This window comes from Cervus elaphus, chromosome 12, assembly GCF_910594005.1.
Source record: "Cervus elaphus chromosome 12, mCerEla1.1, whole genome shotgun sequence".
NCBI classification, from domain to species: domain Eukaryota; kingdom Metazoa; phylum Chordata; class Mammalia; order Artiodactyla; family Cervidae; genus Cervus; species Cervus elaphus.
In genome coordinates, this window is record NC_057826.1 from 84,228,739 (window position 1) to 84,300,428 (window position 71,690).

Here is a 71,690-nt window from a genome sequence, read left to right on the forward strand (position 1 = left end):
GGATTTCCCTGTAAAATAAATGTCTTGTCTGAATTAATCTTATTTTTAAAAGGAGAGAGTCATCATATTGTAAAGACAGATCATAAAAAGATGCATCAATCTGTCAGGAAGGCTGGTTAATGTGAGTATTTGTTTAGCCGAGTCAGTGCCCCCGAGGCAGTCTTTCTGGACCAGCCCTGGGCCTGGAAGGGCCTTTAATTTGAATACTTAGAGCACATATGGCTGGCAACTTTGCATTCTGAATCTGGGCACAGAGCAGCCTTGCTCTGTCGAAGAGGCGGGAGCGCCCCCCAGTGGAAGGGGCCCATTCCCAGGGCCAGCAGGGCCCCAAACACTCCCATGGGAGAACTCATCAATATGAGGGGTCTTTAGGAGACACCTCAGACACTCTCTCCATTCTGCTTTATTCTTTGGGGGCTTCTTTTATTCTTATCGGGCTTTCCTGGTGGCTCAGCTGGTAAAGAATCCTCCTGCAACTCAGGAGACCTGGGTTCGATCCCTGGGTGGGGAAGATCCCCTGGAGAAGGGAAAGGCTACCCACTCCAGTATTCTGGCCTGGAGAATTCCATGGACTATATAGTCCATGGGGTTGCAAAGAGTCAGACACAATTAAGTGACTTTCACTTCAGACCCTCTCTCCATTATGCTTTATTCTTTTAAAAAGGACGCAGACCATCACATAGGTACACAGATAAAAACCGAGTAATATATGAAGCACATGGTATAAAAATTCTATGCTGTGAAACATTCCATGGGTAACAGAGAAATACATGAAATAAAACAGAGAGGACAGCTCAAAGTGCCCCTTTACCTCCTTCCAGTTGACCTCTGGGCACTGTTAGGTGTATATCCTTCTTACCCTCTTCCAACACATTTCTATTTATTTCCTGCAAGATACACAGACACTGTTTGTTTTTTGTTAGATGGAATGGAAACACATGAAAACATGACATTTGAATTTTTAATTAGCCTTCTATTTTGGATTTCTTTTTTTAAAAAAATGCAGCTATAAAACTAATACATGTTTGTCATAAAAACATCAAAATTGATACAGGGGTAGAAAATAAAAAGGTGAAAAAAAAAAAAACCAGAACAACCCACACCGTCCTTCCCACTCACTCAGAGCAAACAGATAAAACACATTTCTGTGTAACTTTTGGAAAGACTATGCACCTACAAGCCTTTAAATGTGCACATCGTTCATCTGTTCACTGAGGCAGGAAGAGCTCCGAGAGGTCACAGGGCAGATCTAGGTCACAGACCAGATGCAGAGGCCGCTCCTGGATTTCAGAGGGCAAAAGCCTTCCCACACTGCACAGGCCCCAGGAGTTTGCCCGCAGCCGATCTTGACCGGAGTGGCTAATCTCTCTAAGCTTCAATACTGTGGCCACCTGATGCGAAGAACTGACTCATTAGAAAAGACCCTGATGCTGGGAAAGACGGAAAGCAGGAGAAGGGGAGGACAGAGGACGAGATGGCTGGCTGGCCCTCACGGACTCAGTGGACATGGATTGGAGCAAGCTCGGGGAGATGGTGAAGGACAGGGAAGCCTGGTGTGCTGCAGTCCGTGGGGTCGCAGAGTCGGACACGACTGAGTGAACAAGAACCACCTCCACCTTGTCTGCAAGGCGGCGGCGCTCCTCAGCACGGCCGGCTCTCAGCGTATTAAGAGACCGCAGGTGCGGGAGGCTGTCAGACGGTTTGTGTCACTGATGCTGCTGTCCCCTCCAGAGCTGGCGTCACGGCAGAGCAGCGTCGTGGAGCCTGGCAAAGCGATTCGTTCAGCGGGCTTCTGTTCTCGCTTTTGTTCCCCAGATTGCCGTGACAGTTACAAGCGGAGGACGCTTCCCGAGGAGGATTCTGTTTAAGAAGCCCCTCACCTCGGGGGAGCTGATATCCGCGCAAGGCCCCTCCGTCTGCAGGAGGCCCTGGGGCCACAGGCCTGACCTCTGGGAGCTCCCAGCTGGATGGAGTGGGCGGTACACACCCTAATAACCCGCCCTGATCTCGAGTTCACCTGCATTCCCTCTCTGTTCGCCTAGAGCACTGCCAACACCTGGGTGGAAGAAGCAAAAGCCAGTCCTGGGGATGCACTTGTTTCTGGTTAACGGCAGGTTGGCCCCCATCTGGGCATCTAGGAAACATCCAGATGGACGGCCCGGCTGATCTGTACGCCCACATATTCGATCCTGTCACCTATGATGAGGTGAACTCCCCCCACCCTCCAGCCCACTGCCCCAGACCTGCTCTGACCTTGCAGCTAGAAAAGAGGGAAGCCCAGAACTTGTACACTGGGCACAGGGATGGGAGGGGTGGGGTGTGTGTGTGTGTGCGCGTATGTGTGTGGGTGTGTGTGCGCACGCGCATGTGTGTGCGTATGTGTGTGTGTGTGCAGCAGAGGGTGGGGAGGTGGAGGGCTGTGTGTGTGTGGTGTGGTGTGGGTGTGGAGCAGAGGGCGGGGAGGTGGAGGGCTGTGTGTGTGCGCGTGCGTGCGTGTGTATGTGTGTGTGTGTGCGTGCATGTGTGTGTGTAGCAGAGGGTGGGGAGGTGTAGGGCTGTGTGTGTGTATGTGTGTGGGTGTGTGTGTGCGTGCGCGTGTGTGTGCATATGTGTGTGGGTGTGGAGCAGAGGGTGGGGAGGTGGAGGGCTGTGTGTGTGTGCGTGTGTGTGTATGTGTGTGTAGCAGAGGGTGGGGAGGTGTAGGGCTGTGTGTGTGTGTGTATGTGTGTGGGTGTGGAGCAGAGGGTGGGGAGGTGTAGGGCTGTGTGTGGTGTGGTGTGTGTGCGCGCACGTGTGTGTGTGTATGTGTGTGTGTAGCAGAGGGTGGGGAGGTGTAGGGCTGTGTGTGTGTGCGTGTGTGTGTATGTGTGTGGGTGTGGAGCAGAGGGTGGGGAGGTGTAGGGCTGTGTGTGGTGTGGTGTGGTGTGTGTGCGCGCGCGCGTGTGTGTGTGTATGTGTGTGTGTAGCAGAAGGTGGGGAGGTGTAGGGCTGTGTGTGTGTGGTGTGGTGTGGGTGTGGAGCAGAGGGGGAGGTGGAGGGCGGTGTGTGCATTTGTGTGTTTGTGTGTCGGGGTAAGAGACTGGCAGCTAGAGAAACTGACTTTTCTTCTTTGCCGCGCCTCATGACATGTGGAAGTTCCCGACCAGGGATGGAACCCATGCACCCTGTGAAGGTGCATGAGACTCTGAAGCACAGTCTTAACCACTGGACCACCACGAAGTCCCGAGAAACTCTAATCTTGAAAATGAAGTCTCTTGACTTCACGGTTCTGCCTGAGTCCCGGCATGGAGCTGTTGCCTCCAGCAAAGAGCTTTGGGGTGGGGCTTTATTTCCTGGCTCTTCCAGATTCACTACCATTCGGAAACCAGCCTCCCTCCCAGCAAAACAAACCCTCTTGAGATCGCCGGTTCCGCAGCGCCCTCCAGTGGGGAACTAGGATATGTCTGGAGAGAAAGCCTTGGACACAAATGGTCACAAGTCACACCTGTGGATCCTTCAAGGATTTTAGAATCTAGGTGCAAGTTCCTCCACATGCTCCCATGCCCTTTGGAAGATAAAATTGCTATTTGTATGCAGTGGCAGATCAGTGGAAATCTGTAATGAGAGAGCAAGGGACTGCGGACTTGGGGACCAGTGTTTCAGGGGAGTATGAACAGTTGTCCTGGGCAAACTGTAAGATAATGGTGACTGTGTGCATGAGTGTGTGTGTGTGTGTGTGTGTGAAGTCCCATTAGCACACACTAGAATGGTCTGCAAACTCTTGCCACATGACTTTGCTATATTCTCTCTACCAGTCCCCCATCAGGATACCCTCTTAGCTTACATCTACACCCTGCTAAATGACACTTTTTCCCCCCCAAGCTTTCCCAAGTCTGATGACAAGGCGAAAACACAGACTCAACAGGAGGGAACAGGGGTCCAGGAGTGTGACCCCAGGCTGGTAAGTTGACTGTTCTTGGTCCGAGTTTCTCCATGGGAGTTAGATGTCTATCCCAGGCTTGTTGGAAATGAAACACAACCGTGCGCAGAGGCCCCAGCACCAGGCCTCTCAGACATGTGATGCGCACCCCCAGGAGAGGCCCAGTGGACCCAGTGCCCCTCCTTCCTGCCCTCCACAGGGCTCGCACGGGCGCCTCCGTTACCTGGGCTGACAGCCGGGTCCCACCCTCCCTCCTGCCTTCTTCCTCCCGCTCCTCCTGCATCCGGAATACAACGTCCTGTGTCCCACCTTCTCTCTGTCCCAGTCCTCACGCTCTGTCCTGCCTTCTGCCCCAAGGTGCACTTCGACATCCTTATCCACCATCCCCTTTTCTTGCAGCTGCTGCTTTTTAAAAACAAGTTTATTTGGTTGTGCTGGGTTTTAGTGGTGGCGCGTGGGATCTTTAGTAGTAGCGTGTGGGATATCTTAGTTGCGGAATGGGAACTTTTCATTGTGGCATGTGGGATTTAGTTCCCTGGCCAGGGATCAAACCTGGACCCCTGGCATTGGGAGCACAGAGTCTTAGCCACTGGGCCACCAGGGAAGTCCCCTTTTGCTGCTGCTATTTGAAAAGAACTTCTCTCACTGATGTCGTTTCATTGTCACCCACAAGATGACTTCAAGTGTCCTCTGCACTCCCCTCACCTGCTGTGTCCCAGGTCCCTCTCTGATGCCCAGCCCTTTTAAGAGGTGTCACCATCATGGTTGTCATCTTTACCTGTTCCGTGCCCAGGACTTCTAACCCACAGAAAAGAAAGGTATATTCTACAATCCCATTCGAAAGTGCCTGATTCCAACCCCCTGAAAGCCGCTTTGGGGAGGAGAGCTTAGACTGTTACAGAAGAGATGGAACCCCCAGCAAGACCAGCTGCAAGGCAGAGGATGTGAGGCAACCGTGAGGTCCCCAGGGGCTTTCAGTGTGGGGCAGAGAGAAAACACCCAGCTCAGGTCTGGGGGTGAGGCCAGCCCTGCTGCCCCTGCCTACCACCCAGGACATTGCCTCCCCAAAGAGTCTCCCAGGAGAGCTTCTGTATTTGCTGTCCTTGCCATCTATACCTGTCTGGACAGTGACAGATACAAAAAGAGGCTCCAGCACAGACAGAGAGGGAGCTATGAAGTAGGGAACGGGCTTCCCTCATAGCTCAGTTGGTAAAGAATCTGTCTGCAATGCAGGAGACCCTGGTTCGATTTCTGGGTTGGGAAGATTCGCTCGAGAAGGAACAGGCTGCCCACTCCAGTATTCTTAGGCTTCCCTTGTGGTTCACTTGGTAAAAAATCTGCCTGCAATGCGGTAGACCTGGGTTTGATCCTCGGGTTGGGAAGATCCCCTGGAGAAAGGAAAGGCTACCCACTTCAGTATTCTGGCCTGGAGAATTCCATGGACTGCATAGTCCATGGGGTCTCAAAGAGTTGGACACAACTGAGCGACTTTCACTTTCACTTTCATGAAATAGAGAGAAGATGCAGAGACTCAGATGCTGGAGCAATAAAAAGCCAGCCAGGGACAGAGGATGAATGTCCTGAGCACGACTGGTGATGTCTCATTTCACCCCCAGCAACTGTGATCGGGGAGGCGGGGCATCAGGCCCATCCTTCAGATGAAACAAGCTCAAGGAGGTTTCCAGGGCTCACCACTGGGGCACAGCTGAACTGAGCTACAAGCCACAACCTGCCAGATTCCCAGGCACAGGACTTCTCTGACTCCCCTGGAAACACACACCGAGACTCTGTCTCCACCCCACTTCTCTAATGACTCAGTGTGTGGAGAGAAGGGAGAAGCATCATGCCAAGCAAGGAAGGGCCAACACAGGGGAGAGACACAAGGAGAAAGACAGAGAGAAGAAAAGGGACACAGATATAGAGAGAGATGGGAAGACAACATCATAAAGAGAAGAGAAAACTAGCTGCTCATCTCTCCCTATGGACATGGATTCTGGATAAAACACACATTCCACGTCTCAACCCCAGATCTTCAGAATCAGAATTTCTGGGCATGGGTCCAAGGAATCTACCTTTAAAGAAGGTTCCTCTGAGTAGCAAGGTGTGCTTTGAAATGCATCAGAAAAACAGGATAGCCTGATGGATGAATAGAGGGAGGGGGGGATAGAAAATATGCAGTAAGCCAAACACAGCAAAATGTTAACTGAGGAATCTAAAAAGTGGGTAACACTGTTCCCTGGAAGAGTCTTTAAATTTTCTGTATGTCTGAACATTTTCATAATGAAATGCTGTGTGTGTGGAAGTTCCGGAATGATCATGATGATCAGGTGGGTCTGGGGCCACTGTAGTAGGAGGGAAGGTGTCCTCAGAGGACTTCTGGAAGACGGGTTGCCCTGGGAAGGCCCCCTGTGCTCCCCAACCACGTCACCTCCACCCCTCTACCCACCGACCAAGTCTGCCCAGCCCCACAGCAATTCCCAAACTCACAGCAGCACCCCACAAGGCCCCGCCCTCCCCCTGGGCTCTCAAGGAAGTCCATCTGCCTCCTAGGGCCTGCTGTTCTGCATGTGGGGCTGGATTTGCTGGGTCCTCTTGAGGCTGGTCCCTGCAGGGCACTAGCAGCAGTCTGATCAGGCTGGCGGGCAGAGTGGGTTTGGGCAGAGCTGGGAGAGGCAGGGCTAGAAGTTCTCTTGGAAAAACTTGAAGCTGAACTGCTCACAGTGGCCCTTGAGGATCTTGGCCAGAGCTGGGGAGCCACAGAAGAAGACCTGCACCTTGCCTTTCTTCTCAGCGGCCACCTTCTGGAACACCTAGAGTCCGCAGAATGAGGAAGGGCAGAGGGAGAAGAGGGGGCTTTGGACCCGCCCAGTGACTCACCCGGTGGGATTGAGGGCATGACGGGCCAGGGTGGCTGTCCTCCCCACGAGGAGCTCCAGGGCATAGCTGCTTGGCTTCGGCCATTAGTTTAGGGGCCATTTGCTCAATGTATAACCTGACCCAGACCCCAGGGAGGGCTGGACCAGAAGCAGATAAGACCCAGGCCCTCCACTTAAAGGGCTGCATCCATGGGGGAGACCTGTACTAACCAGCTGCAGTGCTGGGGGGCAATGGCAGAGCCCAGCGGGCACACTGAGCCCCAACACCCCAACTTCACGCCAGCTCACAGGCCTCCAGCAAAACGCCTCTGTCCTGTAGTCAGGCTTTCTTCCCCAGGGAGGACCGTTTTCCACCCCAAGTTCTGCTTAAGAATTTCCTTGCCTAAAGTTTTCTTGGTGTTCAAGGCCTGCTGGCATCCCTTCCCCACCAGCTCTTACCATCTAAACATGGATCACCTACAGCAGTTTGAAAAGCAATACCTTCTGGTCATTTCAGGCAAACACTACACCCCAATTGGTAAGTGCTCAGGGAGGAAAAATAATAATAAAATCAATCTGAGGAATAAAATAGAAAGACTGGGATAAGGCCTGATATCTCCCCAGAACTCTGTCCACTGGGGCCTTTGGACTCTGGTCTGCAGGGTGTTTGCAGGCTGGGAGGGGCCTTAGAGGTCCCATGGACTAACTTCCTCTGTGATCAGATGGGGAAACAGAGGCTAGTGGTGGAACAAAGTGAGGTAGTGATGGAGCCAGAACATAGATTCCCATTCCAGCCCTGAGATCCTAGCTGGACTCTGGATGCTGTCCCCAAGCTTTGCCTCTGGCTGCTTGGCCCAAATCTCCTAGCCAGTGCCTCCGGCTCTCAGCCCCACTAGTCCCTGCAGGCCTCAGGACTCCAGGTGGCCTTTACCTTGTTCCAGTCAGGCCGCCCAGGCTGGGTGCGTGTCTGGAGGCCTGTGATGGAATCCTTCTTCTCCTTCTTGGCCAGGAGGTCGAGGGCCATCTGCAGACCAATGGCCTTTATATCGTTCTTGCTCAGCGCAGAGGTCATGTACATGTGCAGCTCCAGAAAACGGCCTACGTGGTGGGAGGAGAGGGCAGGGCTGAGGGGCCAGCACCTCTGATGGGGACAGGGCAGGACGCCAGCCACTCTGCCCCAGGGCTTGGAGGGGACTCATACAAATACCATCAGCTAACGTGTTCATCCAGTACCTCCATCTGACCAACACCATAGAGGGGAAAGATGGCCACCTTGGGCTGCTTGAGCTGGGCAGGCCCTATGCACGGCATACACGAGTTACCTTATAGCCACTGTCCAATGTAAGCCTTACAACCACCCCAGGAGCTAGACCTCATATTTGAGTGTGTGCATGCATACTAAGTCACTTTAGTCATGTCCAACTTTTTGTGACCCTATGGACTGTAGCCTGTCAGGCTCCTCTGTCTGTGGGATTCTCCAGGCAAGAATACTTGAGTGGGTTGCCATTCCCTTCTCCAGGGGATCTTCCTAACCCAGGGATTGAACCTGCATCTCCTGCATTGCAGGCAGATTCTTTACCATCTGAACCACCTGGGAGTGGGTGAGAGGGCAAATGCTATTGATATACAGGGAAGGCTGGAGCAGACAGAGCTGCTTCCCAAGCTGGGGGGGACTGGGTGAGGTCTTGGCAGATGGGTGAGACTCAAAGGGGAGGTGAGAGGAAGGTACGCTCAGAAGGGAGCAGCAGGAGCCAAGGGCAGGAGACTGGTGTTGGTGGGTCACGATGTGACTGCCAGGCTGGGACAGAGCATCCTTGAATGGGTGTGACAGGGGACAGGACTGAATACACACTGAGGCCAGAATGGGAAGGATCGGGAATGCCCTGCTAGGGAAGGAGGGCAGGAAGAGGGTCCTGGAGCAGGGCATGATGAGATGAAAAGGGCATTTTAGGGAGGGGCGTCAGAGGACTGAAGGGACAGGGCAGAGACTGGCATCAAGGAGACCCATTAGGCGTGAGTGTCCACAGCTCTATGTCTGCAACGGGACAGGTCTGTGAGCTGTTGATCCTGCCAGCTTTAGGAACTGGTGCCTTCAGTGGGCATCTCTGTGCTCAAGCAGTTTCCTCTGTGATCCCAGAGGTGGCAGACAAACGTAATCACTTTCCCTGTGTGCCAGGAAGGGGAGAAGACTGCTGAGTGCTGCCCCACATCCCTGCCTCTCCCTCAAGGATTCAGGCCATCCCAGCTTGTTCTCTACTGTTTTATTAGCCTTTGGCTTAAAATCTCAGCCACTGTTAAAAATGCAGATGGCCCTATAAACATAAGGCCACCAAAGGAGGAAGGAGGATGGGATGAACTGGGAGATTGGGATTGACATATATATGTGCACTCATGATAAGTCGCTTCAGACATATCCAATTCAATGTGACCCCATGGACTGTAGCCCATGAGGCTCCTCTGTCCATGGGATTCTTCAGGCAAGAATACTGGACTGGGTTCCCATTCCCTTCTCCAGGGAGTCTTCCCGACCCAGAGATTGAACCTGTGTCTCTTATGTCTCCTGCACTGGCAGGCGGGTTCTTTACCACTAGTGCCTCCTGGGAAGCTCTGCGACATATATCCACCACCATGCATAAAACAGCTAACTAATGAGAACTACTGTACAGCTCAGGGTGCTCTACTCAGGGCTCTGTGGTGACCTGAATGGGAAAGAAATCCAAAAAGGACGGGATCTATGTACACATAGAGCTGGCTTACTTTGCTGTACCGTAGAAACTGACACAATATTGTAAAGCAACTATGCTCCAACAAAGAAAATTCTTAATGCAAGTGACGCTAAGAGGGACAGCACATTTCATCTCACACATCACTGAGCTTGAGCAGGGCTGGCGGCACAGGAGGGAAGAGACGTCCGGTAAGGGGTGCCCACCCCAAAGAACCCTGGTCCTTCCTCCCCCTCCCGCACAGTCACCACCCCCCACATGGGGGAGAAAAAGGAGATGAGGAGACACCAGGGTGGGAGGGAGGAGGAGGTGCTGTGGACGTCTTCACTCTCTCCAAGACACTTGTGTTCAAGACGGTCCTCCCATTTCTGGGACACTCCCTTAAGGGAATCATCCAAAGAAAGGCGAAAAATATCTCTGTGCACATGCATATTAATTGCAGCTTTACTTATGATAATAAAGAATTAGGAATAAAATGTCCCGTAGTAGGGGCGTGGTTGAATAATTTATGGCAAACCATTAATTGTACTATTCATTAGATAAGTTATTAAGTACTACTAGTATTGACACACAACTATTAAATTTATGGGGCAGTTACTACTACTATTATTACTTCTAATATTAAATTCAGGGGGCAGTTACTACTACTGCTACTACTAATCTCAGTACTATTTCTGCTACTGCCAACTTTACTGAGCAGGTATTAAGCTCCAGCCCCTGTTCTGGGTGCTATACAGATGATCTCTCATCCAATCCTCATGACAATCCTAAGAGCTAGGTACTTAGTATCCATATTTTTCAGACCAGGAAGTAGAGGCAAAACAAGGTGCTCAAGGTTCTAGAGTTATTTTGGGTTACAGTAGAAGATTCAAGTCAAACAAAATGACTGAAACTTAAAGACATCAAAAATTATAAACCACAAATTCTTTAACTCAAACCTTGGTATATGATTAAAGTTTAAATCAGAGGCCATGTGCTTCAGCTGCCATTAATGAGAAACCTTGGAAGAAATTTGAGGTAGCAAAGTTGTTGACTCAAGTGACTTTGAGAATGCAAAGCACTGGGTTCACTGTTACCCTTTGCTTACATAGATTAGGAAGAAGCAAACAGTAAATATTTATATACCAGTAACCAGAAAATTTAAATTAAATCTAAACTTCCCCTGAGGCTATCATCATAAAAGCACATTTCTTATATGAATTAAAATACTTAAGCATTTAGAACAAAGTCAATGCTATATACATATTTGCTTTAATTATTATTTACAAGAAAGGGCAAGAAGCTTTATTGCAACATCTAGGGTTTAATTGTCATCTTCCAAAGATTGTTGACTTGTGCTTTAAGGCTCTGGATGTTTATTATAGTAAACTACATGTGTTGGAATGTTTTTGTAGAAAACTCTGTTTGATTACTTGAGCTTATAAACTATGTTTATTATAGAAATTTGAATTTACTCATGGCAACCCTGTGATAATTAAACAGCCAAATAATATCTAGTTCCAGTGAACTCAACAGTATAAAAAAACCTCACCAATTCTCTTGAAGTTAGAAGCATATCTAAAAATGTTCCTTCTTCTATAAGATTTTCCACAAGTAAAGCATAACAAAACAAAATAGTAACTAATAGATCAACTTTAAGTACAGTACAAAACCGCAGTATTCCACAAAAATGTCTCAAGGGGATGACTATGTATCCCAGAGAAACATGTTATCATATAGTGCTTAGTAAAAAATGTAGGGTACAACACTTGCTGGGTGGGGAGGGGAGACTGCATGGGCTGGAGGAGGATTTTAAGCATCTCAATTTAACAAACATATAAAAGAAAGGACCATCCACAAAAGAATTTGTACATGCCAAGCTATATAATCTTTACCTTAGACCACTTTCTGGAATTTTTGATTGCCACTTCATCAGGAAAAATATTGAGCACACACCGCAAATAAATAAATATGTTCATCTCTACTTACAGATTACATCTATTAAAATTCAGCATTGGAGGGACTTCCCTGGTGGTCCAGTGGCTAAAAACCTACTTTCCAGTACAGAGGACATGGGTTTGGCCCCTGGTCAGGGAGCTAAGATCCTGCATTCTGTGGGACGACTAAGCCCGCACTCGTGTTTACCGAGCCCGTGCACTCTAGAGCCCAGGCTCCACGAAAAGAGAAGCCTGCCTACCACAACTACAGAAAAGACCCCACGCACAGCTAAGACCCCATGCAGTCAAATAAATAATTAATAAAAGAGTTTTTAAAAACCATATGTGAGTAAAAGGAATCATAACACTCTCTCTCCTTAAACAACTAGAAACATGAGCAAGATCTATAAAACAACGGTGTCCAGACACTGATCCACAAGTTGTGCAGAACTGTCTTCGCTGAGAGAGAAAATAATGAAGTGAGCATTACGGCCGACTGGTGTCAGCCTCACTGAGTTGAGGAGACAGATACTGGAGTTCAGAGAGGCCAAGACAGCTAGGACGTGCCAGGCACAAAACTAGAAGAAAGGCACCTGCAGACAAAAGAGAGAGAGAAGGAAGAAGAGAAAGAGGAAGGGAGGACAGGGACTCACCGCTCTGGAAAGCTGCATCAAGTTCCCCCTCGGTCTTTGGCAGAGGGTTAGTCTATACACACGTGAAAGGAAACTACCAGGAAACATGAGGCGCCACAGTGCCTGGAGCTCAGCCGGAGCTGGGAATAATCTGTATTCCATCATCAAGGATGCAGAGAGCTTGTAATATACAAGGCAGTAGAATGAGTCCTCAGAGGTGTAGCACCTTAGCTCTGGGACTGAATCAGACCCACAATAAAGGCTGCTCTGGACTCACCCTAACAGAAGTTACAGAGCAAATCTTGAAAGTATCCAAATCATCCTAAATAATGTAACTGTGCACCCAAACAAAGTACAGTACTATTTAGAGAAATACCACAAAATCCAGAACAGGACAACATGTGATTCACAATGCATGACATCCAATAATAAATTATCAAGCATGCAAAAAAAACAGGAGAATACAATTCATAACCAGGAGAAAATTAGTAATTAGAAACCGATCCAGAAATGTCAGAGGTGATGGACTTAGACAAAGATGTTACAACATATATTATAAACATGCTTAAGAATGTAAAGACAAAACAAAGGGCCATGATGAGGAGAGTAGAAGACATAAAAGATACCCAAACAGAAGTTCTGTGGAAGAAAAACACAATAACAGAAATGAAAAACACAATGGATAGGATTAATAGCTATTCTAGGTCTTTTGGTTTTTACATATTAATTTTAGAATCAGCTTCTCAATACCTATTTTTAAAAACCTGGAGGGACTCTTACTAGAATTGGAAGGATCTCAGGTGGCTCAGCGGTAAAGAATCTGCCTGCCAATGCAGGAGACGCCAGAGACATCCAGTTTGATCCCTGGGTCAGGAAGATCCCCTGGAGTAGGAAATGGCAACCCACTCCAGTATCCTTGCCTGGAACATCCCCATGGACAGAGGAGCCTGGAGGGCTACAGTCCCTGGAGTCACAAAGCGTCAGATAGGACTGAGAACTGCGCTGTACTGTACTATACTGCAGAACAAAAGATGTACTTGAAACCATAGCAACAGAAACTACCTAAAATGTGGCATAGGTTGAGTGGGAAAAAACCAACAACCAGATTCCCAATAGCCTGTGAGATATCAGTATAACATCTGTGTAACTGAAGTGACAGGAAGGGGCAGGGGAGACAGAAAAAAATATGCAAAGGAAGAATGGCTGAAATTTATCCAAATTTGATGAAAACTCTTAAGTCCATATGGCCAAGAAGGTCAATAAATTCCAAGTACAAGAAATATTTTTTAAAAAACTATTTCTCAGAAATGTTTTATAGTTTTTAGTGTTCAGATCTTGCTCATATTTTACTAAGTTTATCCTTAAGCATTTCATGCTTTTAGTATTTTAAAGATTTTCAAATATTAATTATTTGTTGTTGGAAAAGATCCTGCTGCTGGGAAAGATTGAAGGCAGGAGGAGAAGGGGATGACAGAGGATGAGGAGGTTGGATGGCATCATGGACTCAATGGACATGAGTTTGAGCAGACTCCATGAGATGGTGAAGGACAGGGAGGCCTGGCGTGCAGCAGTCCACGGGGTCACAGAGAGTTGGACATGACTGAGCAACTGAACAACAACGACAAATAAAAACAGAATTGACTTTCACATGTTGACTGTATATCCTGGACCTTGTTGAATTCATTATAAAACTGATCTAAATAAAGAGCTAAAGCTATAAAACTTCTGGGAGAAAACATAAAACACTTGTGGCCTCATGTAAGGCAAAGATTTTAGATATAACACAAAAAGCATGAATTGTACAAGAAAAAAAATCTGATAAATTGGACATCATTAAAATTTCAAAATTTTGTTCTTCAAAAGATAGTTTAAGAAAATGAAAAGACAAACCACAGACTGGGAGAACATATTTATAAAATGTACACCTGGTTATAGAGCTGTTTCCAGAATATATGAAGAACTCCCAGAGCTTAGTAAAAACAAGAAAAACATTGGATTTAAAGAGCAAACAAAATATTTGGACACTTTATAAATAAGGCATACACAGCAAGACCATGAAGATATCTCCAATGTTATTAGTAATTAAGGAAATGCAAATTAAGAGTATATTGAACCTAAAATAAAAAATAAATAAAAAATTTTTTTGAAAAAGAGTATTTTGAACCTAGAGGGGTGGGGTGGGCAGGGAAGGGAGGCCCAGGAAGGAGGGGATAGATGTATATTTATGGCTCATTCACGTTGTTGTAGAGCAGAAACCAACACAACATTGGAAAGCAATTACCCTCCAATTAAAAAAAATTAAAACCAAAACAGACAAAAAAGAGCATATTGAGATACCCCTATACACCCACTAGATGAGTTAAAATTAAAAAGACTGCCAATATCAAATGAGGCTGTAGTTGATGAGGTTGTAGAGCAACTGGAACTCCATTACTGATGGAAATACAAAATGGTACAGTCACTTGGGAAAAACAATTTGACAGTTTCTTATAAAGTAAAACTGAGCACATTCCATACTACCCAGCAATCCCAATTCTAAGTATCAACCCAAGAGAAATGGAAATCATAGGTCCACACAAAGATTTTCATAGTCAAAAGTGGCTAAAAAGTGGAAATAACTCTAATATCCACCAACAACTGAATGGAAAAACAGATTGTGGTATGTCCATAAAATGGAACACTTCTCAACAAAAAAAAAGAATTAACTACTTACTGAAAGATGCAACAGCATGGGTAAATCTCAAAGGTTTTATGTTAAGTGAAAGAAGTTTAAAAAGACTACATGAATATTATATGATTCCACTATTATGAAATTCTAGAAAAGGCAAAACTATCGTGACTGAAAGCAGATCATTGGTTGCCAAGGGCTGTAAGTGGAGAGAGGGTGTTGATGCAAAGTGAGATGAGGGAGCTTTGAGGGTAAAAGAAATGGTCCATGTTTTGACTGTGCTCCCTAGGCTCCCTCATGAGACCACCCTGCTTTTAAGGTCATACAACTGGACACATTTGTCAAAGTGCCATTATATTCTTTGGACACTTAAATTGATGAATCTTACTGTACATAACTTGTCCCTCAAAAAATTTCTTAAAGAAGCGTGAATATGAATCATCTGAGAAGCATGTTAAAATGTAACTTCTCTAGTCCTACTTCAGAGAATCTGATTTGGAAGGTCTGGAATAAGGGCTGGGAATCTAACTTTTTAATAAGTGCTCATTTTGAACAAAAAGAAGTGTCATTTAAAAAAGAGAAATGGGTGGAAAGTGAAAGTCGCTCAGTGTGTCTGACTCTTTGTGACCCCATGGACTATACAGTCCATGGAATTCTCCAAGCCAGAATACTGGAGTGGGTAGCTGTTCCCTTCTCCAGGGGATCTTCCCAACCCATGGAATGAACCCAGGTCTCCTGCATTGCAGGCAGATTCTTTATCAGTTGAGCTACCAGGGAAACAGGCTATACATTTTTATAAAATGTGAATAAGAAAAAAGTAACAGAAGGAAATCCTTCAAAATGCCTGGGTAGCTAGATGGGATTATGAATGGGTTCCCCCCACTTAAGTTTCACAAATTATTATGTTTTCTTGGGGGGAAAAACAGCTCCCTCTCCCCTACATTTCTGATAGGAAGAGAATAAACACTTTCTTACAGAGACCCTGAACTCCACCGCCCCCCGCCCCCCACCCCATCATCCTCCAGCCCCATCCCTCTCCTACCCTCCTGCGTCTCCTCAGCCTGGTCCATCTCCAGTTTGGTCAGCAGGCTCACAAACCACTCGAAAGACTGCTGGTCTCGGTTAATCCAGATGAAGTCCACCTAGGGAGAAGGGCCCAGATCAGAGTGGGGGGTGGGGGGGTTTACCCTCATTCACTCTTATCTGTGCTCCCTAGGCTCCCGCATGTGACCACCCTGCTTTTAGCACGGCACACACTATCATTGCCATTTAACTGGGATAGTGGGAGGGGAGTGGGATGGGGGTGCAAACAGGCTCACAGAGGTAAAGAATGAGGCTACAGAGCAGCATGGGACCAGAAGTTCTAGACTGCCAGGTCAGAGCTTTCCCTAATAATCTCTTTTAAGTGGCTTACACAGAATAATGAATTTTCAAATGGCAAGCATTTTCATTTTTAAAACCACCATCAGGCCACGGCTAGCAAGCATCATGGCTGTGACTGCATCCCGGCTGCCTAACTTTCAGGCTGTGTTCTTTAATGAGAGGCCTGCCTTCAGGGCCCAGAGTGTCTCTCCAGGTGGAGAGACGAGCTGGGCGGGGAGGAACTGGCTCTGGTGTCTGGGGAGAAGCTCTGGAGTCCTGCCTGTAGGAGGCAGCACTCACTCACCTTGTGGAGTTTCATGTCCTCGTCCTGACCACTGTCCCTCCAGGAGTGCTGGCAAGTGGGGCAAATGTGCTTTCTCTTCTGGTGTCTGAGGGGAGGGGACAGGAGGGGGTTTTGAGTTTGGGGTGAGTATGAGATTTCTCAGGACCCCAGAGAACAGTGCAGGCGACAGGGAGGGAGGGTGGGGTGGCGGGGGGGGGGGACGAGACCCCAAAAGAGAGCAGGAGGAGAAACAGAAGAGGAAAGAGGTAACAGGGGACATGGAGACAGGTGACAGGGAGTGGGGAGGGGGGCATCTCTCAGGATTCTGCCCCAGGATACCTGTATAAGATGCTCTGCAGGATGGAGGCAAAGGGCGTGATGCCAATGCCTGCACCGATGAGCACAGCATGCTCGGAGGCAAAGATCCTGCGAGTGGGGGTCCCATAAGGGCCATCGATGTAGCACTGCACACAGGAGGGGTTGGAGGAGAGAGAGGGATGGGTGGGCGGGTGGAAGTGGACCCCAACACCTCAGACCCCCCGTATATGCAGGCAGTTGTCTCCTGGGCTGGGACCCGGGAGTCAGTGGCTCCTGCTCAGAGCACTGTTCACACACTGCACCCTGCTCTCGAGTCTGGGAGCACCCTAGAACTCCCACGCACAGATCTGGTGAGAGCAGGGTCCAACCAGCACAGCCGTGTGCCCTGTGAGGGTGGGCGGGGGTCTGATTCCCATTATCTGGAGACCTGGGAGTCAGGCTGTGGGGACGAAGAGCACGGGAACTGAGCGCCCCAGCAAGCCCTCCCCGTGGGCAGAGGCTTTGTCCTCCGCTTGGGGCAGTGGTTTTGGTCACGGCCACCCCCGGAACCGCTCACCTTGATGTTACAGAACTGGTGGTTCTCAGAGCACATCTCGGAGACCTGCAGAGCATAGAGCAGAGAAAGTGGGTCTCTGGGAGTGGGTGGGCCAGGCATTTCTCAGAGGTTTACTCGCCCTTGCAGTCTGAGCAACCTTACAAAAAGGGGATTGCCTTTTCTATCCAAACCATTCCAAGGAGCATGGGGCACTTTTGAGGGAAAACATCAGTGATGTGCTGGTAAACTGACTCCTCCTCAGAAGAAAGGACCACCAAAAACAAATTCCTGATTGTTAGTGTCGAGATTTCTGATGTGAACACTGTCATCACGGCTCCCACCAATGACTGGTTTTAATAACTGGCTTCCCCCACCCACCTCATGATCTAGAGCCCTTGAGCCCCAATTACTGAGCTGGCATGCTGGAACTACTGAGCCCGTAAGCCTAGAGCCCATGCTCCACAACAAGAGAAGACACTGCAATGAGAAGTCTCGGCACCGCAATTAGAGAAAGCCCAAGCAAAGCAATGAAGACAGCACAGCCAACAATAAAAAATAAATAACAACAACAATAAAAAAAAAAAAAAAAAAAAAACAGGCTCTCAAAATTCCTGAAAATTTAACAATCGCTCTTGTGGTCCAATACAAGTCAGCTTCAGGTGTGACAGAACACTCAGCCCGCCTGCCTCGTGGGCTCAGCTACACCCGATTGCTTTCATGTTTCCAGACACACCCTGGCCGTGAGCATGCTTTCCCTGGGCCTAAAGCACACCACACTTTCCTTTTCCCCGGCTGGCAAATTCCTGCGCATCCCTCAGTGTGCACCTTGCTTGGAGTGGCCACCTTCCTAGAGTCTTTGCCCAGGGTCTCCGGGTAGAAAAACCAGGTGCTGGCCTGGCTCACAGCTCACCCTGCCCTGGGGACCCTGCCGTGGGCTCACCGATGGGGAGCCACCTGAGGGCAGAGAGCAGGCCTCCTCTGTCTACTCTGCCTCACTCCTCCAGCGCTGAGCACAGCCAGACCAGATTCCTTGAGGTTCATGTGCTTCCTCCCTGAAGATGAAGGAAACAGGCCCACAAAAGGGCTTCAGAGGCCTGTGCTGAAGGTCTCTCTGGTTAGGAGTGACCTTCACAATCATCCAGGCAAATCCCTCCTTTCACAGAAGAGATGAATCTGGGAGTGTGACAATGACTCACTCAAGTTCGCTTGAGTAGAGGGTGGGGTGGAGCCTGGGTCTCTGTCTGCCTGTCCTGCGCTCACCACATCACACCACATTGCTCCTTTGTCCAGGGGCAACTGAATTTTGTGTCCTCCACGGTGCTGGCCTTGAACTACTTGTGATGGTTATTTTAGGAGGTGCACTGTGAGAGGGCTACTCCTCTAACAGTTTAAAAAAAAATCCTTCTTATTGCAAGGAGAAAGCCTTACATCATGGTTATTATACCCCCTTAACTTCTAACACTTACTATTCCCTCTTCTTTTTTTTTTTCCTTTTAACGATGTGAGAAAGAAAGAAATGGAGAGCATGACAGAGACAGAGAGGGAACAAGACGAAGCCAGCAGCTTCAGGCTCAGAGCCTCATTTAACAGGCAGAAACATCTGGCAAGAATTTAATAACATTGTTTTTGCTTTTAGACTTATCTTTTTTATGGCACATGATACTGATTTTCCATTAAACACACTAATCTAAAGAATCCTTTTAAAATACAATTAAGTTTAAAGTACTGTTGGGATGTAAGGAGAAATATTCAGTGGGAAATATTACCTATGGGAAGTAAATATGGTAAAAGTTACAAAGGTGCCTGCCATACAGGTGAGAGGCTGCAGAAACACCATGTGGTGTGGGGTCCTTCCTGACTGGGGCCCTCTCTTCCAAGTTCCAAGGACCCACCCACCATTCCTGGGAGAAAAATCTTTGGCTCTCCAACCCCCAGCTCCAGCTTCTTCAGCCTTACCAGGACCCGGTCCTCGGCTGCAGCTTGCCTCAGTGCCCGAGTCCTATCCTTTGTCCCCGTGTTCACCATGCCTTCGCGCTCCCGCCACAGAGTTCCCTCCGGCCTGTAGGATGTCAGCTCCACAGTCACCTCCTTGCTGGAGGCTACTGCACTCTGTGCTGAGGCTCGGAAATCGATGGGCTGGGGCTGCACGCCCTGCTAGGTTTCAAAACAAATATTGCTTTATTATTCAAATCATAAATCAATACAATTTAAAACAAAAACTCAGAAACTACAGAATTTTAAAGGATAAAGTAAAAAAGCACCCTGAACAGAAAACACAACTTCTCTAACCATTTTCTGTCCTTCCAGACTTACACACATGCACTTTCACATAAATGGAACATACTACTTTGTAACTTGGCTTTTCCACTTACTACATCTTGGCTAGCTTTACATGCTAATGCATATACATTTACATAATCTTTTTTAGGCAACTTACTCCTCCATTAGAAGGGTGATTGGTAATTTTTTAAACTGCTTCCCTATTGTTGGGCATTTTGATTATACTCATTTTCTCATTATTGTTAACAACCATGGTGTATAAAACAGCTCTTCCCCTTTACTCTGACTTATTTTCTTCATGGTCTTTATTACCATGTGACACATTATGTCTCTATTGTGTATTTACTGTCCACCACCCTCTCCGGACTGGAAGCAGTGACAATGGGTATTTTGTTTATTGACAAATCTCCAGCATTTAGAGTAGTACTTGGAAAACAGTAGATCCTGTGCTCAATAAATGAAGTGAAAGTTGCTCAGTCGTGTCTGACTCTTTGCAGCCCCATGGAGTCCATGGCATCCTCCAGGCCAGAATACTGGAGTGGGTAGCCTTTCCCTCTCCAGGAGAACCTCCCAATCCAGGGATCGAACTGAAGTCTCCTGTATTGTAGGTGGATTCTTTACCAGTTGAGCTACCAGGGAAGCCCTAAATATTTGCTAAGTGAATGAATGAACGAAGTGGTTAATGAGCTTGCATACATGTCCAAATAGCTTTTTAGGATTAAACTCCTAAAAATGGCATTGCTAAGTCATTGGGTAGGAAGGCTTCCCTGGTGGCTCAGGTGGTAAAGAATCTGCCTGCAGTGCGGGAGACCCAGGTTCCATCCCCGAGTGGGGAAGATCCCCTGGAGAAGTGAAGGCCTACCCACTCTAGTATTCTTGCCTGGAGAATTCCAGGCAAGGACAGAGGAGCCTGGTGGGCTGCAGTACATGGGGTCACAAAGAGTCAGACCTGACTGAGCAACTAACACTTTCACTTTTAAGCTGCTGTGTATAGATATTTAAAATGCAGACACATATAGCCAGACTGTCCACCAGAAAGTCTGTGCCAATTTACTCTTTGGCAGTGGTGCCTGAGACCCCAAGGAAACACAGCTTTTAGTACATCTACCCACCAATTCGCAGTGTGCCAGCACTCACCTCATTTTGAAAATCAGCTTCCTCCTTCAAGAGGTTTCCCCTGATTAACAGGAAAGAACACCCTGCCTGTTTCTACCTACCTCTCCATTCCCCAAAGTTCTGCTCTTGGCACTTTCTAGAAGGGCCCTCTGGTCTGGCCAGGCAGGATTCCACCTGGTTCCTTCTCTGGACTTTATATTCCACGAGGGCAAAGAAGGGCTGGGTCAGCCTGGGGGAATCTCTTCCTTTGACCTTCAGCAGGGTTTCCACTTATTAACCTGATTCCAGGCCTGGTGGCACAGCCTTCTAGTGTTCAGGCACCCTCAGCCTTCTACATCGATTCCTGCTTTTTCAAGTGCTGCTCTGACCTCTCTGCATTCCTCCCAAGCCTCCCAGAGCCTGTATTCATTGGCAGTTTGTCAATTGTATGGGTTTTATCAGGGCTCAAAAGATTATTAAACTCATGGTGGTGACGATGATAATGGTGGTGGTGGACATGCTGATAGGGATAATGAATGGTCCACCTGGACCACGCTGCCAGTTCACGCAATACTTTACATGCATACATTCCATGGGTCCTTAAAACAATCATGTTAGAAAGGAAAGCCAAGGACAGGAACCACCTCTATTTCATAGGTAAACAACTTGAGGCTCAGTAAGGCTAAAAGATGTGCCCAAGTCCATACAGTTAGAAAGTACTAGAGCAGAGAGGTAGAAACGGATTTTTCTCCTCTCAATTTCCCCCTCTTTGCCTTGGCCCCTGCCTTCTAATGGAGCACACTGGACCAGGAAGGATCACGTGTGGTCCGGCTTCCAGGAGGCTCTTGGACCACACATTCTCAATTGGCCTACCCTCTGTGCTGTCCCAGCCAGTGTTCACAACTGCTCAGGGGTTGCCAGCTAAGAAGGCAACTTGGTCCCTGTGGGTTTGTCACCATGGTGGACCCTTTCTCCCCTTCAGTCACTTACCTGGGACTTCCTCTGACTCCTCTTCATCTCCAACCTCCTCGAGAGCCTCTTGGAACCACAGAACACTGGGTCTGATTTCTTGAAGGACTCAAACAACCTGTTGGTCCACTGGCCCTGGGACCGGATGTGTAGCCAGATGGTGTCTGAACAAGAGACAGGGCAGGAGGTGAGGGGTCAGTGCTGGTCTCCACAGGGATACCTGTCTCACTGAAGTGACTGGGACTGGGCATAAACCCCTTAGGCTCTCCTCTGAACACCCTTCCTCAGGTCCGAACTAGCAGCCACAGCCATGAGACTGGGAGAGGTGGCCTCTCTGGTGCAGACCTTGCAATTTTTCTCAGTGAAGTCAACCTACGTGTTCAGTCTCCTCTGCCAAGGCAGGGGTCAGAGCGGCCCTGAGCACACTGGGGGCGCCCTAGAGGTGAGGGCCTGGCCTCCTCCATCAAGCCAGGGTCTCAACAAGGTTGGGGACCATCTCTCTCCCACATTCTATGAGATGCCTGTCAATGGTTCTGCACACAGTAGGTGCTCAGTCAATAGTGGGACCAGTAGCTTTCACTGCTCTGTGTCTGGGATGCAGAGGGTGTTTGCTAAGGTTCCCTATTAAGTGGATGACTGGTAGAAGGGTGTTGAGGGGTACCAGAAAGAACATAACATAAGAGCAAGGAGGACCCTAAGAGACTTTCTGGTCTGGAGTTCTCATTCTTTTTCTTTTATTTTAAATCATGAACTCTTTTGGCAGTCCTGTGAAGGCAAGGATAAACTCCTTCTCAGAATAAGGTTTTTAAATACCTTGAATAATATATGTAGAAATTATGAATGAAACCAATTATAATGAGACCATTACCAAAATAAATTTTAAAAAATTTTTGATTTAAAAATACATGTGTTTTTTTGTTAATACATGAAATAACGAGATGCAGCAGGAGTTGCATGGTCACTGGAGATGTGAATTAGCGATGAGCGTGAATGACATGTCAAAGTATGGACAACAACCATATAGTCCATATAGTCCATGGGGTCTCAGAGTCAGACGTGACTGAGCGACTTTCACTTTCACGCTCTCACAGCTTTGTGCGGAGGGGACTGAAAAAGTCAGGTCCTGGGACCCCTGCTCCCAGGAGCCTCCCTGGCGCTCCCTCGCCCTCAAGGTGCAAAGCAGCAGGAGGGCTGCGCTGTGCCCCGTCTGCACAGACGCACCCTGAACTGCCTCACAGAGTGGCTCAGATGGAGCGGCCTCTTAAATGCCAGTCGAATTCAGTCAGCCAGAGTTGCCAGCCTAAGTTCCACTCCTGGTCCTGGAAACCAGCTCTACAAAATCAGAGGATTTACCAGCCCCCACGTGGACTCACTTACTGCAGGGGGCTCAGGACTAAGAGAGTCCAGGCAGAGACCCTGAAGAAACCCTTCAAGAATTGGTCAAATAGGGACTTCCCCAGTGGTCCAGTGGCTAAGACTCCCAATGCAGGGGCCCCAGATTTGACCCCTGGTCAGGGACCTAGATCCCACATGCCACAGCTAAAATCCAGTGCAGCCAAATAAATAAATAAACACTTTAAAAAACTGGTCAAATAAATTACACATCTATATTATAATCCTATTACTGTTAATACACTGGACTAGCATGCAGCCATGAAAAGGAAAAGTTCTTCTTTTAAAAGAACTGACATGCAAAGATCTTCATGACATATCATTCATGGAGAAAAAGTAGGTGGCAAAACAATGTAATCCCTTATATGCAAAACCATAATCCCTTATATGCAGAATTATCTCTATATCTGATTATTCATGGAGATACATCAAAATCTGGAAAGCTATTCACCAAATGATTGACAATAGTTTTCCTTGGGTAGAATTATTTGAGGGATTTTAATTTTCTTTGGCACATATTTCTATACTGTCCAAATTTTCCAGGAACATATCTGTTTTTTATAAAACAGCAAAAAAAGAAAAAAAAGAAAAGAAAAAGGGAAATAAAAATAGGAAGAAAATAATCCACCCTCTTTAACCCTCACCCCCACCCCATTGTACATCCAGGTCTCCACTCATGTGATTCCAGGGCAAGTGTTGTACAGCTTCTCGTGGGGAACCCTGGCCTTGGGTCTGTGCCCTGAGCTGTGGGAGCTGGGCCCGGGGTGGGGCCTGGGCTGGGGTGGGAGGCATCGTGAGTGGAGCTACAGCTTTCCATGGAGGAGGGTCAGAGAACCCCGGCAACCAGAAACCTTTAGCTCTCATGAAGCCAAGCAAGCTCTCGCTGCAACAGGCCATACAAGGCCTCCTCCGTCAGAAGCACTTCTTGAGGGACTGCCCCGGTGGTCCAGAGCACTCCGTGCTCCCAGTGCAGGGGCCTGGGTTCAGTCCCAGGTCAGGGAGCTAGACCCCATGTGCCACAACTAAGAGTTCCCATCCCACAGCCATGCTCCAGTACAACCAGACAGATAAATAAAAATAAATATTAAAAAAAAAAAAAGTAGCACTTGAGATGGGAAGGCTAATCCCTGGCCTGGCCTAGAGGTCAGAGGTCCAGGTTGTGGCCCTACCAACAGCCCAGGACCGGAAGGCAGGCACGCAGGCACATGCATGGGTGGGGGTCGGAGGACAGCTGGGCGAAGAGAGGGTCGGCTGAGTAGTTCTGTGGGTGCTGGGCACCCAGAGGATGGAAGTGGTCAGGGATGGGGGAGAAGGATGGGAAGGGATTCTGTTGCCTTGGGGCTCCCCAGGTCTCATGCCCACAGGGAGTAGGGAAGCCTGACTTCCTATCTGTCACAGCCCTCTGGAAATGCCCTGGTGCCCCTTCATCTGAGCCACTACTCCTTTGCTTAAGACCCTTGCAGGCTCCCAACTGCCTGCACCATTCCACTTTTCACCCTGCATTTGAAGACCTTCCTGACCCCACACTACCTCTTACCAATTTTGCCAGCCACTTCGGTCCTTTCTCTGACTTTCTCTTCCTTCCGCTCACCTCTGCTTCCTTCCTCCCTACTCCACCTGACCCTCAACCCAAACTACATCAGACCCTTCTACGTTTGCAGGTTTCATGCTTCCCCTTCTGCCTCCACCCCCATGCCCTTCTCCTACCTAGTAAACTCCTATAAACCCTACAAGGTTCAGCTGAAAGGCCACCCTGCCCACTTCCCCCACCAGGTCAGGCCCTCCCCGGTGACCCTCACAGAAGCCAGTAGAGCCCCAATCACCCCATTTAGTCAGCATCTGCTCATCTGCCCCCATGTTCCAGAGGGAGACCCAGGAGGCCAGGTTTGCATCCTGGGTCTTGTTTATACATCTGGCCCCCCCAGCATCTGCACATCTGCCCCCATGTTCCAGAGGGAGGTCCGGGAGGCCGGGTTTGTGTCTCAGATCTTGTTTGCCTCTGTGTTCCGGGCTCACAGCCTTGCGTGGCACATGGCAAGGACTCAGTAACACCCCCTGAGGGGCTGGTGGAGTTGGTGCAGGCCTACCTTTCTGCTCAGGAGCACTGCTGATGGTGAAGGGGTGCCACTCGTAGCGTGCGATGCTGGGGATGTTCAGATACAAGTAGTCACCAGGTCTGTAGTGGAAAAGAGGGGGCCTCTTGATGAGGAGATGAGTGACCTGGGGAGAGAGAGACCAGGGTCATCCGTGCAGACCCAGAGCTGCCAGGGGCCCCAGGACCACAGGCTGGGCCATCTTCTTCCACCATCACCCAGGCCAGCCCGACATGAGACCTTTTGTGTCTCTGAGTGGGGGCTCACCCTACAGCACATCTACCAATCGGTGGTAGGTGGCAATCGGAGAAGGGGAGGCAGGCTGTGTCTGAAGCGGGGCTCATGGTGTGATCCCACTTCCTCTGGTGTAAATGCTGCTTCCTAGTGGCCCTCGTCCTCTGTGAAGCCCCCTGACTGCTCCAGCCCCTTTTCTGGAACTGCTGTGGCATTTGGCTGGCATTCCAACCAGGAACAGGCATTTCTCCCAGGATACAACAGCCTCCTGGAGAGTAACTTTGGTTTATTGAGCACTTACAGGTGCCAGAGCTGTGTGGAGCTCTTTAAGTGCTACCTCTAGTCCTTACAACAACTCCCTGAGACGAATGTCAATCTTTCTCCCCTCTATGGAGGAGAGGCTGAGTTAGAGAGGTTAAATGCCTTGCTCAAGAGCACCAGCTAAGAAACCATGGGATCTGAATCTAATCACTCTGTCTGATGCCAGGGCCTAGACACAAACCTCAGTCTCTCATCCAGCTTCCGTGTCCTCACTTTCAAGTTGTCCAGAGTCAAGCCCCCCAAAACTGCCTGCCCTTTCTCCAAAAATGGCACCAATTACTCAGACACCTGCAAGACAGCCTAGACTCCTCTCCTCATACCCCCACCCCAACCCCAAATGCAGCCAGCTGCCTCTCGAGTCTTTCTATGATACGCCCCCTCCCCACCCTGGTCAGGGTCAAGGCTCTCATGAGCTCTCCTCTGCATACGTGCAACAGCCTCCCCAGTGGTCCTCTCTAAGCCATCTTCCACGGAGCAACTAAAGAAATCCAGCTGGAGTATAAGCCAGCTCAATACCACCATCCTTTCCCCACCCTGCTCAGGCGTTCCCGTGGTCTGCAGAGTGAGGCCACTCACCATTAGGCCCTGCCCACGCCTCCAGCTTCTCCCTGGCACCTTGGCTCCAAATTACTTGTAGTCCCTTCAGTATAGTATGCCCTTTCACTACTCTCTGCCTTTGCCCATGCTGTTCCTTCTCCCAGCAATACCCTTCCCTGTCTTGTCTATCCGACAAACTTCTATTCATCTCTCAAAACCCTGATAAGGCAGCTCCCCTCTCATTCTGAAGCTTCTCTGATCTCTCAAAGACAAAGAGTTTAATGCCTCCTGAGATTCTTCTTCTCTTGCCAACACAGCCCTGCACTGATGAAAGGGCTGACTCTCCTATTATCCTGTGTGTCTATGGAGAGTAGAAGAGTGCCTCCACTTTCTCTGCATCTCTGTCACCTAGCGCAGGGCCTGCTACCTTGCCAACATGTAATACATACTTACTGAAGGTGTTCTATGCACACCTGGCCTTTAGTAGCTCCCTGCCTACCCACCATTCCCCTTCCAGAAGCGTCACTCTTGCAGGGCTGGACCAAGTCTTGCACTGGCTTGTCTCCTCCATCGTGCTCCCTATTTCCTGGGGGTGGAGGTCTAACAGAGTACCCAGGTGCTGCACCCCACCACCTGGGACACCTCTTGGCTCCTCGGGCCCCCTTTGTACCTTGGAAGGGAGGAGATTGACTTCCACGATGTTCAGGGCCGCCATGCGGGACGCTGCCAGGCTGATGGTTTTCTCCAGGAAGAACAACGTGCCAGGGACCAGCAGCCACTTCCAGAAGTTGGGCCCATGCAGGATGAGCAGGAGCCACATGGGGAGGTAGGACAGATGGGTCCAGTAGAACACCTGTGGGAGATGGGGGAGTAAAATGTCAAGGCACAGGGGTGGGACAGAGCCAAGGTTCACAGTCATCCTCAAAGCCAGGACTATGCCCAGAGCTTTGGCCATACACACCCTCTCCTGGGAACAGGCTTGGGTAGAGATTGGGGGTGGGAAGCTCTGTTGCCTCTTTGTTCTGAGGGCCTGGCTCAGAGAGTCTGTAAGTGAAGATTCTTGGCACCAGTGACCAACACCTGGAACATCTGCCTGGGCGTGTTCTGGGCCGGGTGGACTGCCCCCTCTGATGGGCTCATCAGCACCAGTGTCCCGACCCACTGACCCTTTCTCGGGGGGAAGGAAGGAAAGAGAGCAATGATGTTCTGGCAGCGGAGAAGAAAGAGCAAAGCCCCGAGTTTTAACACCTGCTCGGCTACTAGCTCTGTGGCCTGGGTCTGATAAGTTACTTCTATGAGTCAGATTCCTCATGGGTCAAGTGAGGATGCTGATTATGACCTCAAAGGGTCATTGTTGGCTCAGAGTAGGTGACTGTATATACATATATGTCTGTTTCTGCTACGACCAGATCAGTCCAGGGGACACAATCTCCAAACTAGATCCTTCAGGACCTTTTATATCTCCAGGAGGCTAGAGAGAGGGAAGCAAAGCTAGACCTAACACCTGTAGAGCGCCCACATGCTAGGTGTGTATAGTTATTGACTTCACCTGTATTATCTCATTTAATTTCTAAAATAACTCCAAAGGTAGAGAATTACAGCTCTGCTTTATAAATGACAGCAGTGGAATGATCAATAAGGAGTGGGGTGGGGATTAGAACTCTCAAGAGCTTGTTTCTTGCCCTCTTTGTGCCGTCTTGAGCCTAGTTTAATCCTATTAGAGCAAGAGGATAAGCCAGCAAAAAAGGTAGAATCTTCTAGAGCAGAACATTTTCACTCGCCAGACACAAATCACAGTTCAGTGGCAGAACCCAAGTCACATGTCCATAGTATGCAAACCACCTGGAACTTCCTGGGCTCTGGAGTAAGCTGGAGGGGGCACAGCATGAAATGAAGGTGGGTGACTCACTTTGCTGAACAATAGAAACCAATTATACTTCAATGATTTGGAAAACTTATTATTCCAATAATTTGGAAAACTGCACACAAATTTGGAAAACTCAGTAGTGTCAACAGGACTGGAAAAGGTCAGTTTTTATTCCAATCCCTAAGAAAGGCAATCCCAAAGAATGCCCAAACTACCGCACAATTGTACTCATCTCACACGCTAGTAAAGTAATGCTCAAAATTCTTCAAGCCAGGCTTCAGCAATACGTGAACCGAGAACTTCCAGATGTTCAAGCTGGTTTTAGAAAAGGCAGAGGAACCAGAGATCAAATTGCCAATATCCGTTGGATCATCGAAAAACCAAGACAGTTACAGAAAAACATCTATTTCTTCTTGATTGACTACACCAAAACCTTTGACTGTGTGGATCACAATAAACTGTGGAAAATTCTGAAAGAGATGGGAATAACAGACCAGCTGACCTGCCTCTTGAGAAACCTGTATGCAGGTCAGGAAGCAACAGTTAGAACTGGACATGGAACAACAGACTGGTTCCAAATAGGAAAAGGAGTACGTCAAGGCTGTATATTGTCACCCTGCTTATTTAACTTATATGCAGAGTACATCATGAGAAACGCTGGGCTGGAAGAAGCACAAGCTGGAATCAAGATTGCAGGGAGAAATATCAATAACCTCAGATATGCAGATGACATCTCCCTTATGGCAGAAAGTGAAAAGGAACTAAAAAGCCTCTTGATGAAAGTGAAAGAGAAGAGTGAAAATGTTGGCTTAAAGCTTAAAATTCAGAAAACTAAGATCATGGTATCTGGTCCCATCACCTCATGGGAAATAGATGGGGAGACAGTGGAAACAGTGTCAGACTTTATTTTTGGGGGCTCCAGAGTCACTGCAGATGGTGACTGCAGCCATGAAATTAAAAGACGCTTGCTCCTTGGAAGGAAAGTTATGACCAACCTAGATAGCATATTAAAAAGCAGAGACATTACTTTGACAACAAAGGTCTGTCTAGTCAAGTCTATGGTTTTTCCAGTGGTCATGTATGGATGTCAGAGTTGGGACTGTGAAGAAAGCTGAGCACTGAAAAATTGATGCTTTGGAACTGTGGTGTTGGAGAAGACTCTTCAGAGTCCCTTGGACTGCAAGGAGATCCAACTAGTCCATCCTAAAGGAGATAAGTCCTGGGTGTTCATTGGAAGGACTGATGCTGAAGCTGAAACTCCAGTGCTTTGGCCACCTCATGCAAAGAGTTGACTCATTGGAAAAGACCCTGATGCTGGGAGGGATTGGGGGCAGGAGGAGGAGGGGACAACAGAGGATGAGATGGCTGGATGGCATCACTGACTCGATGGGCATGAGTTTGAGTAAACTCCGGGAGTTTGTGATGGACAGGGAGGCCTGGTGTGCTGCGATTCATGGGGCTGCAAAGAGTAGGACACAACTGAGCAACTGAACTGATACTCCAACAAAAATTAATTTTTTAAAAAAAGGAAGAAATGAAGGTGGGAGCCCAAGATAGGCCAGGCAAAGGGGAAAGGCTGGGGCACCTCAAAGTGGCCTCTCCTGCGGACACAGGAGCTGGAGCAGGCGAACATGAGGAGCAGCAGCAGGAGCAGAGCCACGCCGGTCGGGGAAGCCAAGCCGTGAACCCAGCCGATGCCAGGTCTCGTGGTGAGCAGGAGTTCCCAAAACCGGAAGGGGCTGGCCTCAGACTGAGCCTGGAGCGCTGGAGACGAGCACAAGACAAGATCGGCCCACTGCGCCTTCCAGTTGGGGTTCCCACTTCTCCCCATCCAGCTTATCCAGGACACCCTTCTCCGCCCACCGGGACACGGGAGCGGGATAAATTAGTGGTTTGTGGAAAGCCCAGATCCCCACCCCACCCCAGCCCAGCCTACTCACCGAAGTTCACCACATGGGCCACGGTGTGCACCAGCGAGAGCCCGACCACCACGTAGCCCATAAGCTGGTGGAACTGGATGTTGTGGTCCAGCGGCAGGACCTGAGCCAGCCACGTGGCCCGCAGCCACGTGAGGCAGCGCCTGAGCATCAGCACCTGGCCAAGCAAAGCGGTAGACAGCCCATCTGGCTCGCTCTCTAACCTGGCCGCCCCTTCGCAGCAGGTGTCTCCCTGCCTCCCGCTGAGATGGCTGTGCTTACCAATGGGCGGGGCTGTGTGGGCGGGGCTTGGTGGGTGGGGCTGGAGGGTGGGCGGGGCTAGGGGACATCACCATGTCCCCTGCCTCAAGTATTCCATTGCTGCCTCGATCCATAGCTGGGGTCCCAAAGTAGGACCTCCAGAACTGGGCAGGGAAGAGAAAATCTTACAGAATGTTTGTATTCCTTTTATCTCAACACGTGGGAAACACATAAGCTTCTACTAATATTTAGGCTCTGTGTAGACACAGAGCCCTCATTGAGTCATAGGTCAGACAGGCACCATGTTCCATGTAGTTCTTGAGATGTCCTGAGGGGAGACGGCACTTTTTAAGGGGCTTATGGCGAGGGCCCTCTCCCTTACTCATTTGCTTTAATTTATGCCTGTCCTATTGTGTGAATTTGTGGATTGCATTAACTGCTTTTAACTTAAGCAAGCTTAACTACCCCTCAGAAAGGACATGTAGCTTAAAAAGATTCCCTACAGAGAAAATGCAGATTGAAAATAATGTTAATAAGGCAAGAGCAAGTGACCACGAAAATGAGTCATGTGTCTCCCACTCCTGGTGTGAATTCTTTGAGGCCAGTTATGAGGTTAAAAATAAAACTCCTCTAGTAAGAAACTGATAGTGTCAAAAGGAGTATTTGAACTAGAGATGTACATCTCTGATCATTAAAGATGAATCTTGACTTATAGTTATATTGTGCCTAAACCTATTGGCTAACAGTAACAGGGCATGCATATAAGTAAGTGAGCATATATTGGGTAATTGGGAGGGGGTTTTTGTTTTTTGTTTATTTTGTTGTGTTTTGTTTCATTCCAGTTGTAGAAGTGTATTATCAAATACACTTGGAGACCTCAGGCTCTGGTCCAGAGGATCACATTCTGGCATTCAAGGCCTCTTGAAGTATTCTCTTTCTGGCTGGAGCCCTCACAGGAGCTAGCCCAACCTCGTCTGGGTCCACCATAGGGTAATTGTGAGGGTCAATAACCCTATGGAAAGTGGTTAGCACTGTGACTGGTACATAGCAAGCACACAAAAATGCGAGCTGTATTATTTACCTGCTGTGTGACGACAGACAACTCACTGCCCCTCTCTGAGCCTTAGTCCCCCCACTGAGTGTCGGCCCAGTGGATTTCTAAGGTGCCATCCTGCGCTGCCAATGCAGGTGTCCATGCGTGGGTCATTTAGTCTAAGAGGAGCCTACATCAGTCCCCCTGCCCGCTTCCCTGCGTTGTGCCCACAGAGCCCTACCGCGATGAAGCTGCAGTCAAAGTTGAGGCACTGGCCGCAGCCCTTGGCCACCATGACGCTGGCTCCGAAGGCCCGGTAGGCACTAGCTGCCAGGGCAAACAGCAGCACGTGGAGGCCCACGAAGGCAGCCAGGCAGAGCGCGTGGCTGCGGTGGTTGTGCCAGTAGGCAGAGGTCAGCGGGCGAGGTGGGCGCTGGTGTCGCGGGGGAGCAGGGGGCGTTAGCCAGCGAGCAGCGCTGTAAGAGAGGACTCCACTCAGAGGGGCGCGGTGCGGCGGGGACCACCGGGGTGGGAGCCTGGAGGCGCACTCCCTCTGCAGCCACTAACTCTTGGGAGCCTTGGGGCAAACAGGCCGGCTTCCTTTTACATCAGGAAAGGGAGGTCAAGTGACTTGCTTACAGTCACACAGCTAGGTAGAACTGGCATCAATCTCCTGTCTGTCTGATACCATACCCACGAGTTGTTTTTTTTTTTTTTTTAACTACCTTGAGTGGGGAGACAATCATAATGGATGGAAGAATCTGAGAAATTTTTGAAGTTAATACACAAAAAGAATGAAGTACAAAAGTGGCACTATTCAGAACTTGGAGTCAGATAAACTTAGGTCTGCTGTTACACCCTGTTTATACTATTTTCTCCACAGTGCCTGTCAAATTTGTACTTGTCTAGTGTATGTACTTGTTTATTGGTATAAAATACCTGTGTCTCAGCCTGGAATGCAGCCCGAGCAGAGCTCTGCCATTACTGAGAACAAGGTGTGGTACAGAGTAGCTGCTCAAACAAGTTGAATAAATAAATGTCTTTGCTAAGTATTTGTGTGCACCTAGGTGTGTTACTTCAGGTGAAATAGTTTTAATGTCTTTTTGTTACTTCATTCTTTGTGTAACTTCAATTTCCTTTTCCATGTTATGCAATGATATACTTGTAAAAATGCCCAGCACATAACTGGTGCTTAATATTGAGTTGATTCTTAAGGAACCCTGTAGAAAATGCACGCATGACAACAGCTGCCCTGCAGAGGGCAGGACAGACATTTGGCCCCAAGAGAAAGTGGGCAGAGGAGCTAAGCTGGGCCAGGGAGGGAACCCGAGGGGCTGGGCTGGGGGGGGACGACCGGGGCGGGGCAGGGCCAAGCCGAGGGACCCTCCTTGTGCTCAGGCCACACTTCGCACCTGGACTCTGATCCCGGAATGGGCTGTGTGGCTGCACCAGCCAGGGCGGTACCTGATGGTCAGGTTCTCCATGACCTCGGGGACGCGCTGCAGCTCGTCTCGGAGCTCCTCGAAGGTGATGGTGCCGCTGCAGTCCTTGTCGGCCGACTCGAAGAGCGCCAGCGCCAGCTGGTCCAGCTTCTCCTGGGGCAGCGAGATGGCGCTCTCGTGCAGGCACGCCTGCAGCACGGTGCGCAGCTCGTCGGGGTCGACGGAGCCGCTGCCTGTTTCAGGCGAAGATGAGGCCTAGTGGGGACCTGCACCCACCTCCCTCCCACCTCACTCTGTACTTGCAAACTCCCCCTGCCTTGCACAACCATTGCATCGTGGGGTTAACTTCCTGTTCGTTCAGGTTTCTGCCAACCTGATGTCTTTAGGAGTAAACACCAGGCAATCAAAGGACATATGGCACCTCCAACTCACAAACCTTCCATGGCTCCCTACTGCCGGGCTCAGCAGAGGCAAACACCTTCCCAAGCATGGAGAATCTTTGGCCTCAGTGCATGCCTTCCTCTAGAATCTGCAGCCTCCTCTCTAAGCACCACTCAACTTCCAAGACCATCTGCCCAGAAGATACACTTGCTTACTTAATCTCTAAGGAGCTATGTGCCCAGAGCCCCAGTTATTCAGAGGCAAATTGTATATGAGGTGGTGGTGAAGAGGTTTCTGTTTGTTCCCCAAATTGTAGCAGACTCTGCTCATCCATCCATGTTGTCCTGAGAGGCCACAGCTGGTCCCTCAAGTGCAGGGTTGTGACCTTATGAGAACATGAGTGGCTAAGAGTGATGTGAAAAGGAAGCCAAAACTACAGTTGACCCTCAGTACAGACGGGTTCCTCATCTACAAATTCGATCACAGTTGGTTGAATCTGTGGATGGATGAACCCACAGATATCAAGGGTTGACTGTATGTCTACATTTTATATAAAGGACTTGAGCGTCCATGGGTTTGGGTATCCACAGGGATCCTGGAACTAACTGGAGAAACAACTGTATCAAGTGAGATGGGATCTGAGGCTTTTTTTTTTTTCTGTATGTATTTTCATTCTTCATAAGTAGTAGGACCCTTGATTAGAAATTTCTTGACTTATTTCGGATATAGACACACATGAGGTAGCAATATGCCCCTGACAAATTCTAAGGGATGAGGGTGTGAACCAGGCCCTGAGATACATTATTAATCTTGGACACATTCAGAAGGTGATCTGTGATTATGCCCCAAAGGCACTGCAAACTCCCACTAAAAATGCAAAGGAAGGAGCAGTTACTTCACAAATAAATCCAGGGACCAGGTTCTTAAAACCTGGAAAGAGGGAGCCCCCCCAACCTCAAGACCAATTATTGCACAGGATGGGTTGAAGCCTTCCCTATCTGATCCAAAAAGGCTATGGATGTGTGTAAGTCTCTTTCAAAAGAAATAATTCCTTGATTTGGACTTCCAAAGTCCTTCCAAAGTGATAACAGGCCCTTTTCCATAGCCAAAATCACACAGGAGCTAGAGAAACCCCATAGGCTAGAGGGCCGTGCCCAGGAGCACAACAGCAGCTGGAGACATTAGCCCAGTGCTGGGCAGTCACTGAGACAGCCCGTTCCCTTTGTCCCTCCCTCGGAGTCCTCCTCCCATCCCACCAAGGATGCTTACCGTCGACGTCATACACCTGGAAGAGGAATTTGAGTTTGTCCATGGGGCTGCCGTGGATGAGCAGGGTCAGTGCCTCCTGCAGCTCCTGAAGTGTGATGGTGCCACTTCCATCCGAGTCAAACAGGACAAAGAATCTCTCAGCAAAGAAAGACTGTGGCCAGAGGAGGACAGGAGATGGGTACAAACGTGGCCATGGAGCCTGGGCTTTGAATTCATTCACTCTGTGTGTGTGTCTGTGTGTGTGTACACATGCCATGGGGTGGTGGGATTCAGGGAGGACTCAAGTGACTGAAAATAGCCTGTGATCTGCCCAATGAAGCCACACCAGGGGACAGTGTCCATGGCCCATCCTGTCAGCTGAGAACAACTTTGGGCTCTGGTAGGAGAACTGTTCAGATCCCTGTAGCGAGGATAGGCTTGTGAATGGGTCCTGGGCTCCCTTCTGGCTCTTGGGCCTGGTAATTTCCATAGGCTCTCTGTCTCCATAACCCACCACTCTCATCAGCCTTGCAGTCCAGACCTCTGGTGGCCCCTTACTCAACTTGGGACAAAGGTCAGATTGAGCGTCCCCCTGCAGGCTCCTCCCAGGTCCTGTCTTTTTCCCCTTCGGGTGACCTCAAGCGACAGTGAAGCCAGGAAGGACTTCTAAAGAAGGTGCCACTTGAATACCTGTGTCTTTGCCTTGTTGTTTGGGCTGCCTAGAGCCTACAATTAAGTGCTCCTAATGTAGAGTCGCTCTTAACAGCACTTGTTCTCAGGTGCTCGTGCACTCACTCCATCCATCATTCAACAATTCTTTCATTCAAGAATCGTATCTGCACAAGCCCCTGCTTGCCAGGCAGGTCTTGTGTTAGGCACTGGAAACACAGAAATTAAGAAGACAGGCTGGGTCAGTGTCACAGATGTGCCAGGCCGAGATCTACTCCTTGAGGCAGGGCGAGGAGCCTGAGGGCTTTAGTGTCTGATCTAAGTTCACAAGCACGAGGTCCACTGTGGGCAGTCAGCCCTGCTTCGGCCTCACTCTTTTTCACCTGGGTCCCTTTAGTAATGCCTTTATCACTCTCCTAATATTACTCTACCATCCCGAATGGCCTTCATCTTAAGATATCTTATAGCCCCAATTAGGCAGAAGGCCTTTTTTCCCTTCCCCATATTGACTATGAAAGGAGACAATGTTCAGAGTTCAAACAGTGTTTAGAGTGCCCCTGGTACCAGCAAGTGAGGAGTCCTCCCATCCAAACAGGGGCATTCAAATGCTCCTTGTCTCACTCCCATCAAGGATACAGGCCACCACGAGAGGCCATCCCCGAGGACACCTGCGGAGAGGTTGGCATTTGCAGGCTCACCCCACCCTCCTCTCTGCTAATGTCTCCACTTTTTGTCAGGCACGCAGGCTGTTATGGGGATGGGCAGAGGACCTATGACACCGAGAGAGAGGACTGGGGATGGAGTGGCAGTGCAAACAGGCCTTTAATGGGTACAAACCACGGAAAAATTTGGTTTTTTGGCAGGAAACTTAAGTCTTGGCATCACCTCTGCCCATGAGGCTGGCAGTAAATGTAAGGTCAATAATATTTCTTAAGATTTGACAAGCTACTGATTTCCAACTTCATGTGTTGTTTGAAAGATCCCAGGAGGCCATGGCTACCACCATGGATGGAAGGGCCCCAGTAGCAGAGACTTTTCCCTCCTTGTGAGGTACTGTGTCCTGGAAACCAGATTGCTCCTCCTCTACAAAATATAAGCACAGGGTCCCCACTTCTGGAGCAGACACTTGCCTCTTTCACCTGCAGGGCTTTTTTGAAGTCTTGCAGGTTGATCTCCCCATCGTTTCCCGCAATAGTCTTAAACTGGTGCGTCACCCACTGAAGCCACTTGGCGTCCTCCTCGGCAGTCATGGTGCTGGGAGACAAAAGAGACAGGTGGGTGGGTTTGGGGTGTCCAAGGGCTCAGGAGGCCTCACAGTGGCCCCAGGACCTCTGTCTTCCTCCAGCTGGGGTCTCAGGCTTCCCAAGTGGTTGAAGTAGCTTCAGGGTGGGAGCAGTGCTTCCCCACAGCTGCTTCTTGTTGTCTTTAAGTCTGTTCCTTCCATCTAGGGCATTGGCTGACCCAGGCTTAAGTCTCTTTAGGTTCTGGGATGACAGGGCCCCAGTGAACTGGACCTCAGACGATGGGTGTAAGTTCAGAGAATGGCTCACTCCATGGGTGTTATTAACACGGTGACAGTGACACCCCACCTCACATTTACCAGCTCTTTACTGTGCTCCGAATCCTCCCCAGTCACTCTTTGCTTTGGTCCTTGTTACCGAATGTAAACTACTCGACCGCTCTGAGCTTCCTTCCTCCCTAAGATATTTTACAGGGAGGAAACAGGCTCAGAGCACTTCAGTTACTTAGCAGAATTTATTCAGCAGGTCAACTTCAAGGCCACTGCTTTTCCCATCACACCCAAGAACCTCCACCCTCTGCCTGAACATTTCAAGTATAAGCCATGCAAGGGCTGAGACTGAGGGCTTGACTCTCCAGGTCCAGGATGTATCAGCAATGTCACAAGGGCATCAGCCATCTTAAACCCTCACAGATGGGCTAGCTAAACTGTGATGAGAACAGAGATTAACACTTTGTGTGGCATCAGAACCCAGCAATCCAAACGAGTCAATGACGAGTCAATGAGTGAGAATTTATGTCACCTTATTCTCTAAATTTCCTTTGTGAGAATGGCTTTTGTCTATATCCCATGAGTTTAATATAACTTTAAATAATTTAGCTACAATCAATCCTTGTTATCTGCAGATTCCATATATGGAAATAAGCATACTCGCTAAAATTTATTAGTAACCCCCTACACTTGCAGCATTTCTGAGATCACTGTGGACATGGGTTAAGTGGGAATGCATTTGAGTCACTTGATGTGCATGTTTCCTGTTGAGGTCAACACAAGCAACAATCTGCCTACTTGTCTCAGCTCTCAGACTATAAACAAATGCCTTTCCCACAATCTATTTAGTGTTGTGTGTTTCACATTTTTGCACTCTTCATTGGTGATTTTGCTCTTTAAAATGGCCCCTAGGAAATACAAAATACTGTCTAGTATTCCTAAGCACAAAAGTCTGTGATCTGCCTTATGCAGAAATTACATTGTTAGATAAGTTTTGTTCAGACACGAGTTCTAGTGCTGTTGACCATAAGGTCTATGTTAATGAATCAACAATTTCTGCTTTTAAAGGAGTCTTTAAACAGAAACACATAAAACAAAATCATGTATTGATCATTATACGAAAACTGTGTGCCCATCAGCTGGTAGGAACCAAATCCTGTATTTATTTTTCCCAGGAATAAAGGTGCAGAATTTCCTCATTCAGGGTTTGTGGTGACTTTACAAAATACAGCTACCACAAAAAATGAGAATTTATTGTATATATAAATAAGATTAAAAATAATGAGTTAAAGTGAAATGAGTCAGAGAATGACAAATATTTTATGATATCACTTATACGTGGAATGTAAAAACTAAAACATACTGTTAACATAATGGAAAAGAAACAGATCCACAGATATAGAGGACAAACTAGTGTTTACTCGTAGGGAGAGGACAGGTGGAGAGCAAAGATAGAGGTAAGGGGTTAAGAGGTACAAACTACCATGTATAAGATAAGCTACAAGGATATATTGTACAACACAGGGAATGTAGCTAATATTTTATAACTATAATGGAGTATAACCTTTTGAAAAATGAAATAAATGGGCTTTCACTTAAGAAACTAGAAAAAGAATAAATCACACACATACATGAATAGAAGGATAGAATCAAGTATAAAATCTGAAATTAAGAAACTAGAAAACTGGAAAAAAAAGGTCAAAATGGTAAACTGATTTTGGTTACAGCGATGGTTTTACAGATGCATGCATATGTCAATATTCATCAAATTGTTCATTTTTATTAATAATTGTACATCAATTATGCCTCAGGATAGTGAAAAAAGGGCTTCCCTGGTGGCTCAGATGGTAAAGAATCCGCCTGCAATGCAGGTGAACCAGGTTTGATCCCTGGGTTAGCAAGATCCCCTAAAGAAGGGAACGGCTACCCACTCCAGTATTCTTGCCTGGAGAATCCCATGAGCAGAGGAGCCTGGAGGGCTACAGTCCATGGAGTCACAGTCGGACATGACTGAGCGACTAAGCATGCATGCTCATAGTGAAAAAAACAAGTCGGTCCTATGAAAATACTAAGTAAAAAAGCGTGATTAGAGAAAGTGAAAAAATAAAATATTAATATTGAGAAAGGCAATAGAATCCAGAAAATGGCTACAGAAATATGAGTATTGTGTGCAAGTGATTGGTGAACATAGAGAAATGAATTAATTTCAAGAAGTAACAATCTGAACAGACCAATAATCATTTAAATAGTTAGTAAGGGGGCTAAATGTCAACATTTAAAATAATGTCAGGCCCAACTTGTTTTCACAGTTGAGCTTTCTCTAATCTTCAGAAAATAAGTCCAATGTCAAACCATCTCAGATTGTAGAAAATGACCATAAGATCCCTAGTTTATTTTACAAAGCTATCATTACCCAAGCCCACTGAAGACAGCATGCGAAAAGAGAAAATTCTAGACAAGTTTCACTTACAGAGATGCAAAACTCTAAAATATAACCTAGTTAAATCCTAAAGTTTACTTAAAAAATTAGGGCTTCTCTGGCGATCCAGTGGTTAAGACTCCAAGCTTCCACTACAGGGGATGAGAGTTCGATCCCTGATCGAGGAACTAAGATCTCACATGCCACATGGCATGGCCAGAAAGTAAAAATCAATTATCATCATCATCAGGAAGGACTTATTTTAGTAATATAAGTGTGGTTCACTTCTAAGAAGTCTATCAACAGCCCTCTGCAGCCCAACAGGGCAGTCTCCTAAAAGCATGGTTCCCAGGCCCTGGTAAGTGCTTGTCAGAAACAGGGCAAGATGGTGAAATGCCCCTTCTGACCCACCAAACTCGGGGCAGGGCCCAGGAATCTGCATATGTAGGCAGAACCCTGAATGTCTGTGACCCACACAACATGGTCCAGGCTCACATCTGGAGAAGCACGGCCCTGAAGGTTAAACAGCCTCACCTACTACTTTCTCGGGACCCCACAGGAAGACATTCCACAAAGCAGAGCGAATTCTAGGAAACAGGCTGCACACAAGTGCTAACCCAGGGAGCATGGGGGCAGGGTATCAAATGTTAACCTCCCTCGTCTCAGAAATATTAGTGTGCCTGGCCTACAGGATGAGAAAGGAAACTCTGCAAAGAGGCTGGAGGAGAGACAACTGGTGGGAAGTAAAGAGTGAGGGAGGGTAGGGAAAAGGAGGTAGTCCTCAACAAGAAGCTGGGAATCTGCAGGTTTCAGAGCTCCAGGGGAACCTGGTATTGACGAGAGGCCAGAACTGTCCCCAGAAGACCAGGTTCTTAGGTCCACTGGCCCCAGTGTGTGATAGTTTCCTCATCTGTGTATTCGTGTGTGCTAAGTCACTTCAGTTGTGTCCAACCCTTGGCAAACCCATGGATTGTAGCCCGCCAGGCTCCTCTGTTCATGGCAAGAATACTGGAATGGGTTGTCATTTCTTTCTCCAGGGGATCTTCCCACTCCAGGAATCGAACCTATGTCTCTTACGTCTTCTGCATTGGTAGGTGGGTTTTTTTTTTTTTTATCACTAGTGCCACCTGGGAAGCCCTCTTCATCTGTAAAAGTGACAGTCAATCCTTCAACCAAGGATTGCCACGGGGACCCAATGAGATTCTATTTCAAAAGTGAAACTCGTGAACACTGCACAAATGTTAGGTATGGTTATTAGTCTGGTTATTAGACTTGGCCAGTTCCTTCTTTTATAGATGAGAAAACAGGCCCAGAGAGGGCAGATGACTTGCTCAAGATTCTACAGCTTGCTCGTAACCAGACAAGAGCGTGCTCGGGTCTCCTTCCTTCTGCCACTGGTAGTCTACCCTTTGTGGACCCCCAAAAGAATAAGCACTCCTGCCTTTCCCTTGTCGCTGGCATGGAAAGTGAGACAAATGAGCCACTCACCCTCTGAATCCTTCAGAGTCTGTCCAGGCTGTGTCTCCCGGCGCACTCATCTTCTTCGCTTTTAGACCACAGGTCCCGGAAAGGCTGCTGTCCGTACAGCAGCCTGCGTCCTGAAGTCCACAATTTATCTCTCCCCAGCTACTCTTCCTGCCTTTCCTAAAATGCTGCTCACACCCACAGCTGCTCACTGAGCCATGTGCTGGCTGGTAGCCAGCTTGTTACAGAGAAATTTTAAGAAGGAGGCCTGGTGCAGAGTGGGGCAAGCCTTTTCCTAAGAAGGATGTTGGCTATGTTCCATCTAGTCAAGTACCTTCCACCTTCCCTCCCTCAGGGAGACTGGGCAGGTCTAGAAATGCACCATGAAAAAAAGTGCCCCATGAGACTTCATGGCCCACAGTCCTATCAGTTACCAACAAAAATGCTGAGGACTTCACACAAGGTGCCTGATTGAATATGTAACCCACCCTGCTTGGGGGTGTTAGCATCACACTCTGCAGATGTGGAAAGTGAAGCTCAGAGAAGTGAAGTAACATGTCCAGGCGGCTCAGCAAGAATTCAATCTGGAGATTGCATTTAACCATGTGGGGAGTGCAACTCGGACCCAGTGTCCTGTGTAAAAATAAGCTGGAACAGTCATCTGTAAGGGGTTTCTGTCCAAGGGGTCTGGGAGAAATTGATGGTCTGCAAGCTCTGTTTGTTAAAACACAAAAAGGAATTGTGCAGTCATTTAGATAAAGCCACCCTGCAATGAAAATTCCAAGTGCTTTTCACTTTTTCTCCTGTCTGGTAAGATGTCAACTCAGACTGATAACTCCTAGACTCTGTTGCACATTAGGACTTCCTATTGGTTGTTTTAGATGTTCCTGGTTCATTTCCAAAATGAGGGAAATATTTATTGCTTTGTTTTAAAGAAGTTTCTCCAATTGTTTGGCCCCTGGTGGGATATTTAAACGGCTCCTTGAGTGACAGTCATGGTAGCCCCTGAACCTGAAATGTTCCCTCAAATCCCTCTGCTGTGACCCTCATGCTCCTCTGCTCACAGGCTCAGCAGTTCTCATTTGATTAAGTCCCAAGGGAAGATGAGTTCTGTGGAACTTATCTGATGACCTTGGCAAGTGCTTCCCTTCCAATGTGGCAAGAGATCAAATGTATTGGGTCCAAATGGTTTAAGACAGAGTATCAGAAAGTATAAAGAGCATCTGTTTTTCCTTCAGGGGGAACTGTCCAGGTTTTATGATGTGATGACAACAATCTAGGAGTTCAGTGTTTGATTTGGTTTTAGTTTATTAGATTTGCTTTGCTTTGCTTAAACTCAGGACTGGAGAGACTTCAGGGTCATAGAGTTCACTCGATTTAAAAAAGTAATTTTTACTGAAATATTTGAGCTTTTTTTATTATTCAGTTGCTCAGTTGTGACCCTGTGGCCTGCAGCACACCAGGCTTCCCTGTCCCTCACCATCTCCCAGAGTTTGCTCAAACTCATGTCCATTGAGTCGGTGATGCCATCCAACTATCTTGTCTCTGTCATCCCCTTCTCCTGCCTTCAATCTTTCCCAGCATCAGGGTCTTTTCGAATGAGTTAGCTCTTCACATCAGGTGGCCTAAGTATCGGAGCTTCAGCTTCACAATCAGTCCTTCCAATGAATATTCAGGACTGATTTCCTTTAGGATTGACTGGCTTGATCTCCCTGCTGTCCAAGGGACTCGGAAGAGTCTTCTCCAACACCACAGTTCAAAAGCATCAATTCTTCAGTGCTCAGCCTTCTTTATGGCCCAACTCTCACACCCATATATGACTACTGGAAAAACCATAGCTTTGACTATATAGACCTTTGTTGGCAAAATAATGTCTCTGCTTTCTAATATACTGTCTAGGTTTGTCATTCCTTTTCTTCCAAGGTTCAAGAATCTTTAAATTTCAAGACTGCAGTCACCATCTGCAGTAATTTTGGAGCCCTTAAAGTCTGTCACTGTTTCCATTGTTTGCCCATCTATTTGCCATGAAGTGATGGGACTGGATGCCATGATCTTCATTTTTTGAATGTTGAGTTTTAAGCCAACTTTTTCACTCTCCTCTTTCACTTTCATCAAGAAGCTCTTCACTTTCTGCCATAAGGGTAGTATCATCTGCATATCTGAGGTTATTGATATTTCTCTCGGCAATCTTGATTCTAGCTTGTGCTTCATCCAGCCCAGTACATTTCACATCATGTATTCTGCATAGGTTAAATAAGCAGGGTGACAATATACAGCCTTGATGTACTCCCTTTCCAATTTGGAACCAGTCCGTTGTTCCATGTCCAGTTCTAACTGTTGCTTCTTGACTTGCATACAGGTTTCGCAGGAGGCAGGTAAGATGGCTTGGTATTCCCGTCTCTTTCAGAATTTTCCATAGTTTGTTGTAATCTACAAAGTCGAAGGCTTTAGCATAGTCAATAAAGCAGAAGTTGATGTTTTTCTGGAATTCTCTAGCTTTTTCTATGATGCAATGGATGTTGACAATTTTATCTCTGGTTCCTCTGCCTTTTCTAAATCCAGCTTGGACATCTGCAAGTTCTTGGTTCACATACTGTTGAAGCCTGGATTTAAGGCTTGAAGGATTTTGAGCATTACTTTGCCATCATGTGAAATGAGTACAATTGTGCAGTAGCTTGAACATTCTTTGGCATTGCTCTTCTTTGGGATTGGAATGAAAACTGACCTTTTCCAGTCCTGTAGCCACTGCAGAGTTTTCCAAATTTTCTGGCATATTGAGTGCAACACTTTAACAGCATCAACTTTTAGGACTTGAAATAGCTCAGCTGGAATTCCATCACCTCCACTAGCTTTGTTCGTAGTGATGCTTCCTAAAGCCCACTTGACTTCACATTCCAGGATGTCTGGCTCTAGGTGAGTGATCACACCATTGTTATTCGGGTCATTAAGATCTTCTTTGTATAGTTCTGTGTATTCTTGCCACCTTTTCTTAATATCTTCTGCTTCTATTAGATCCATTCAGTTTCTGTCCTTTATTGTGCCCATATTTGCATGAAATGTTCCCTTTTTATCTCTAAATTTCTTGAAGAGATCTCTAGTCTTTCCTATTCTATTGTTTTCCTCTATTTCTTTGCATTGTTTACTTAAAAAGGCTTTCTTATCTCTCCTTGCTAGTCTCTGGAACTCTGCTTTCAGATGGGCATATCATTCTTTTTCTCCTTTGCCTTTTGCTTCTCTTCTTTCCTCAGCTATTTGTAAAACAACCATTTTGCCTTTTTGCATTTCTTTTTCTTGGGGATGGTTTTGATCACTGCCTCCTGTACAATGTTATGAACCTTCATCCATAGTTCTTCAGGTACTCTATCAGATCTAACCTCTTGAATCTATTTGTCACTTCCACTGTATAATCATAAGGGATTTGATTGAGGTCATACCTGAATGGCGTAGTGATTTTCCCTAAGCTCTTCAATTCAAGTCTGAATTTTGCAATAGGGAGTTGAGCTGAGCCACAGTCAGCTCCCGGTCTTGTTTTTGCTGACTGTATAGAGCTTCTTCATCTTCAGCTACAAAGAATATAATCAATCTGATTTCAGTATTGACCATCTGGTGATGTCCACTGTATAGAGTCATCTCTTGTGTTGTTGGAAGAGGGTGTTTGCAATGACCAGTCGGTTCTCTTGGCAAAACTCTATTAACCTTTGTCCTGCTTCATTTTGTACTCCAAGGCCAAACTTGCCTGTTACTCCAGGTATTTTTTGACTTCCTACTTTTACAATACTGTAAACCAAGGATATAAAGTGATTCAGTTATCTATCTATCTCTCTATATATTTTTCAGTGTTTTCTATTATAGGTTATTACAAGATATTGAATATAGTTCCCTGTCCTATGTAGTAAATCTTTGTTCCTTATCTATGTTATGTATACTAGTTTGTATCTATTAATCCCAAGTCTGTTTTGTATGTAGATTCATTTGTACTATTTTTGAGATTCAACATATTAGTGATAAAATATTTGTCTTTATCTGACTTACTTCACTTAGCATGATATTCTGAGGGTCCATCCATATTGCTGCAAGTGTCAATATTTCATTTTTTTAAACTACCGAGTAATATTCCATGATGTAATAGTTCACATCTTCTGAAACCAAATCTGTTGATAGGAATTTGGGTTGTTTCCATGTCCTGACTATTATAAATAGTGCTGCTATGAGCCTGAACCCTGGGTGCATGTATCTTTTCAAATTAGACTTTTCATCTTTTTGGAATATATGCCCAGGAGTGGGATTGCTGGATTTTACAGTATCTCTATTTATGTATGTGTGTGTATATATATATACACACACATATATATATACATATATATATTTTTTTTTTTTAATGTAACCTCCATACTGTTCTCCATAGTGGCTGTACTGATTTACATTTCAACCAACAGTGTAGGAATCAACCGATTGTTTTAGTTCATCCACCCCTCCTCAACAACATTGGTGGTCACTAGTCCTGCTTTACACATCTCTGGTCATGGGATGCTCACTTATTTGGTTAGTAGTGAGAGAGTCAATTCCTAGGCAGGTTGATAAGAAGTCTAGGGGTCCCCAACGAGAGAGGGGTCTGGAATTCTCAAGGAGGAAGAAAGGACAAACTTTTTTTTCCCCTCTACATTCCTTAGGATTATATAACGATAATATATCCTGCTTGAGGACAGTCTCTGGAGAAAAAAAAACCTTCTGGCTAATCCTATTGTCTTAAAATGTGAATTATGGGAGTAGGTCTAGAGAGGTCTTTACAACCCCCAGACATTCTTTTGATTCACCCTAATAACAAATTAGAGAGTATATAACTCCATTGCTAACACTAGCAAGGGGGTACTCTTTCTGCCCCCTCCTGATGCCTATGTCAGAAGCTTTCTCTATCTCCTTTATGCTTTAATAAAACTTTATTACACAAAATTTATTACACAAATTTGTTGGCATATTAAGTGCAGCACTTTCACAGAATCATCTTTTAGGATTTGAAATAGTTCAACTAGAATTCCATCACCTCCACTAGCTTTGTTCGTAGTGATGCTTCCTAAGGCCCACTTGACTTCACATTCCAGGATGTCTGGCTATCAGTATAATAGATACTTATTTCTTGATTACTTAAGTGCAGAGTGGTGTTTTGCTGATAAATCCTTTGACCCTAAAACCAAAAGTCTTTTGGCAGAGCACTATACTAAAAAGACAGCCAATCAAACCAACAATAGGGGGATTTCATTCTATAAGAAGTGAAAATAATAGATGTTAAGCATATTTAGAATCCTCAAAGAAAGGAAAGAAAAACATCCATTTAAAAAAAGAATAAGAACTTTAATAAAAATGGGCAGAAATTAAACCAGCCTAGTTGGTATGAAGAAAACACAACTAGAAATATGGAGAAGAATATTGTTATTAAAAATTTAAATAATTCAATAAATAAGATAATTTTTAGTCTATACATAATTGAAGAGTAGATGTATAATTCCTAAGATAGTATTGAATAATTCACTTGGAATAATTTTGTAACTTCTTTTCACTTACCAGCATTTACATTTCTCCATACTATTAAATATGATCATGTCAAAATGTTGTAAACTAGTTTTCTGTGTTTGGACAGTTAACTTTTTATATTTATTCCGTTACTATAAACAAATTTGTGAGAAATCTTGTTATTAAATCTTTGTCCATATTTCCAATCATTTCTCTAGATCAGATGCCCAAAAGAGGAATTACTGAAATATGAAACTTTCTAAGTCTTTTGGTTACAGCCGATAGCCAAATTGCTTCTCAAAGATCTTAAATCATTTTTTTCACTCCCGCCCATGTTTGAAGAAAATGCCTATTTTACCAAACACTTTTGAATACTAAGAATTATTCTTTAAAATATTTGTCCATTTGGAAAAAAAAAATACTGCTTTCAATTTTTATTTGCCTTAGTCTGATTAGTAACAAAGTGAAACACCATCATGGAAGGAAAAATATGAAAACTTCTTTCCCTCATTTTTCTGAGTAAAGTAGGACATATTTTCCTGTAGAGGGGACACAGCGCTTCATTACACAACATGCTCCCAACCTGTTGCTTTTTGCCAGAAAGCATTTTTCTTCTACATTTTTTGTCGAAGGCATGATGTCTTCACTCCAGCCCTGTAATAAATGGTTTAATTCTTGGGGCTGCTGTTAAGTTCTGAGTTTGTAGCGCCTAGACTTTCTCTGCTTGCTGTAGAGTAGGAACACTGCTACGGCCACCTTCCTCCACCTGAATGAGTCAGGAGAAGCAGCTGACATGCTGACAAGCCATGGGGAAGGCGACAGGTCACCTGCCTGTGCTCCTCCTGAGGCCACCTGTGCCCTGGAGCCTGCATCCCCTTGCCCATTCAAGGATGGTGCCCTGTGTTTCTGCAGCTTTTTCCTCTTCTCGGCTGGATCGTTCTTTCTCCAGCTAGTGCCCAGTTTCTCCTTAATAGCAAAGCTTCTTGAAAGAGTTGCTTATACTCAGTCTCATTCCCCGCCACCCCCCCTGCTTTTTTTGGAACCCATTCCAATCAGACTTCTATCCCTCCAAGCCCAGGGGTCACAGCAGCATTTGATGAAGGTGATTTCCTTTCTTGAACCTCTGTCCTCTCTTGACTTCCTGAATCCCACCTTCTTCCGGTTTCAAACTCACTGTCTCCTTTTCAGTATCCTAACTTATTGATATATCCTGCTCTTTTTTAAAAAATATATTTATTTGGCTCTGCTTGGTCTTAGTTGTGGCTTGTGAGATCTTTAGTTGCAGCATGTGGGATCTAGTTCCCTGACTAAGGATCAAACCCAGGCCCCCAGCTGGCAATATGGAGTCTTAACCACTGGACCACGAGGGAAATCCCTAGATTCTGCTCTTTTATGTGGCCTTTGTAAGTTGGGTTTAGCCTATCTTTTCTATCTAAACAAATAACTTCCTTGTTAAGTTAACTAGCTCATCTACAAGTGCATGTCTCCATCCCCAACCTTGGCCCTGAACTGTGGTTCAGTAATTCCAACTGCCAATTACTATCTCCACTTGGATGTCAATCTGCATCTAAAACTTAACACATCCAAAACTGGTTTCACAGTATTCCTAACTCTGAGCCAGCTGGTATTCCCATCTCAGTAAATGACCCCTTCCCCATTCACCTCAGTACTATGGAGTACTCATCTATTCCTTTCTTTCCTACATGTCTGACATCTAACCCACAAGCCAATCTTGCAGCTTATACTTCTACATTAGAAATAGATACAGAATCTCACTGCCCCTCCATAGGTCCTAGCCTAGCCAGAGGCACCATTACTGCTCACCTGGACCATGCTGCCAGCCTCCTAACTCACCCTCTGTTCCACCATCATTGCCTTAGAGTCTGTTCTCTATTTGGCTGCCCTGGGGATCCTGTTCAAATGCAAGGTAGATGAGTACTCCCCTGCTCTTATCCCACTTAGAATAACCACAAAGCCCTTCATAACCCCCACCATGACATGACCCCATGACCCATGTGCCCTCATTTCAGGCACTCCCCTTGCTCACTCAGCTCCAGCCATACTGGCTTCCTCATTATCTCTTGAACAGGCACACTTCTGCCCCAGGGCAGTTGCACTGACCATTCCCTCTGCCCAGAACGTTCTTCTTCCAGAGATCTACCTGGCTAACTCACTCACCTCCTTCAAGCCTTTGCTCATTTCACATCTTCTTAATGAAGTCTACCCTGAGCATCCTGTCTTAAAGTTGCATCGCACCCACTCCAAACTACTGGTTCCCATTACCCTGATCTACCCTCTTCTTTCCATGAGATGTATCATCTTCCAGTGTGCTATATGATGTGTTTTCTTATTGTTTCTCGTCTGCCTCCCCCACACTAGAATGTAAGCTCCATGAGGGTATGGACTTGTGTCTGTTTCATTCTTGAATGAATCTCAACACTAGAGCAGTGCCTGGACTGTAACAGTCACTCAGTCCATATTTAGTGAATGACTTGTTAGGCCTGAGCTTCCATTGGGGAAGGCTCTGTCTTCCTGCTGACATCACTAGGTCTCTTTAATGAGATTGAATATGGCCTATCACCCCACTGTAGTCTCACCCCTCTGGGATTGAAATAGAAAACTGCCCTCATAGAAAACAGGGCAGTTAAGTTGACCTAACATCATTCCAGCAAGTTCTATCATCCTTTTAAACTGATAAACAAGATCTCAGAGGACATTAAGTTTTCACCAGCTTCTCTTATCTCCTCTTTAAGCTCTGGAAGGCTGGGACCTATTTTCCTCCTCTCGTATACAACCATGGGGCTCTATGAGCTGGTTAGCGATTTGGTCAGCATTTGGGACCTTGAGTAGCTGCCCTCAGCTTGAGGAAAATGTGGAGAGAGCCAACACTGTGCCTGCCTCGAGTGACAGGTTCCCCCTTGGGGTTACAGTGGGTATTTATGAGATATTTCCCAGAGCAAAATGCATGTGCAAATACATCCCAGGAAATCCCAAGATCCCAGGGGGCAGATATTCTGAGCTCCATCTATCAGACAGACCAACTAAGGGGCAGAGTCTGGAACAGGGTACTCTTGAGTTCCATCAGTCCTGCCCAGTATCCCATCTCTCAAAGCAGAGACACAGCCTCTGTTGGAAAACTTGAACATGTTTTGCTCATTTTCAACACAGAACCTTTGCAGGAACTGCCTGGTCTTCTGGGCAAGCCTCTGGAGGCACCACACCCCTCAAAGTGGGCTCATCCCTCAAGATCCAGCCCAAAGTCCACCTTCTTCTGGAGGCTCTTCCTGCTGTCCCCAACCCAGAGTTAATTACACTGTGTTCCTGCCCACAGATTTGGCTGAACACATGCTGTCTTGCAACATCTCATACCATTGCTTTGTATGGTGGGGAGGGGGGAAGGATTTGGTCCTTAGGTCATTATTTAACTTTTCATGTATATATCTCCTCTCTCCACAACATGCCTATCAGCTCTAGGTAGGAATCACCTCCACTCATTCACTATTTCACTCAAGTTTTTCCTTTAAGAAATATTCTATGCCATCCTAGCGATAAATAGATGATCCATGATTGCTGCACTCACTGAACTCATATTCCTTATTTGTTCTTTGATAGTGATCGTGTTAGTCACTCAGTTGTGTCCAACTCTTTGTGACCCCATGGTCTGTCCATGGAATTCTCCAGGCAAGAATACCGGAATGGGTTGCCATTTCCTACTCCAGGGAATCTTCCCAACACACGGTTTGAACCCAAGCCTCCTGCATTGCAGGTAGATTCTTTACCATCTGAGCTACCAGGGAAGCCCATTTATTCTTTATGTCCCTGCTATGATTCCCCATGGGACCTGCTATAACTCACCTGTAACCAGCAGGCAGGAGTTAATAGTGACAGTCTCTGGCTAGCAAGTTCCAGCTGCGTGTGTCTCTTTCATCTGGTCAAAGCCTAGTGAAGACTATTTTTAAGTAGAAAAGCAGGAAGGGCCACAGAGACAGGGCCTGAGCAGGGCTGCCTCTGGATGACAAGCCTAGAAGGGAATTCCTTCTGGGAGAGACTAGAAGCTCCAACCACAAGAGAGTCAGAGTCCGTGGGTTCTGAAGAGGCCTTTAGGCACACCAAAAGCACCCTCATGGCCCAGATGGGGAAACTGAGGCACCCGGCGGGCTTGTGGCTGATCCAGTGCAGGACTCCCAGCACAGTGCTCTTTTCCTAGGACCCCCTGAGGTATAACTTCCTGCTAAAGGAAAAGATGCATTTTCCCACTTAGCTGTTGGAAGTCACTCTGGCACACTCTGGCAGGTGGAAAGAAGTGTGGGGAGGCCAATTTACAACAGTGGCTTCCGTTACATTTAAATAGGCCGGAAAACACTTGTGCTCTGATTCTGAGTGTCTCCTCCATACCCAGCGCTGGGCATGGGATGGGAGAGGGGGCTGACTGTACTCCAGGAAATCACACAGAACGATCAGCTGTTTGGCAGGTGTGGCCAGTGGGCCCCCTATAGGCGTGAGCCCTGTGAGTGAGAGGGGCTAGGCTTGACTGGAGTCCTGCCCTCCCTGGAAGCCCTCTGACCCTCTCTGAGTTCTGTGTAGGGTGGGTGGAGGTGTATCTGCCCTGCCTACCAGAGCATATGGTGGAGGACTAAATGAAACACCATATGAGGAAACACCTGTCCCGGAACACACACTCAGTTCATTTTCACTCATTCAGAAGGCTGTTTTCATTATTCCCAACCACCTCCTTTGTTTCCCAAATCCCAGAAAAAGTATCCTGGCTAGTCTTTCTGAAGCAGGAATCGGTGAGTGCATGTGACCCCAACTGCCTCCTCCAGGGGTCATGATCCTGATGCTCCTGCTCATCCAACCACCCTCAGAATGGGTACTTGACGCCTGAAGCCAAAGTGCTTCCTTTCCCTGTTCCTCACTTTTCTTACCTGTAGAAAGGGACTGCTCATGAAATAGGGACAAATCTGACTCCATATTGTTTCACTTTAACCTTTGTGTTGTATTGCTTTTGCTACTAAAGGGATGTTGCCTGTAGCTTAAAGTATACATAACTGCCCATCTCTAGGAACCCTGTGGGCTTCCCTGGCGGCTCAGCGGTTAAAAAAAAAAAAAAAAAAATCCACCTGCTAATGCAGGGTTCAATCCCTGAATCAAGAAGATCCCATTGGAGAAGGAAATGGCTACCCACTTCAATATTCCTGCCGGGGAAATCCCATGGACAGAGGATCTTGGCAGGCTAGAGTCCATGGGGTCAGAGTCAGATACAACTTAGCCAGTAAACAACAAGGAACACTGCCAAGGAACACCTGAGCGTTAAGCTAAAATACCTTTGTTTAGCTCACAGGAAACCCCCTGACCAGACCCACCTGTGAATGGCTGCAGGCAAGAAGAAATAACACATTCCCTCTGGAGTCTGGCCAGAACCAGGAAATATATACAACTTATCACTTTCTTTTTACTTTACCTCCTTACCTCCCCCTCTTTGTTCTATTTAAGAAAAAACAAACAAACTAGCATCCAAACCTGGGCAAGATGATTCTTTGTGACACTAGTCCACCATCTTCTTGTCTGCTGTCCTTCTGAATAAAATTGCTATTCTTTGCCCCAACAACTCATCTCTCTGTTGATTGGCCTGTTTTGCAGTAAGTAGGGCGAGCTTGGACTCAGTAACACCAGACTTACTCCTGTGAGGTCATGTGGCTCCACTGAGACCCTGCAAGTACACATTCCAGTGGGTCCCATTGGATACATGCTCCTGATTCCCTTCCCTCTCCTTTCTGGAGGGGGCTGTTCTTCAGAGAGGGTGGGAAAAGACCTAGAGGTGGGGCAAGAACCTCTTGTCCTCAGCTACCCCACTCTCTTCCCACCCCTTTCTACACCTTAAGCACAGGAGATGCCGTCAATGCTCCAGCCATCAGAAACACATGCAATGCGGGCCAGCTGCTGCTTCCACCACCATCCCAGCCCAAGAGACAGAAGATATGTGTGAGACACTCTCCTTTTATAAAAGAGGGCAATGGTGGGAGGGTTGCTGTGGGGACCCGGCTGTATAAGACAAGCCACCTCCCTCCTCCCTGAGTGTGGAGAAGTCTAGAGACTTACAGAAGTTAGATCTGGCTATAGCCTTGAAGAGGTTTCCCTGGTAGCTCAGCTGGTAAAGAATCTGTCTGGCAATGCAGGAGACCCCGGTTCGATTCCTGTATTGAGAAGTTCCCCTGGAGAACTTCCCCTGGAGAACTGAAGGGATACCTGCTCCAGTCTTCTTGGCCTTCCCTGGTGACTCAGATGGTAAAGAATCCACCTGCAATGAGGGAGACTAGGGTTTGATCCCTGGTCTGGTTGGGAAGATCCCCTGGAGAAGGGCATGACAACCCACTCCAGTATTCTTACCTAGAGAATCGCCATGGACAGAGGAGCCTGGCTGGCTACAGTCCATGGAGTTGCAAAGAGTCGGACACAACTGAGTGACTAAACACAGCACAGGACATAGCCTTGAAAATGACTTGTTCCATGACTTCCAAACACTTAAAATTAATTTTTACTTACTTGTGTAAAATTTTAGCCGACTCACCTCCCTAAAACTGTGTATGCAGATTTTTTTCTATGAAAGATCTAGTGCAACCTTTTCTTTCTTTTTTTAAAAAATTATTCATTTCTTTATCTGGCTGTATCAGGTCTTAGTTGCAGCACACAGGGTCTTTGTTGTGGTGCAAGACTCTCTAGTTGTGGCACGTGGGCCTAGTTGCTCCATGACATGTGGGATCTTAGTTCCCTGACCAGGGATCAAACCCATGCGCCCTGCATTGCAAGGCACATTCTCAACCACTAGACCACCAAGGAAGTACCAACCTTTCTTTTCTAGACGGGGAAACAGAGTCGTTGGAGTGGATGTGGCTTCCTGACGGTCACTCAGGAGTTGGTGGCGATGGAACTAGAGCCCTAGCCCGCTAACGCAGACCCTTCCCCCCAGGCTCCACACCAAGGGGGTGATTACAAAGCCTGAGGCTGGGCTCTGTATGTCAGACACAGGGAGGAAGGAGGCAGGGTGGGGCACATGTGACCTAAGTGCGAAAAGAATCTAGGCTGATCCAGGAACTTGGTAAATTTATGTCTTATTCCTAAGAATTGGTTCTTGGAACAAGGTCAGTATTTATAACTCAAACTTTTGCAGGAAATTAAAGTATTATTTTTGCCTTTTGTTTTTGAGAGGTGCCAAGAACCATTAGGCTCTGGGAGTCCCAGAGGGAGGAAATGTGGGCCTCAAACACCAGGCCTTGAAGGATGTCTGTCTCTAGTTCCCACTGTGAGTCGTGCCTTGAGACCTTCCGCAGAGTAGACTTGCCTGGCCTTCCTTGCTTTCTCCATCTTGCCTTGCCTTTCTTTTCTTCCCTCCCTGTCCTTCTTTTAACCCTATCTAGTTTGCACCCACAGAAGTCACAGCACGAAATGACAAAGCCTTACTTTAGGGCGGCAGCCCCAGCCTGTCCCCAGGACACTGGTTCCGCTAGAGAAGCAGTGGAGTCTCTGGCAATTCAGTGCACATCGGCGTAGTGCAGGCTCTACCTGGGCTGAACATATCCTGGTCAGTTGACATTAAGGCATTGCCTCTTTCCAGATTTTGTGTTCACCTGAACCTACACCTGTGATCCTTGAGATGAAGAGGGCTCAGGGCTATGGCAGCATGACATAGTTCGGAAAATCTCTGGACAGACTCAGGACCCTGGTTTTAGCACCAAGGATTTGCTAGCTCTCCTCCTTATATCTCCACCTGGTGATCCCCTACACCAGCTCAAGGGCCACCACAAACGTTCCCCTCCTCAGCCCGCTCCTCCCCAAGAGAAGAGCTTACTTAGTTCTTGTAAGAACGCCGCGGCAAAATGAAGAGAGCGCCAAAGTGTTAAGAGGCTTTATTGGGCAATCGCTCCTGAGCAGAGCTCCCACAGGCAAGCAGGGGGGAAAGCGGGAGTCTCCAACCTGCGAGAACAGGGGCGACACTTATATACCCTGGTGGATGCGGAAGTGGCGGGACCTTTCCATATATGGTTAGAATCGGGCTCTAGGGTGCTGATTGGACTTTTCGGTCTGTCAGTTTTTGATTGGCCGGAGTCTTGGCGCCTTCGCATCCATCATTCTGCCTGGCAACGGGCTGTTGATTGGTGGATGTCTTATCCGTTACTTTCCGGAGGGGGCTTCTCCATCAGCATTTTCCGGCTGGCGCTTTCCCGCCTGTGGTCAACGTGACCTTTCAGTTGTCTCCTCCAGTTCTCACTGAACTTTACTTTTGTTCTGTCAACACACAATGTTGAATGGTACATTCTGGGTGTGTGTGTGTGTGTGTGTGTGTGTGTGTGTGTGTGTGTGTGTGTGTGTGAGAGAGCTAGCTCTGTAACCAGATGTCATGGGTACATACACAAACACACACCACTAACAGTATCACCTGTGAAAAGTGAGACCTTTCTGTTATTGAAGGAGAAGAATTTCATGGGAACTTAATATACCACAATAATTTATTAACAAATTAATTTACGTCATATATTACTCTTCTTGACTTATCGGGAAAGAACAATAACTATCTTGATATGCGTCCCACCCACTGGAAGTTAACTCAGTTTTCTTCCTATGTCAGTAAGCATTCTCCAGTTCCTTAAGAAGCAATAAACAATTCTTCCTGCTTCTGGGTCTGAGAGGAAGTTGAGTGCGCTGGGAGGGAACGCTGGTGTGAGAATGGGCTGCCCCTCTACAGCCTCTAAACGGGACTCTTATGTTTACCTGGAGGCAGTTAAACCAGATTACCCTGGAGGGGAGGAGAATGGGTCTGATGCTCTAAGACAGAGGTAAAAGTGTTTTTAGGTGAAGCGCATTTGTTATTAGAAAGAGTACACCACACAGCACAGATCACTGAACACAATGTCTTCCTGAAATAACACAGCTGACTCATTCCCACACTAGCATTGATAGAGACATCTTTTAAACATCTGGGACCCAGGGTGATGTGGGGGTGCTATCATCCCCGGGTGGGGATTCCCAGCTCCCTGCACACAGGGCCAGGAGGGCCAGGCCTGCATCTTGTGTCACCAGGAGCAACAGCTACCATGGCAACTAGAGGCTGCAAAACCCCCTTTTCAGAATGCTAAGTCCCTAGAGGGCCTTTTGTAAACCCAAGGGAGAGGAAAAAGCAAGAATATGACTGTATGAGGATATGAAGGATATGACTATACAGGATACACTCCTCCTACCTAAGGAGGGTCCAAAATAATTTCATTTCCTTTTAATAAAAGCAAGCCATGCCTGTAGTGAAAACTGCAAAAGCACAAGAGAACAGGCAAGGAGAGGAACATCCCTCCCATTTCCACAGGTGATGCTATGAGTGGTGGTGATGGTATACACATTCCATCTGATTACACAGCTGCCCCCCGCCCCACACACACACCTGTGCGCCAGAATGTACGGTTCTGTACTTTGCCTTCTGTTGTCTGCTTTGAAGATTGTTCTACGTCAGCTCACTCAGTGCCACTTGTTCTTTTTAATGACTGAAATTTCTGGTCCCCTTTCAATGGATTCAACCTGACTTAGACAACATCAGGAGTGTGACATTAACTGCAGCGGAGTATCATGGTACAACTTCATTCCTATACTTACGTAGGTATTTAATATTCCATGCGTTACCAAGATTTGTGTCTGCATCTCTATCCCTCCTAAGAAGTGAGCCCACAACCGCAAGGGCTGAGATGGAAAGTGGTTTAGCAGTGGCCCAGGAATGTGGGGGGTGGGGTAGGGACAACTATAAGGGGACTCAGAGTGAGCTCCTTTGCAGTGACACAAAAGCTCCATATCGCAATTGTCATGATGGGCACAAATCTACACGTGTGACACGCAGAACTACACGCACACACAAACACACACACAGCCCGACACACACACCATGAACACACACAGATGAGCATGTGTATGTGAACATTGTGTGGCTGTGCCTATGTCAGCTCTCTGGATTTATATTACCCTGTGGTCTTATTGCAGATACTGCCACTGGGGAACACCGTGCGAAGGGCACGTGGGGCCTTTCTGTACCATATTTACAACCTCCCCTGAATCTATAATAATTTCAAGGTGAGAAGCTAGAAGGTTGGGGTCTGCGACGTCCTGGCATTCTATTCCCAGGTTCTGGTGCAAGCCCTGGCACAGAGAGGCACTGAAGGAGTGGACAGTCTCTCCTTTCCTGGCCTCAGTCTCCCTGTCTGTAGAGTGAGGCCCCTGAACTAAGTGATCTTCACACTCCCAGTCTCCACGTCCTGTTCTGTGCAGGCGGCATGCAGTCCTGCCTTAGAATCAGTCAACAGAGCCTTTCTAAGCACTGACTCCCACAGTCCCCCTGCCCTCCCTCTCGCCCCACAGCCCCCTTGGGCAGAGACCCCTGCATCTCCAGCAGAACACACAGTGACTAAGATAGAAGGTGTAGCACCTTCTGAAGTGATGCTCCTGAATGCCTCTGACATGAGCAGGGGAGAATGTGTCAGACGTGTGGCTCAGCCTGCTGCGCTCTACGGGCTGCAGACACACAGCCAAGTGGAAGAACTGTGTGATAGCTAAGTCTAGGGCCTCTGGGCTCTCAGGCTCACCTTCCTCCACGTGAGGTTGCCTTTCCATCACCTCTGTCAACCGAGCTGGACTTGCTGGGATTTAAAGGAGACACTGGCATGTCGTGGACAGTGTTGGGGCTGCGCTCTGACCACCTTGCATCATTCCCGGGCCCCTGCCCACCTCCCACGGTAGACCCTCACCTCTCCTGGGGGAAACTGCCGTCGGCTGCTGGAGTGGCCCCATGCTACAGTGAAGAATTCAGGGCATTCCTGGGAGTAGGCGTCCTCCTCCTCTTTTCCCAGTGGGTGGTGGGCAGCAGCAAGAGCCCAGCCCAGCCTACGATGTCTCAAGTGTTCTTCACACTCCAGGCCACCCTGTGGAATTGGCAGAAGCTGCCCTCATAGGCCTTTGTCTGAGGGTCCCCAGGCTTTCTCCTGCTTCCCCATCCCCTTACCTGTGTCCCCTGGGAGCTTAATACAAATTCATGTCTCACTATCTGTTTTGGGACAACCCATCTGAGCAATGCCATCCCTCAAAGTTCTAGCCATTGAGACCTGTCTCAGTGCTGCTCCTAAAGGAAGGGAGGCTGTCCCTCCCAGGGTGAAGTTTGGTGAGGAAAAGATGGTTAGAGGAGCTGAAAGCAAGGCCCAAGAAGGAAGAAGTAGTAGTTATTCTATCAAAGCTGACATCAACTACAAATTCAACTTGCTATTGACAAACTATGACCCAGTAAGAGATCTGGGACCCTCTAGAAGACCTAGGAAAAGGAACCACAGTTTGCCTCTCTTCAGGAAGCTGGCCTGTCAACTTCTGCCCCCCATTCTCCATTTTATCTGCCCCTTCCCTCCCTGCCACGCCCCAACCCTAGGCACCAGGGCTGTCTTCAGACTCCATGATTTAAAAAGTGCTATTAAGGCAAGAGTACATACAATAAACTACAAATATTTCAAATGTGCAATTTGATATGTTTTGACTTGTATGTAGATCCATGAAACTGTCACCACAGTGAAGACAGTGAACATATGCATCACCCCTCAAAGTGCCCACTGTTTTAATCTTAAATCAGTGTCAGGAAGACAAAGCAATGTGGGAGCAGCCACACTGAATGTGCAGGGACACGGGCCCCAGGTAGCATCCTGATCACACTGTTCCTGAAAGTGAATTTGCTGTGTTCTAGCCACCAGTTCTTTACAGCTTTGGACCTTGCTTCTATCACCAGCCACATCCACAACTGGGTATTGTTTTTGCTTTGGCTCCATCTCTTCATTCTTTCTGGAGTTATTTCTCCACTGATCTCCAGTAGCATATTGGGCACCTACTGACCAGGGGAGTTCCTCTTTCGGTATCCTATCTTTTTGCCTTTTCACACCGTTCATGGGATTCTCAAGGCAAGAATGCTGAAGTGGTTTGCCATTCCCTTCTCCAGTGGACCACATTCTGTCAGACCTCTCCACCATGACCCAACCATCTTGGGTGGCCCCACAGGGCATGGCTTAGTTTCATTGAGTTAGACAAGGCTGTGGTCCTGTGATCAGATTAGCTAGTGTTCTGTGATTATGGTTTCTGTGTCTGCCCTCTGATGCCCTCTTGCAACACCTACCGTCTTACTTGGGTTTCTCTTACCTTGGACGTGGGGTATCTCTTCACGGGTGCTCCAGCAAAGTGCAGCTGCTGCTCCTTACCTTGGATGAGGGGTATCTCCTCACGGCCGCCCCTCCTGACCTTGAACATGGAGTAGCTCCTCTTGGCCCTCCTGCACCCGTGAAGCCTCCCGTTTCCAAGATAAACCATATCATGGTAATCAAACAATATCATGGTAATCCAAGCCTATGCCCCAACCAGTAATGCTGAAGAAGCTGAAGTTGAATGGTTCTGTGAAGACCTACGAGACCTTTTAGAACTAACACCCAAAAAAGATGTCCTTTTCATTATAGGGGACTGGAATGCAAAAGTAGGAAGTCAAGAAACACCTGGAGTAACAGGCAAATTTGGCCTTGGAGTACAGAATGAAGCAGGGCAAAGGCTAACAGAGTTTTGCCAAGAGAATGCACTGGTCATAGCAAACACCCTCTTCCAACAACACAAGAGAACACATGGACATCACCAGATGGTCAACACCAAAATCAGATTGATTATATTCTTTGCAGCCAAAGATGGAGAAGCTCTATATAGTCAGCAAAAACAAGACCGGGAGCTGACTGTGGCTCAGATCATGAGCTCCTTATTGCCAAATTCAGACTTAAATTGAAGAAAGTAGGGAAAACCACTAGACTATTCAGGTATGACCTAAATCAAATCCCTTATGACTATACAGTGGAAGTGAGAAATAGATTTAAGGGACTAGATCTGATAGACAGAGTCCTGATGAACTATGGACAGAGGTTCGTGACATTGTACAGGAGACAGGGATCAAGACCATCCCCATGGAAAAGAAATGCAAAAAGGCAAAATGGTTGTCTGAGGAAGCCTTACAAATAGCTGTGAAAAGAAGAGAAATGAAAAGCAAAGGAGAAAAGGAAAGATATTCCCATTTGAATGCAGAGTTCCAAAGAATACCAAGGAGAGATAAGAAAGCCTTTGTCAGCGATCAATTCAAAGAAATAGAGGAAAACAACAGAATGGGAAAGACTAGAGATCTCTTCAAGAAAATTAGAGATACCAAGAGTACATTTCATGCAAAGATGGTTCAATAAAGGACAGAAATGGTATGGACCAAACAGAAGCAGAAGATATTAAGAAGAGGTGGCAAGAATACACAGAAGAACTGTACAAAAAACATCTTCACGACCCAGATAATCACGATGGTGTGATCACTCACCTAGAGCCAGACATCCTGGAATGTGAAGTCAAGTGGGCCTTAGAAAGCATCACTACAAACAAAGCTAGTGGAGGTGATGGAATTCCAGTTAAGCTGTTTCAAATCCTAAAAGATGATGCTGTGAAAGTGCTGCACTCAATATGCCAGCAAATTTGGAAAACTCAGCAGTGGCCACAGGACTGGAAAAGGTCAGTTTTCATTCCAATCCCAAAGAAAGGCAATGCCAAAGAATGCTCAAACTACCACACAATTGCACTCATCTCACACGCTAGTAAAATAATGCTTAAAATTCTTCAAGCCAGGCTTCAGCAATACGTGAACCGTGAACTTCCAGATATTCAAGCTGGTTTTAGAAAAGGCAGAGGAACCAGAGATCAAATTGCCAACATCTGCTGGATCATCGAAAAAGCTAGAGAGTTACAGAAAAAACATCTATTTCTGCTTTATTGACTATGCCAAAGCCTTTGACTGTGTGGATCACAATAAACTGTGGAAAATTCTGAAAGAGATGGGAATAACAGATCACCTGACCTGCCTCTTGAGAAATCTGTATGTAGGTCAGGAAGCAACAGTTAGAACTGGACATGGAACAACAGGCTGGTTCCAAATAGGAAAAGGAGTACGTCAAGGCTGTATATTGTCACCCTGTTTATTTAACTTATATGCAGAGTACATCAGGAGAAAGGCTGGGCTGGATGAAGCACAAGCTGGAATCAAGATTGCCAGGAGAAATATCAATAACCTCAGATATGCAGATGACACCACCCTTATGGCAGAAAGTGAAGAGGAACTAAAAAGCCTCTTGATGAAAGTGAAAGAGGAGAGTGAAAAATTTGACTTAAAGCTCAACATTCAGAAAACTAAGATCATGGCATCTGGCCCCATCACTTCATGGAAAATAGATGGGGAAACAGTAGAAACAGTGTCAGACTTTACTTTTTGGGGCTCCAAAATCACTGCAGATGGTGATTGCAGCCATAAAATTAAAAGACACTTACTCCTTGGAAGGAAAGTTATGACCAGCCTAGATAGCATATTAAAAAGCAGAGACATTACTTTGACAACAAAGGTCCATCTAGTCAAGTCTATGGTTTTTCCAGTGGTCATGTATGGATGTGAGAGTTGGATGGTGAAGAAAGCTGAGCACCAAAAAACTGATGCTTTTGAACTGTGGAGAAGACTCTTGCGAGTCCCTTGGACTGCAAGGAGATCCAACCAGTCCGTTCTAAAGATCAGTCCTGGGTGCTCTTTGAAAGGACTGATGCTGAAGCTGGAGGGATTGGGGGCAGGAGGAGAAGGGGATGACAGAGGATGAGATGGCTGGATGGCATCAACGACTCGATGGACATGAGTTTGAGTAAATTCCAGGAGTTGGTGATGGACAGGGAGGCCTGGCATGCTGTGATTCATGGGGTCACAAAGAGTCGGACACGACTGAGCAACTGAACTGAACTGAACTGAGTCGCCAGTTTCCTTTTGGTGTGTGATGATTCTTACATCAGTTTTATAACTTCTCTATCAATTCTGTTAATGTACCAATAGTCTTCTGATCAGTGTTACTTAAGTTACCCAGAGCTGGTATCTGTTGCCCCTAACCTAAAACCTCTTTGATTGACAGATGGTGGGGATAGATGGTGATTGTAAACAGATCACTGGATAAGAGCTCTAGGCAGGGGCCCTAGGGCCCTTCAACTCCATCAAGAGAGGATGCTCCAGAAGGTTGCCTCCCACCTGGTGCCCAGCTCCTCTGTGGGCCCTTTAAAGCTCTCAAGAGGGGCCACTTAGGACCAGAACCAGATACACAGCTCAGTTCTCCCAACTGACCTCTGCTCTCACATGGGAGCTTCTGGGGATGACAGACTACCCTGCCCCTGCCTGATAATGTAATATTAAGACAACTGCTCAATAATGATTGAGGCAGATCAGAGGGGAAGTTGGGAGTACAGCCTTTCAGATTAGCATGCCTAATTTCTTAATCCTGACTCTGTTATTTTCATTGTATGTACTCAGGCCTCCATTTCCTCATCTGCAAAATATAATAAAACCCACCTCACTGCCTGGAGAATGCCATGGACAGAGGAACCCAGTCCATGGGGTCGCAAAGAGTCAGACACTTCTGAGCGACTAACACACACACAGACACAGACTGCGCTGAGGTTTAATAAGATGGTCCATGCACAGTGAGTGTTTGGATGTGTGCCTGATTGTAACAAAAGTACCTGTTGTTTTCGCAGGTAGGGTAAGACATGCAGAAACAGGAACAACTTTCCTAAGGGAAGAAGTGTGCTATACTCACAGATCCTTAGAAACAGGAGGCATGCCACACCTTGCAGGTTTACATGGGGAAATACCAGGGCCCAGCAGAAGGCAGAGAGAGTAGAGGAAACTGGGTGAGAGCCTTTATTGCAGCTTCCATGGGAAAGATGGGTAAGGCAGGACTGGTTTTTAAAATAATTCTAGCAGGTTCTGGGGCACAGGGGCTATCCTGAGCTGTCTGGTACCTGACCCTGGAATGATTAGGGCAGGAGAAGAGAGGCAGCAATCCCTCAGTCACCAAAGGGCAACATGAGGACATCCATGAGGCCAGGAGGCTGTTAGCACTGAAAGTCATCGCCTAAGAGTCTCATCTCTCTTTGTGGATCTGGAAGCACAGCAGGGGCCATGATCAAGATACAGAAGCAGTAAGAGTCAAAGGACCTGCCAGGATGTGTAAGAGGGGAAGAGAAGCTGGCCATGTGTGTGCGCATATCCGTGTGTGTGTGCATATGCATGTGTGTGTTGAGAGGTGGTGGGTGAGCAGGTAGCCCTGGAAGTAGTTGAATTATATTGTCAAGAACACATTTTTAAATCCTTCCCCCACTGTATTTGCCTGAAGAAAATGTCTGATTTGTACATTCTGCAGGACCCCACACATGGGCATTGTCGGTCAACAGCAAACTTACCTGATAATGATCTGCGTCATTATTTCCTGGGGTTTCTCTTGTCTTGATGGAGGCTTGCCACCTTAACTAAAACAGAGCCTCACTTCCCCACATCATCAAGCAGGCTGCTGAGGGCCAACATGGGCTTGCCTGGACCTGCCTCTTATCACCTTTCATCTGGACTGGGACAGAGCTTTCAGGCTCAGGCACAACCACGGCTTACATCCTCATCGACTGAGCAAAATCAATGAAGGCGTCTTGAAGCCAAATAAGAAGTGAGAAGTGAAATATTTCCTGCATATCAGTAAACAAGAATGTTATAGTCATTGGTGATTCCAGTCCTCCATCATGAGCTGGTGAGCCCTGAGAAAAATCAGGATGTGAAAACACAGGATACTGGCCCCAGATAGTTGAAAAGTCAAAGGAACAGTTTCAGTGAGCCCAGACTCTTGCATCTTCCCACACATTGGAAAAGTGCTAAATTCCTTACCTTGGGATATCTAGTTTTCTTTAATTAACAGTAATCTTTTGATGTTCTGACTACCTGCCCTTTGTTGCAAAACTCCTTTATATCCTGACTCCTTCCCTCACCTCCTTGGAGCAGCTTCTCAGATCTGTCTGAAACACTGTCTCTCGGGGTACAGTCGTCATTTTGCCCCAAATAAAACTTAATTCGCAGCTCTCATGTCCTGTATTTTTTTAATTTAACAGAAGTGAAAGGACCCCCTTTTGGCCTCTTGAGGCTGAACTGTCCCGGCTATGAGGAGCCCAGGACTTTCTCAGTTTAGCGCTGAATGTTTTGTGCCCTGCAAAACCCCCGGCCCCAAGCAACCTGGGTCAGGTGGTCCCCTTGCCTGAACTCTGGTGGTGCTTGCCCTCCAACCTTCTGCACGGGGCTTCTGAGGGTGACTGGCGGGGAGCAGAGCCTCCTGTGGGGCCTCCCGGGACTGTATCAGGTGTCCCAGGCACAAGGCCTACTCACAGCACCCCATCTGTTAGCTCTTGGTTCCAACCCAGGTTTGATTTCTCAGAAGTCTGGGTTAGATCCAACCAGCTGGAGAGACTGAAAGGGCCACCAAGAGACCAGATCATCCTCGTGGAATGACATGATGTCAGTAAGGAAACAAACTGAATGAGGTTCTGTTGAAAGGTGAAATCTTGGCTTGAGACAAGCAATGTGACAGGAAGCTCCAGGAGACAGGAGGCTTGTACGTGTGTATTAAAGGAAGACAGGAACAGACTCCCTCCCCTCAATGGCTAGGAGCTCATCAGACAGCTGCATGCTCAGGCAGTGGTCCATGAGCCAAGACTGCCAAATAACACTTACCAGCAGGCACAGGGCACTGATAAAGTAAGATGGGAATGCTGGAAGGACTCTGGTTCCTGTAGAAAAATGAAAATGTCAGTTAAGAATTTGAAAGCAAGGGGACAAGGACAAGGAAGATGGGTCCGAAAGGGATTCAGAAGCAAGTGAGGAAAGCCCAGCCTGGTTTGATCTAAGTGAGCAGAGGAGCAGGAAGAGAGAACAATGAGAAAGTAAGGCCCTGAGTCTTGGAGAGGGATGTCCCCATCAAGGAGAGGGGCGACTCACCAAGAACCAGATGCCCACCTGATTGAAGCATAGCCCCAGTATAAAACTTTACAGTTAGCAAAAGCCTCCACAAGCATGTGGTCATTTGATCTGATCTTCACAGTAACCCTGTGATGCAACAAAGCAGTGGTCACCCCACTTTATGGGGTCAAGAGATGTACTCCTGTAGCAGCAGCAATGAGCCTTCTGAGAACTCAGATGCAGACAGATGAGGTGGAGAGATCACCGGTCACCTTGGCCACCAGCATGTCAGCTCACATCTTACGTTACACTGTGATGATAGCTGGTCCAAACTGCCTGGATTTTCCATCCTCTTCTGCAAAAGTCTCAAAAATCCACCCTATGCTGTACCTTATCCCTAAAGTGAAAACATAATCACTGAAGCATGCATAGCTTGGGTTTGTGGAAGAATAGGGAATAGTTGGAAGAAAATGAAAATCAAGAGGCTCACTTCAGCTAAAAAACCAGTAAGGGTCTGGAAGCCAAGTAGAGGACAGGCTCTCAGTCTCCATGTCAACAGATATCTACAGATTAACTGGAAGCTGGCTATGAGACAGATCCCGTTCAGACACAGAAATGAGTGAGACACATGTCGTAACTGTGAGAATCTTCCTGTTCAGAGGGGAGGCAGACACAAAATGGATGAAGAGCAGTAATCATAGCTAAGATGATATCTATTGTCCGCTGAGTGTGAACCCATACTGGCTCAACGCTTGGTGACATCCCACTTACCTGCCTCTACAACCTGGTGGGATAGCAGTGTGATCAGATGAAACTGCGTGTGTGAGGCGCTAGGCCTGGACAACAGTGAGCAGATGATAAATGCTAGCTGTGGTTTAAAATAACTATTGCCCCTGTATTAGAGGAGGGAGAAATGGGGCCTAAAGGGGTTAAAGTGATAGGCCCAGGATCCCACACTCCATGTTGTTTGATTCCCTAATCTTGACCATTGATTCCAGCAGTTCCTTTTTAAAAACTTTTTATTTTATATTGGAATATAGTTTCGGGTGCACAGCAAAGTGATTCGGCTAGGCTTATATGTGTATCTGTTCTTCTTCAAATTCTTTTCCCATTTAGGTTGTTACAGGATACTGAGCAGAAACCTGCTATATGGTAGGTCCTTGTTGGTTATCTATTTTTAAATATAGCAGTCCTGATATCAGTAATTCTTAAGTTTGCTTGTTGAAAACACAGCTTCTTGGGCACTCCTGTTGGAGGTTTAGATTTTGTCAGGTTGATGGTGGCAGGGAGGTCATGATGACAAGAAGGAGGTATAACTGGTGTTTAAGAGCCAGAGCTTTGGTCTGAGAACAAACTCTGCTCCTTACTAGCCTTGTGACCTTGCTAAATCTCACCAAGACTCAGTTTCTTGGTCTATAAAATGGGGTCTGTGATACAGGAGTCTGTAATGTTATCCATTATGCTAATATACACACAAGGCACTTTAATAAAGTGGTTGAGAGCATGAACTCCAGAGTCAAACTGCTGAAATTAAAATCTGGCTTCACCATTTGCCACTCTCTGTTGTTTATTCGCTAAGTTGTGTCTGATTCTTCTGCCACACCATGGACTGTAGCCTGCCAGGCTCCTCTGTCCATGGGATTTCCCTGGCAAGAATACTGGGGTGGGTTACCATTTCCTTCTCCAGGGGATCTTCCCAACCCAAGGATTGAGTCCAGGTCTCAGGCATCGGCAGGCAGATTCTTTACCACTGAGCCACCAGGGAAGCCCACCTTGTGCTTTTCTGTGCCTCAGTTTCTTCATCAATGAGATGAAAGTGATATTATTATCTCCTTCAAAGGGCTGTTCGGTCTTAAAGCGTTCATACTTGTAAAGTTTAGGACAGGACCCGGTGAGCAGGAAGGACTCAACCAGTGTAAGCTGCTGCTATCATTAATATTGTTTTCACCATCATCACCATTCTGGCAAGAGGAAAGAGACTCTAATTAAGGCAGTGGTCATAGGACTAGATAAGAAAGAACATGGGCACAGAATTCAAAAGATGAGCTTCAAGGAGCAGCAAGAATAAGAAAAGGAGAATGCGCTCACCTTCATTCCCAAACTGGTGGTGGGGCAGTGGGTGGACCTGGGACAGTCCTGCTCATGCCACTGGCTTGCAGGGTGATTCTGAGCAGGGTCTCTCCTCTCATGATGTCTTGTCTTATCATCTGTAAAATGAGGGGCTGGAGTCAGCCTAGCTTGTAGATCTCCTCCAATTTTAACACGTTGAGAGTCTAGGAGATTTCATGCTGATGTTTTTTAAAAACAACCTTGTGGGCTGGTGGGTTAGGGTATCCTCCTATGTTCCCAAGTTATCATATTTTAGGCCTTCTGAAGGTTGCATTGATTTTCAGCACTGCATGGGCACAGATCTATGAAGCTTGGCCAGGGAAAGCTGTTTTGTGCCCAAAGGTGAAGCCCAGAGGCAACCTGTTGACACATCCCCCATGTCCCATCTAGGTGACCCAAACCAGAAAGCTCATCTGACAACCCCTGTCTTCTTTAAGAAACACCAGTGACCTCTGGGAAATATGTAAGAAATATGGCCCTATCCTCATCTCCTGCCACCTACATGGGGATCAAGTACTGACGGTTGAGGAATCCCAGTCAATGGGAACTGGCCACCCAAGGTTAGTTGCCTGCTCAGCTCACTCCTGCAGAGTAAGGATGGGAGGAAACCCAACCCACTCTAGCAGAGACAAATCCAGAAGCCTGCCTCTCGACTCCTAGCCATTCCTTCAAAGCAAGAGCAGAGATGTCCATAGCAGCCAGGATATTTGTCAATAACCTCTTCCTTTGCCCCTGAGTAGGTTAATTTAGTATTAGATTTCCAGCGATCATTGAAATGGTGAAGTCTCTCACTCCTGCTACAGTTAGTGATACAAATGGAAGACCAGGCCCTCCCCAAGACTCATGGAACGTGCTCCACAAAGAAGGGGCCTTTCCGCAGTGGCATAGGTACTCTGCCTAAAAGAATTATATATATATATTAAAACAAACAAACAAACAAAAAAACCCTGTTCTTCTCAAGTGCACAGAGAACACTCACTAAATTAGACAATAGATCAGCTCACAAAAAAGTCTCAGTAAATTTTAAAAGATTGAGATCATTCAAAGTATTATCTCTAAACATAATAGAAAAAAAAATAAGAAATCAATAACAGAAGTAAAACTGGAAAATTTACAAAAATGAGGAAATTAATACTATGCACTTTGAAACAACCGATGGATTAAAGAAGAAATTACAAGGGAAATTAAAAATGCTTAGAGACAAATGAAAGTGAAAACATAATATACAAAAATGGAAACAAGATGGTGGAGGAGTAGGTGGACGGGGAGTACCTCACTCTCCACAGATACATCAGGAATGCACCTTCAGACACAGGAGCGCATGCAGAACACCAGCTGGGAGCGGACAGGAGTACCTGACCAGCAGAAAAGAATATATAGAACCACGTAAAACTCGGTAGGACGAAGGAACTAGAGGGGAAAACAGGAGTGTTAGTAGGACTGGACGTGCCCTCAGGGTGGGGGAACTGAAGCAGGGGTCTGATCCCCACATTGGAGCAATTGTCTGAGTCAGAGGAGAAACATTGAAGGCTGAGAGTGAAACGGCTGATCTGTGGCAGCCTAAATGGAATGAGAATCAGGCAGTCCTTGCCGCAGTCATACATACCCTGGACAGGGACACAGGTCCCCTGGAAGGTGCAGCGGCTGGGAGCTGGAGTTTGGGAATTGTGGCGCAATCCCAAGGCAAGGGCTGCTCTTGACGGAGGAGAGAATGATTGAGGGGACATGAGGGAGGAGATTGTGGTAGGATATGCCTGTGAAAGAAAACCAGACAGCCGTGAAGCAAGACGATACTGCTGAGTCACAAGTAACGGGTAGAGCCATCACCACAGCCTCTGTCTCCCCACACGACACCATTGGCAGTGGACTAATAGAGAGGCTGGCCCATCAAACACCTAATGTACTGAACTACAGTGTAGGACCCCAGCCAGGGGGGGCCCTCTATGTGCCTGACTCCAAACAACAGAGAAGGATCCCAGCTGTCAGGGAATGTTTGACGGGAGGATTCCTACCTGCTGTCTCTCATGAGTCCTTTGTCCCTCTTCAAGCGGAACAGCACGCTGCTCCCAGGGACTGAGGTCATTGTGTGAGGCAAGCATGAGTCTCCTTTAGTAAACATTCTCCTTAGGACAAAACAGCTTAATCTCCTTCCCCTTACTGGAGATATAGATTGTCTCCTGACCTTGTGACTAACGTTACCCCTTGTTCCCTTGGTAACGGTTGCTGTACATTTGGTTTTCTGATCTCTATCATTCCCGAGAGAAGTTTCTTGTACTGCAGCCTATATATACTCATAGAAAAATCATTAAAGCACCTTTGCTCCACCAGAGCTTAGGTCCCTGGGTTTTTTTTGTCTCTCTCTCTCTCTCTCTTTCTCTCTCTCTCTTTCTCTCTTTCACTTTCTTATCGTCGACTCCGTACCACAAGGTTCCGGTCCATTAAAGGACCCCAACACCCAGCAAGGGAGTCTTCTAAGTGCCTGAATGGGCAGAGCTACAGAGAAAGACTGGCCAAAGAGGCCTTCTGATCACCAGCGACAAGAGGCTCAAAAAAAAAGATTCTGATAGGGCCACAACTCCTGGGGCAGAGGCAACTGTGTCCCTGCACAATTGGCTCCACCAAGGTCCCCACAAGCCAAGCAGCTGCACCACCCTCATGCTCAACCCTCATGGGGCAGAGCTGCCACAGGCAAAATAGTCTTGCATCTATGCATTCAGGGTCACTTGGGTCGTGTCCGACTCTTTGCAATCCTACGGACTGTGGCCTGCCAGGTTTCTCTGTCAGGGGGGCTCTCCAGGCAAGAATACTGGAGTGTATTGGCCAACACTGGTTGCCATGCCCTTCTAGAGACCTCTGTTTCCTGCTGCCCTAACTGTCACCTCCCCTGAGTACCAGGTGCTGCCAGAACCTCAGTGACGCAAGCAGCTGCTCCACCTCCACACCTGGCCCTCACTGGGGCACACCCAAGTCCTCCAGGGCAGCCTCAGGAGCAAACCCCAGTGGACGACCCACATGCAGAAGTGGAATTAAAACCACAGTTGAAACCCAGGGGCAATGTGGCTAAGGAAGAAGACCCAAATCTTTCCCACCAGCTGTACATGCTGCAAATTAAATCCACACGACCAACTAGTCAGACTCTGTGTCTATGGAATATATAAAAGGCCACTGAGGGCTCCCACAAATGAAAACATACTGGTTCTGACAGCTGTGGACGTTGGAGGCAAGAACACACAGGAGTAGAGCCAGGTTAGAATCTGAGCTGCCCTCACAGCGGGTCCAGAGGTCAGCACAGTGTCGGAGGGCATCCTAGGGAGGTCAGGCGCACCGACTGTGACTCCCAGTGTGGGAAAAGACTCTGACAGCAATGGCTCAAGAAAAACATTTATGATTCTTATATTTTGACTTGTTCTGTAGATTCTTTTGGATTTTTTTTACTTTTTTCTTTTTCCCCCACCCCACCCCCCACCCCGCGTTGTAGTTGTCGATTTTATTGGCACTATGAAATCTAATTAAGCTTTTGAGGTTTTCTTTCTCTTTTCCTCAGTAGCATTTTTTATTGTTGTTATTAATTTCTGCCTCTACATTGGGCTTTTGCAGTTCTGTGGAGTCTTTTTTTTTTTTCTTTTTTCTTTCTTCTTCCCATCCTTTTTTTCTTTTCTCTTTTTTTTAATTTTATTTTTTTAAACCTATTATTATTTTTTCTACGTTTATTTCTTTGTTTGCTTTTCCTACCATTCTTTTCCCCTTGCAGTTAATCTTTAATGTACATAAATCTTCTTCATCTACCTCTATTTAACTTTGCATACCTATTCTTTCTTTCTTTCCTTTCCTCTCAACATATTTGTTACTTTTGATTTCATTGCTTTATTCCCCACTTGGCACCTTGCTTTAGTTTTGTTTTATAGTTTGTGTTTTAGTTAGTTTTTTTCTTAACTGGTAGATATAATTTTTGGTTTCCTTTATTTGCTGGCTTAATCTATTGTACTTTATTTTAGCTGGACTGTTGTGATTTTGCTTATGGGTGTATATATATATGTGCATATTCAGTCTCGCTTTTTATTGTTGTTATAAACCTCTGCCTCTATGTTGTGCTTTTGCAGTTCTGTGGAATTTTCCTTTTTTTTTTTTTTCTTCCTTCTTCCTTTTCTCTTTAATTTTTTTAAACCTATTATATTTTGTCTACATTTATTTCCTTGTTTGCTTTTCCTACTGTTCTTTTCCCCTTGCAGTTAATATTTAATTTATGTAAATCTTATTTATCTACCTCTATTTAACTTTGCATATCTATTCTTTCTTTCCTTTTTTTTTTTTTTTTCTTTCTTTCCTTTCTTTCCTTTCCTCTCAACATATTTGTTAGCTTTGTTTTCATTGCTTTATTCCCCACTTAGCACCTTGCTTTAGTTTTGTTTCACAGTTTGTGCTTTAGTTAGTTTTTTTCTTAACTGGTAGATATAATTTTTCATTTCCTTTGCTTGCTGGGTCAATCTACTGTACTTTATTTAGTTGGATTGTTTTGATTTTGCTTATGGGTGTATATGTATATGTGTATATTCAATTGATTTAATTATTATTTGCCTAATTTTGTAACTGCCATTTGTCTGGGGTTCATCTTTGGTTTCTCGTTTTTGGGTATTTGTTTTAATCTGACTTAATGCCATAACAAACCACTTGTGGAATCTTCGTTCCTGATCCTGAGCCTTTGGAGTGGGAGCACTGACTCCAAGACCCTAGATTATCAGAGAACTAACCCTAGGGAGTATCAAATAGTGAGAACTCACACAAAGGAAACCACTTGAATACAAGCCCCAGCATCACCCAACCACCAGTAGCACCCTGTGCAGGACGCCTCATTTAAACAACAAATAAAGCAAAAATTCAAACCCAGTCAGAGGTAGACAGGATTACTACCTCACTCAGCCTTGCCCATCAGAGGAAAAACAAAACAAAACAAAAACTCACCACAAATCTCACCCTATATGAAGCTTATACAAACCACTGGACCAAACTTAGGAGGGCAGAAACCAAAAGGAAGAAGAATTCAACCTTTGACACCTGGGAAAAAGAGACCTCAAACACAATAAGTTAAAAAAAAAAATAATGAACAGGCAGAGAAATACTACACAAATGAAGGAACAAACTAGAAACACAGAAATCCAAATAAATGAAGAGGAAACAGGCAAACTCCCTGAAAAAGAATTCAGAATAATGATGGTCAAGATGATTAAAAAAAAAAACCTTGAAAACAGAATGGAGAAAATGCAAGAATCAATTAACAAATACCTAGAAGAATTAAGGAGAAGGAAATGGCAACCCACTCCAGTGATCTTGCCTGGAGAATCCCGTAGACAGAGGAGCCTGGTGGGCTGCCATCCATAGGGTCGCAAAGAGTCAGACATGACTGAAGCGACTTAGAAGCAGCAGCAGAAGAAGAATTAAAGAATAAACATACAGAGACAAACAACAGAATTACTGAAATTAAAAATACTCTAGAAAGAATCAATAGCAGAAAATCTGAAGCAGAAGAATGAATCAGTGAGCTGGAAGATAAAATGGTGGAAATAACTTCTGAAGAGCAGAATAAAGTAAAAAGAATGGAAAGAACTGAGAATACTCTCAGAGACCTCTGGGACAATATCAAGTGCACCAGCTTTCAAATTTTAGATGCCCCAGAAGAAGAGAAAAAGAAAGGGTATGAAAAAATTTTTGAAGAGATTATAGTCAAAAATTTCCCCAACATTGAGAAGGAAATAGTCAATCAAGTCCAAGAGGAGCAAAGAGTCCCATACAGGATAAACCCAAGGAGAAACATGCCAAGATACATCCTAATCAAACTAACAAAGACTAAACACAAAGAAAGAATATTAA

General features: G+C 46.7%; 1 protein-coding gene across 3 annotated transcripts; it reads right to left on the reverse strand.

Moving 5' to 3' along the window:
* Positions 1-624: 624 nt before the first annotated feature.
* NOX5 (NADPH oxidase 5) lies at positions 625-40,506 on the reverse strand. 3 transcript variants are annotated; one of them, XM_043919784.1, is made up of 17 exons: positions 40,367-40,506; positions 36,080-36,203; positions 34,302-34,452; positions 32,674-32,884; positions 31,451-31,685; positions 29,940-30,093; positions 29,585-29,763; positions 26,803-26,985; positions 25,035-25,167; positions 21,577-21,719; positions 19,168-19,362; positions 17,233-17,277; positions 16,698-16,822; positions 16,380-16,464; positions 15,756-15,855; positions 7,706-7,872; positions 5,306-6,729 (listed from the first exon to the last, which is right to left on the reverse strand). In XM_043919784.1, the coding sequence occupies exons 1-17, from the start codon at positions 40,414-40,416 to the stop codon at positions 6,598-6,600; spliced, it is 2,412 nt and encodes an 803-aa protein (XP_043775719.1). In that variant the 5' UTR covers positions 40,417-40,506; the 3' UTR covers positions 5,306-6,597. The 3 variants fall into 3 exon arrangements, with proteins under 3 accessions (XP_043775720.1, XP_043775719.1, XP_043775718.1); XM_043919783.1 differs by having other exon boundaries at positions 19,168-19,365; XM_043919785.1 differs by lacking the exons at positions 5,306-6,729; positions 7,706-7,872 and adding an exon at positions 625-887 and having other exon boundaries at positions 19,168-19,365.
* Positions 40,507-71,690: the final 31,184 nt, after the last annotated feature.

Coding starts and splice junctions, on each gene's coding strand:
- NOX5 (XM_043919783.1), bottom strand. CDS start 40,416: ATGAGTGCGCCGGGAGACACAGCCTGGACAGACTCTGAAGGATTCAGA. Junction 32,885..34,301: donor CCAGGTGTATGACGTCGACG/GTAAGCATCCTT, acceptor CGCCTGAAACAG/GCAGCGGCTCCGTCGACCCC. Junction 21,720..25,034: donor CAGTGCTCCTGAGCAGAAAG/GTAGGCCTGCAC, acceptor TCTCTTGTTCAG/ACACCATCTGGCTACACATC.